This window comes from Aulonocara sp. 'chitande type north' Nkhata Bay, linkage group LG14, assembly GCF_057382095.1.
Source record: "Aulonocara sp. 'chitande type north' Nkhata Bay isolate Kocher_YH1m ecotype deep benthic linkage group LG14, A_spYH_male_GT1.1, whole genome shotgun sequence".
Lineage (NCBI taxonomy): Eukaryota > Metazoa > Chordata > Actinopteri > Cichliformes > Cichlidae > Aulonocara > Aulonocara sp. 'chitande type north' Nkhata Bay.
Genome location: NC_141357.1, coordinates 23,466,113 through 23,538,201, shown reverse-complemented (window position 1 = coordinate 23,538,201; position 72,089 = coordinate 23,466,113). Strand labels below are relative to the sequence as shown.

General features: G+C 40.2%; 2 protein-coding genes across 4 annotated transcripts in view; both read left to right on the top strand.

The window, feature by feature from the left end:
* Positions 1–13,298: 13,298 nt before the first annotated feature.
* Positions 13,299–43,241, top strand: LOC147314594 (uncharacterized). 3 transcript variants are annotated; one of them, XM_086261655.1, is made up of 12 exons: positions 13,299–13,394; positions 14,644–14,676; positions 16,198–16,240; positions 22,557–22,711; positions 23,312–23,446; positions 23,784–23,978; positions 25,611–25,802; positions 26,332–26,523; positions 27,237–27,428; positions 32,597–32,794; positions 32,965–33,088; positions 33,807–33,905. In XM_086261655.1, the coding sequence occupies exons 5-11, from the start codon at positions 23,425–23,427 to the stop codon at positions 32,997–32,999; spliced, it is 1,026 nt and encodes a 341-aa protein (XP_086117781.1). In that variant the 5' UTR covers positions 13,299–13,394; positions 14,644–14,676; positions 16,198–16,240; positions 22,557–22,711; positions 23,312–23,424; the 3' UTR covers positions 33,000–33,088; positions 33,807–33,905. The 3 variants fall into 3 exon arrangements, with proteins under 3 accessions (XP_086117781.1, XP_086117782.1, XP_086117783.1); XM_086261656.1 differs by lacking the exons at positions 13,299–13,394; positions 14,644–14,676; positions 16,198–16,240; ... (5 more) ...; positions 27,237–27,428; positions 32,597–32,794 and adding exons at positions 36,732–36,817; positions 37,655–37,734; positions 39,330–39,489; ... (1 more) ...; positions 40,735–40,788; positions 40,888–43,241 and having other exon boundaries at positions 33,024–33,088; positions 33,807–33,907; XM_086261657.1 differs by lacking the exons at positions 13,299–13,394; positions 14,644–14,676; positions 16,198–16,240; ... (7 more) ...; positions 32,965–33,088; positions 33,807–33,905 and adding exons at positions 37,239–37,289; positions 37,655–37,734; positions 39,330–39,489; ... (1 more) ...; positions 40,735–40,788; positions 40,888–43,241.
* Positions 43,242–68,654: 25,413 nt separating this feature from the next.
* Positions 68,655–72,089, top strand: part of calm3a (calmodulin 3a (phosphorylase kinase, delta)) — a 12,171-nt gene continuing 8,736 nt past the window's right edge. The window contains exon 1 of the mRNA XM_086261642.1: positions 68,655–68,874. Coding sequence (XP_086117768.1) covers positions 68,872–68,874 — 3 coding nt within the window. The 5' untranslated portion in view covers positions 68,655–68,871. The remainder of the gene's footprint in view (positions 68,875–72,089) is intronic.

Sequence of the window (72,089 nt, the reverse complement as noted above, 5' to 3'; positions counted from 1 at the left end):
CATTACACTTAAGGAAATTAGAGCTGAACCAGGATTTTAATTTGGATAAGCATTCTGTAAGAGAATAAGGTGGGAGGGAGGAATCAGGCCTGAAATATAACTGGGTGTCATTGGCAAAACAGTGAAAATGAAGATCAAATTTATGGAAAATGCTACCAAGAGGGAGGATGAAAATTAGGCAAGGCTAGGACAGTGACATGTCTGCTATCTTGCTGCTGCTACATCTGCTACCACCATCTTCACAAGGGCGAAAGAGAAATATGTCTGCCTGTTAAGCTGTCAATAACCTCATCAAATTCCTATAGGTATGCTGTTTAAAATATACCTTCCATCACCTCCATCGTTAAGTAGTGATCTAAAGATCACAGTGATGTGATCTAATCTACTGTCAGAGGATAATCTGTAAATACTGCTGTTTAATGTGTTGTTGTAGGCTGGAACTACATTTAGACAACATCACCTGAAGCAGTCAGCCCTACCTTCTTGCTAGGGACCCACAAGAAACACCATTCATGCCTTCTTCATTGTGATTGAAAAGCATATACTTCCATGTAAAGTGACAGGTTCAGTAGGAGCCCTTAATGAACTCTTTAAGGCCCATTATATCTTTTGTACATCATTTTGAGTCCAAAACAAAACGTCCACAAAAGGCACAGGAGCACAGAACAGTCCCAAACAGGATAGGTGTCAAGACCCAAAAACACATAGATCTGGAGGCCGCGGCACAACATTTCAGGAGGCCGACAGAGCAGGTCCGGAGGCCGGCCGCGAAGCCAGCGGTGGCGACGAACCCGTTCAGGGGACCACCCTCGACGGCGATGACATCCAGCTGGTGGCCTGGAAAGTGGCCGGTGAAGGCGAGGTGGCACTGTAGCAACTGCAGGACCAGACGAGGCGGGACCAGACGGCAGCATGGCAGCTGCGGAACCAGACGCTGCAGGCGACGATGTGGTAGTTGCAGATGGTGGAGCGGGTGGTGGCTGAACAGACTCCCCAGAGTCGTCAGCGGACACGAGGATGTGCTTTCTGGGTCCTCCAGGACCCCCAGCTGACGAGGCGTGATGCTGGCTGGGTTCCCCTGAACCCCTAGCAGACGTGGCTTGATGCTGGCCGGGCTCCTCAGAACCTCCAGCTAACTTGACATGATGCTGAAACAGTTCTCCTGAACTGCCAGCGGAGACATGCAGCGGAATGGGAGCTGCGAAGTGCTGGATAAGCTCACCCAAGCTTTCAGCAGGAGCAGAGGGTGCAGAAACCCCTGGCAGCATAGGTAGCTGAATTGATGTTTGCACTAATTGCTGAGCTACCGGCTGGGCAGTTGACTGAAACAGAAGTTGTAGTGGTGGTCGTGATGATGGTTGTGCTGGTGGTACTGATGGTTGTTGAACTTGCAACGGAGCTAGTAACCGACTCTCAGCAACTCTTCTCCGGGGAACAGGGACGGGTACTGTGCCTGGCCGAACACCAGCCATCCCCACCTGAAGAACAGATACAGGTGCAGGGATGAGCTGTGTTCTGGCTGCCTTTACCCTCGGAGTCAGTGTGGGTGCAGGAGCTAGCTGGACCTCCGCTGCTCCCACCCGAGGAACTGAAACGGGTGCAGGAGTCAGCAGGGTCGTAGTTGCCCTCACCTGGGGAACCGGCACAGGCACAGGAACCGGCCCGCCATTCCCACCCGAGGAGCAAGTATGGGTGCAGGGATGAATGGAGCCTCAGTTTGCCTAGGAACTGAAGCAGGGTCCAGCTGGACCTCAGCCACCCCCACCCACGGAGCTGGTACGGGTGCAAGGGAAAGCTAGGCCCGAGCTGCCCTGGGAACCGGAACTGGAGGCGGAGAGCAGAGCAGAGGAGCCGTAACAGTCACGGGGAAAACCAGATTTATGGTATCAGACATAGTTCTAGAAAACCGAGACTTATGGCAGGCTGACCTTGGAAAAATTGCTACCCTTAAGCCGTCCAGGTTGACAGTCTTAGGAAAGGTGAGTTCAGGAGCAGTCACAGGTGCTGGGGAATTCATACAAGCAGTGTCTGAATAAACTGGGTGTGAATCAACATTAAACACAGTCTTACCAAACGCAGTCTGGGAAGTTGCACACATAGTTTCCAGGACTACTGGCTGAAAAGCATGGCACGAGTTATGCAGACATGATCGTGGAACTAAAACTTTAACTCTGCAGTGTTCAAACCAAGTGCTTTTGCCAGCTTGTTAACAGCAGATGACACCTTGTTGCTCTTAACCTGGACAGTCACAGAATGCACAGTGAAGAGTTCACAATCAGCAACACAAACTTGAATGAATATTCTGGGCTTGTGATTTTTAACTCAGGACAGGTTATGAAAACATGAGGTTTTTCACAGCCAGCCTCAGAATGAACTGGCTGGTAAGCTGCGTAACTGATGGGTAAAGCAACACCAACAACAGTCTCATGAGGTGTAGCCTGAAAAGCATAGATGGAATTTGGCTGGAAAATTGAACTGTCCATGTTTAGTTAAGCAGTAGGAGAAATTGTCTTTTGAGCAGTGCAGCAGATAGTCTTTTGAACAGCATTTTTAATGTCCTGAGTGAGATTATGATTGTCCAAGTCATAAAATTCCATAACAGATTCACACATGTAATCTACATCTGAAAGCTCACTATTAATTAGTACTACCGAAGCCATCCATTAGAATACTCAGAGTCCCAAAAAGCAACCTCAGAGTCAGCCATCTTAGGATCATGAGTTTCTATCCTTACAGACTCGGAGTTAACGGTCAAAAAGTTAACTGAGTCTTGATTCACTGGCTCTGAGCTTAATAATCCCAGCATGGAAGAAGCCAGGTGAAAACTGTTCTGTTCACTCACCACGTCCAGCTCTTCAGAGCAGGACCTGGACACGATTGCGGTGAGGGACAGCAATGACAGCTTTCTCTTAGAAATAGGACTGGCAGAGAAAACGGAGGGTGTTGGAGCAACGGTGACTGGCCCCTCACCCTCCGACTGGGTGGTTGGAACCAGACGTGAGGGAGGAAGGAGTCCGATGCTACATGACGGAGTTTCTATACAGCTGGGAGGGTGCTATGATGTTACTGATGTTGAACTTTATTTTGTTCATACGGTTAATTATTAGAGTTGCCAACCGTCCCATAAAAACGGAATCGTCTCGTATTCAGAGAAAATATTACGCGTTTCGTATTGAGGTGAAAAGGAACACAGTTTGTCCCGTTCTTCAGCTACAATGAAAAAGACACTAAGCTGGAATTATTCTGTCTTTACGCTGCAGCTGCCTCTTCTTCTCTCATTCTCTCCCCCTCCCTCTCCCGTTTCTACTTCAACCACGAAACTGATCAATGATCAGCTGATTGGCTTTTCTCTCTTGTTTGTTTATCGCCCACTTTGTGTCAGAAAGAAGAAACCAGTGGAGGTCGCGCTAAACAACAGCTGCACGTTTAAGCTTGATCAGCTGTTGTTAGAATTTATTTAATATTAATTTCTAGTATCAGCTGATGTTTGCTGGAGCCACAGCTGTAAAAGCTGCTGGTCATGATGTCGGTTTGGTTATCTGGTGAGAGGGAAACATGAAGATGAAACCAGGAGATGTCCTTACTGAATCATCAGAGCTGAACAGGTGATGGAGAAACAGGTTTACCTTTTAGGTGACCTGAATGAGTTGAAGGGAAGTTATGAACTGTTTCTGAGAGACAAATAACACCAGGATCATCTTCTATGTAGCTGACAGCTGCTGGTAACTGTGCAGGGGCGGGTCTAGCAAAGTTTTGCCAGGGGGCCAGGTAGGGCATTAACAGGGAAAGGGGGGCACAAAGAAATTTTTCTTTCTTATTCTCATTTAAAATGTGTTGCTTTTAATAAGTAATTATCTGAATCTTACAACAAATGATTGATAGATTGATACATAAACACCATCAGAACAGTGTACATCACTGTCACAACAGCGTTTGTTTTCATTCAAAGGCTTTATGATTTTTCCTATAGTCAAAACGCCCGGGCCGATTTTTTGTCCCAGTCCAGCCCTGTATGCAGCTCATCTGCAGTCTGGTGTTACCTACATCTTCCTATTCAGAAGGCAGAATTTCCGAGTTCTGAGTACAATCGAAAGCCCCACAACTGCAATTTTTTGTGTTGGATGTAAAAAGCGCACATGACACTGTGACGTAGGCTAGAATCATGGCGGCGGTCAACGACGGTCCAGGCATGGGATTTCTCTTGTAGAAATATGCACATTATCTTTTGCTTTCTGTTGGTAGGTGGCACAGTGCACTTGTGGCAAGTAAGCAAGCTAGAAGACTGGCAATCTTGCGGGGTATCCAGTTATGGAAAGCATCACACTAACAAGAGAATTCTGAGTAAAACCAAAGTTACTTTCCCTAGTAACTAGTTACTTTGAAAGTAACGAGTAACTTGAAGTAACTGAGTTACTTTTGATAGAAGTAACTAGTAATGTAACTAAGTTACTAATTTAAAGTAACTTACCCAACACTGCCTATTACATCGTATGCCATTTCCTCTGTGCATTCATTCATAAATGTTTCCATGTCTACTGGCATCCTTGAGAGGCTTTCTGCATCCACATTTTCCTTACCAGGGCGATATTTAATTGTGAAGTGGGAATCTGCCAGTTCTGCTACCCATCGACAACCTGTTGCATTCAGTTTGGCAGTGGACAGTACATAGGTAAGTGGATTATTGTCGGTGTACACAGTGAAGAATGGTGCATAATATAGGTAATCACGGAATTTTGCTGTGATAGCCCACTTGAGAGCAAGAAACTCTAAGTTGCCTGAATACAGATGGTAATTCTTCACAGCTCCAGTTAAAGTGCGGGAACCATACGCAATCACACAAAGCTTTCCATTCTGCTTTTGGTACAACACGGCACGTAATCCCTGGTTTGATGCATCAGTGTGAAGGGTAAATGGCTGTGAAAATTCTGGAAAGCCTAGAACAGGGGCTGAGTTAGACAGTATATCAACTGCTCTAGTGCTAACTGGTGCATGTCGGTCCACTCAAAGGGACACTACACCTGTTTCGCTTTCTTTGCCACTTTAATCTTGTGTTTCGCTGGGTTTCACCATCTGCAGGTCCCTTGAGCAAGTCATACAAATACAGAGGATTTGCAATTCTGGCAAAATCCTTGATGTATTGTCTGTAATAACTTAATAGGCCCAACATTGCTTTTAGTGAACTGTAGTTCACCAACAGTACCTGGCCGTTGTTTTTCAAAGCTGTCACAACAGCGGTATCTGCGGGATCTATCCTGCTTCCCTCTGCTGACACAATCCTGCCTCACACCAGAGAAGAGTAAGATGAGTTTTATTTTTCCACCCACCCCTGAGCTATTAGGTCCTGTAGGTAGTTTTTCATTTCCTGATACAAGGGTTTTGGTACAGAGATATAAGTCCGTGTGACTGGCTCATTATCTTTCAATGAAATGTTCATTTGCAAGTTTTCAACACAGCCTATCTCATTATCAGATTTAGAGAATGATTCTGATTCTTCTCTTAACATCTGACTAACAGCTCGTCTCTGGTGGTCATTCACATGAGTCAAATCGACAGATGGGTCCCATTGTTCACTTTTAGGTGTGTTCTCACCTGAGCTCTTAGCCTGGATGGGATGGACTGATGCAGTAGGGAGACAGACAGTTTCGAATACATTAGCAGGATATATTGATGCAACAGACTGCACAGTTCCAATAACATTCCTACTTGGCAGTGTGATGTCATGGCTATGGGATTTTGTACACTAATGACAATTTTTGTGTCATACCAGTCTTTACTAAAACAAGGGTATCACAGAACTCGAGTCCTTCAGGCCACTGTGGGTTCTCACAAGGCTCGAAGATGAGGGTTCTATCTTCTTTGAAAGGTGGGACTTGCACTCGACACTCGATTTGGATGGAGCTGTGTTTAGGCACTTCAACTCTCTCATTTGTTATTCTTACGCTGTGCTCACATGGCTGTCCCACTGTCACTGCATTAACAAAAGCTCTTGCCCTACTCTTTCTGAGGTGAGGAAAAGCTACTTTTACTGTTTTCATGAGTTTCTCTATATTCTTATTGTTTGTCTGATCCTGTACTCTGTTTGCAACTAGGTGTGAAATCACATTGAAGCTAATTATTGTCAGTGTTGGGAAGGTTACTTTTAAAATGTATTCCACTACAGATTACAAAATACATGCCCCAAAATGTATTTTGTTCCCTTCCGTTACTCAATGACAGTAGCATATTCTGAATACTTTGGATTACCTATTATATTATCGTGCTTTTTATAACTACATGAATGTACTACTGCTGTATGAATTATTACTTTTACTGAAGGTTACTCGCCATACCAATACCGACTAGATTTTTAAATCTTAATATAAAATGAGTAACAGTAGGGTGGACACTAGGTAAGGCTGCACTTTTTGCACTCTGGTGGCCCAGATCTGGTTTGCCAAAGGTGGCCCACACATTGGCCAGCACAAGGCCAGTTGCAGACACACTGGTGGTCCTTTGCTGGCCCATGTGTGGATTACCTCTGGAAAACCTGGTCTGAGCAACCAAAGGGCTGTCATTCTTTGCGGTATGTGGGCCATGTGTAAGTTGTGTGCAGCCACGGGCCAGTTGCAGACACACTGCTAGCCCAGAACAGTTTCAGCTCTGGCCCCAGATGTCAGCCTAATGTGTATCTTAATTAAGCCATGTAATAACACATAAATACATAATGGGCTTGGATTTACAACATTATACATGAAATATGCTCTATTTGGAAGTGCCCCCCACCCCCACCCCTTTGACAGGTTGTGTGTGAGACTTCATCATCAAACTGTAAATTATAAATTTTAAATTGTCATTGATACCTTTACCCCTAGTCCTAAAGTGTATATTTATTTTCTTACTCTTCTTATATATATTGTTTGTTTACTTGCACTGCTGTAATTGGGGCGTCATCATCTCGTCTCTCTGTATGATGTACTGTATGTAGCGGAGATGACAATAAGGTTTACTTTGACTTCAGCTAAGTAAACAGTCCTCCAGCAATCCAGAAGTGCGTTGCAGTTCCACAAAGTAATGAATGAAGGACATGTATATTGTATTTTGTATTTATTGAAATAAGTGATGAGAATGCTGTTATTTGCATTTACCAGCTCACCTATGTCAGACCTTTTGATAAACAAAATTCTAATGAAAGTGAGAACATGTACACTGTTACATCTTTCAGAAAATGTTTTGAAATTGTGGTGCACAGTTCAGAATAAATGTTTTTCAAAAACCATTGCGTCTTTTTAGTAAATGTTTTTTTCCAAGAGAAATTTTTAGAAGTTCAGAACAGTAAAATTCCCACTTTTTAGAATTAATTAGAAGATAACTCTTACGTAGTTAAACTAAAATACTCTTTGAGAGTTAATATATTGTCACGGTTTGCCGGGGCAAGCCGTGTGGAATATTTAGGACCTGGGCCCTATTTCAGGAAGCCGGTTTAGTGGAAAAACTGAGTAAGTATACCCTGAGTTAACGAAAACTCTGGGTTTTCGGTTTCACAAAGCGAGTTCAGCTGAAGCCTGAGTGAGTCACTATGACGACACACGCCGTGAAGCTAACCTGCCCCCTAGCAGGTTTACTACAACTAACCCTGACTGTCTCCGCCCCTTTGTCGGAAACCTGACTGTAGGAAGTGTCGGACATGGCGTGCTCCTTCCTTGAAGAGCCAGTAGATCGTGAAGCCCAAATTCTCCGCAGAGCTCTCCGCCGGGAGAGAGTGATCAGAGCGCGTTTGGACATTTTATCATTTCCTGATGATTTTCTGTGCAAACGTTACCGTTTCTCAGCACAATCTCTAAGTTATTTGAATAACATCCTCAGGCCTAATATTGCTCATGTGACACATCGCGGACATCCTCTCAGTTCTGTACATATTATTTGTATTGCACTTCGGTTATTTGCAAACAGGAGCTTTCTGTATAATATTGGTGACGCTGAGCACGTTTCCAAGGCTACCGTCTGTCGGGCAGTCAGGAATGTTACAGTTGCACTGAAACGTCTCCTGCACTCGTTTGTGGTGTTCCCCGGTCATAGACCCACAAGATTTATCAAAGAGGGATGCCACAAAATTGCAGGTATCAGGATGAATGAAACTTAATTCATGATGTGGTGATACTTGAACTACTACTTAAATTTTACATTTATTCTCACGGTTCCCAGGCGTGATTGGCTGTACAGATGGCACTCACATTCCAATCATTGCTCCTTCAGTAAATGAAGGAGACTATGTGAACAGGAAGTCTTTCCACAGCATTAATGTGCAGGTACATAGTTCCCTGTAGCATTTCAAACTAACAAATTATTTCATTATAGTAATGGATGCTAATTTGTGTTCTCTGCACTGTGAAGATCATATATGATGCTGCCAACATTATCACAAATGTGGAAGCCAAGTGGCCAGGCTCTGTCCATGACTCACAAATATTCCGTGAATGTACACTGAGCACAAAATTTGGACATGGTGAGTTGAGAATACTTTAAAATATATAAAGACCAATTGCTTCAGGGACATTTGAACTGAAGTGTATCCTTCTGTCTTAGGAGAGTTCACTGGCTACTTGCTTGGTGATAGGGGGTATCCATGTTTACCCTATTTGCTTACCCTGACCCTGAACCGGGCCCACAGCAGCGATATAATCTGGCTAATTGCAGGACAAGAGCCAGAATTGAAATGACTATCGGAATGCTTAAGGCCCGGTTCCAGTGCCTGCAAAGACTCAGGGTCACCCCAGAAAGGGCATGTGACATTATTGTGGCATGTGTGATTCTTCACAACATTGCCACAATTAGAGGAGAACACTGTCCTTCTGAACCAAACATCAGCAGTGATCCAAACCATGAACATCCTGACCCTCCCACGGACATACAAGATGGAAGCGCAGTCAGAGACACCATATGTCACAATCATTTCCTTTGACCCATCACCTCAACATGTTGAAAGAAGAATAAACAGATGTTTTGTTCAACTGGCTTTATTGGTCGCCTGTGTTTCCTGTACACAAAGTATTAAAAGATGTAAACCTCATAAAGTGTCTCTGTTGCTTCCTCCTCTGTAACAGCTGTCAATGTTTCTTCATTATTTTCCTGCAGTAAAGAAATTAACAACATTGCTGTTCTACTGTAAACTCATATAATCTGTGGAGTATTAAGAGTACTCACAACTGCATGTTGGTCTGGCTCAACAGGAGGCTGCACCAGATGCAGTACACCATCACCATCAACTGATAGAATATGAGGTTTATACAGGTCACTTATAACTTACAAGGGACCAAATGGCAATTAACAAACATACCAATCACCTTACACTTCATTGTCATTATGCTCTCAAAGACAACCAAGACTGAGGGAAGGCAAAATCAGTCGGAAAATAACTTCACTACAAAATAATCCATTATGGTAAAGAGTTTATCAGATGAATGAGTGGCACTGCAAAGGTGACTGTGAAGAAAGGATGTATGCACATCATGTATTATTTTGAATTTACCCCTTATGTAGGCACTTGTGTCTTGCGGGGTTATTGACTCAGAGGATGTCCCCGCAGAGATGCCTTCAGCCACAGGGAGCCCACTGTTTTGGCTGAGGGCCAACTGCTCAGCCTCTGTGAGTGGTGGTGGTGGAGGACCCCCACCTGTTTTTCAGGCCTCCGCTTTTTTTCTGTTGGCTATAACGGGTCACATTTGAGCATACAGAGTAAGCAAATATGTACTTGTAATGTGCTCAGATAATTTCAATAAGTGCTTACAGAAAGAAAATTAATGTAGCCTCTAACTGCAATTGATTTACATGGGACAAACAGACCAAGCACTATGGCTCATAATACAATTACACCTTACCTGTTTGGACTATATTTTTATATTTCATTTTTACTTGCTGCCAGGAACGTTTGGGGCCTGTTGGGTTGCACCTGCGCTCACATCACATCACGAAATCAAATGTATAAAATGAAAAATAAAATAAAATAAAATAACGTGTTAAATGGGTGGAAATCCCTCGATCAATGTTTAAATTAACACTCACACATTGACTCTGTCAGCTATGTTTTGCCATGCATGCTCTCTTTCTTTTGCAGCTGAGGCTGTGTTACTTTTTTCCGCAAAATTTGCATGTTATCGGCATATGCTGCCATCAGAATTTCGGCCTCAAGCGCTGTAAAATACATTGACCGCACCTTCTTTCCCTCCGTCTCCATGGTGACTCGCTTATTCTGTGCTCCACTAATCAGGGCTTTATGTATCCTCGTGCGCGCGCTTAACTTGGGGTTAAAGCAACTCCGCGTTGACTGAACTAATTGTTATCAGCCTTTCTGAAACCGAATATTCCGAGTTGGACAGTTCGGGGTTACTCAACCCTGAGTATCGTTTTTCACTCTGAGTTTTCTAAACTTGAAAAGACACAACTTAAATACACTCAGAGAACACAGGGAGATTACACACAGGTGGGGAACACAGCCGGGAGTGATTAACGTGACAAGACTAGGGAGGCAAACTGAAAACACTCACATAAGACGCAGACCTTCACAATAAAACAGGAAACACATACACGCAATGACATAACCCACCAACTTAACACAGACTCAGGGACACAGAACATAGGAACATGAACCATGAAACAGAAGAGTACAAACACCCAAGGCAACCAAAACCACAGAATACTAATAAACTAAACATAAACACGGAGTTTATATTCCTGGAATATTTAAAATACACATCATTGATTTACAGGTTTGTCGTCTGTATAACTCAGTGTATGCTACTCTGATTTGCATTGTGTTTCACGCAAACTCATTCAACCTAAATCATTACACTGCAAATAATAGCGAAATGTAATTTTATGACAGTACATTCTTTGAACACGTTTTGTATACAGCTACATCACTTTGCTTACATCACCTGTGCTCACCTGCAAAACACCGAAACATAACCATGTCAGTTCAACGGGAATGCGCAAGCAGGCCGTCCTTGCACCAAACAACACAGGACCCCCAGCCCCCTCCCCCACCCCTTGCCTGCGTAAACTTTGCTTCTGGGTCTGATACCTAACGCTAAAACATAATAGTTGGATTGCCCGTGAACATAATGTATGTCAAGGATAAGTGAAGATGTAAATAAACACTAACAATATCTATTAGAAATACATTCTTCTGTCTTCGACCATTCTGAGTCACACACAATCAAGCACAGTATGACATGTCAGACCGAGTGTTTCCTAAATCGTGTTAAGAGACAGGGCCGTGCAGAGAGGTTTAAAGGGGTGGGTGCTCAAAGTTAAAAAGGGGCACATTGAACCAGGCTGAATAACAACAACACACATTCATCAAGAATCTAATATGGGAAGGGCAGGGCTGTGTTGATCTGAGACTGTAGACATTAAAAAGTCCACAGGAGAGATGGTAGCTGATTAAACAAGTGTCATGAGATAATAACAGAATGCAAAGATTGGTGACAGCGCTTGGCAACAAAACACTGTGAGAAATAAACTCGGCTCTGCCTGTGAATCACTCTTTGCTTCTCTTCTTCCTTCCATCCCATCATTTCATATATCACTCTCCACTTGCTGTCTATCTGAGAATAAGGCACAACTTGCTATTGCAATAAACTATAATCTAATTATCCACACCTAACAACTCTTGCACTTAATCTATAATAAAATGATGACAGAAAAATGTTATAGCACTGCCTTTAGTAGCATCACACAGCTCCTGCTGTTTCCTCCTCATGTCCTTACCAGGCATGTCTGGACAATGTTATATCATGAGTAATATTTTTTTTTTTTTTTAAATCCATCTAAATAAAACACACACATGTACGCACACACAGTGACATTTTAGACCTTCTTCAGAATACTGTATATACTTTGGGCATCATGGTGCTGATCCAGAATCCTTACATTATTATTTATTACTAGAGCTACAATAATAAAGCAATGAGGAGGGGGAAGTAATAAATATGAAATAATGTATTGATGATGATTCCATTTGTTTCACTATCCACTCTGTGCAGGGGAAAGCTTATTACATTTTTAAACTGTAGAGATACAATAATTTTGCTGCTGTAAACTCCAAATTTTGTCTTATTTAAAATATAAATCTAATATAATCTGCTTCTTAATGTATGTTCTTTAAAATACAGTGTGTGTTTTTTAATATATTATAATTATAATAATGCATAATTATGTGGACATGCATATTAGATCGTTTTTAGTGAAATATAATCCCTCCAGAAAGGCAGGAAAAGTCCTGTAACTTACTTTAAAACTAAATATGTTCCCTAAAACGGTGACAGAGCTACAGACCCATGACAGCCTTACACAGGTAGCCAGCAGCTATGACCAGCACTACTTGTGCAGTTAATAAAAGGACACGTAATGTTTGTCGCGCTGTCGCACACACAGCACGCTCGTTTGTTTCAGTTCGTCAGTTGCCACAAGACAACTTACCAACGTGTACGTAATAAGCCAATACTCCTGTGTGCTATACACTATATATTATTGTTGAGGGGCACAGACAGGACTCCACACGCACGCACACATAAAATTTTATTTTATTTTTTATTTTTTTTAAAAAGTTGCCTCAACAAAGGGCACTTTGGGCACCCATCAGGAAAGGGGCGGGTGCTCAAGCCCCTCTAGCCCCCCCCCCTCTGCACGTGCCTGTTAAGAGATGATTCTCCCATACAACCTCTTTTTATAAGAGCCTGCCACCAAAGAAAATTTGCTTCAATGTAAAATTGGCTTTAGTAGACTACATCGAAGGAAAACCAGACAAACAAGTTCAGCCTACAACATGAAGTACCCTAGATCAAAACAGAAAGCACAAAAAAACCACAGAATACAAGTGTCATGCCAAGAACTTTCATGTATTTAAATGGTAGTAAATGTTTGCTTATAGTCTGTCAAACATATCTCATCACAATTCTATAAATACATTTTAAGATGCCAAAAAGGACACTGGATTGCTCATAATGAGGAACGCATAGGTACAATGACGAGTCATAAATATACTTGCAAAACGGGCAATTCCTTTATTTTATATATAACCCTTCAATACTCATGAACCCATTAACCGTATGCTATCTACCAACATAAATAAATATTCTGTATGTTTAGACATAAAAAAAGGAAAAAGAAAAAACAGAAATCTCTTTTGTTCCCGATTGTGAGATGAGGGATCTGTCAACAACGATTGCTTAATGTGGTTCACCACCTGCACAGACAGGTAAATGAGTTTTTTTGCCAACCTACAAAACTTTCTACCTGATATTCTGGAGATAATAATTCGACGAGTTACCAGTTAAACGGATGCTTGGAAGTAAACGGAAGCGTCATCTCCAAGATGGAGCTAAACGCTGCAAAGTAAGTCAGGAGTCATGAAGCAGGTGAGTCGATAGAACATAAAACACACATGTACACACACACACACACACACACACACACACACACACACACACACACACACGAAGATTTGAGCTTGGAGTGTATGTTCGACATGATTTATTAGTGAGTTTTTACAACATAAGTCAAGCCTAATGAGTCAGCGGTAAAATAATCTACTGGACGAGTGGCCTGGGATGGAGTCGAATTCACGTCCTTGATGATCTTTTTGTTTTCCTGTCCCTCCCTGTCTACAATGCTATCACACCAGATGGATTAAATGGAATGAAGGACCTTTACTTTTAACGGTTTTTTCTGTCTTTTTCTCGTTTTTCTTTTTCTTTTTTCTTTTTACTTTCTAAATTGATTCAGCAATATTTTCCTCGGGGATTGGAGTATGTACGGTATGTAAGTTAAAATAAGAATCCTATTATCAGAAGGACTGCATGTAGGGCGCAGCGCTCCCCATGACAAACAGATGGGAACTAGCAGCATTTGGGTAGCTCTCGTCAGCATACGACAATCGTTAACATGTCACACACACACATGTAGACAATATGGTTCAGCCCATTTCAAAGACGATCACTTTTCAAACACCCTGTCGTCACTTGTAAGAAGATTTCATCATCTAAAACATGTATCAAGCTGAATGAAAAACTGAATTTTCACAAACTAACTCCCATGGATGACTTGGGAACTGCATCAAAGTAAAATGCTGCAGTAACAGACAGAGATAAAAGTGTTCACCATCAGATCTGGACTATCTAAAAAATTGAACCCACCAACAGGACAGGAAAGCCAGGTTCCCCTAATAAATCTTCATCTCAGTGGGATCTATTTCAGGTATAGAAATCAGTGCACACCTGAGTGCGGTGTGTTTAAAATTGGAATCTATATTGTCTAGAGCAGCTGCATACTTTAACAACTGCATGTTACAAGTCTTTTATTGTTGCGGAGCTTCTTGGTTTGCATACCATGTAATCAAGCGCTCTGGTTGTGTGCCCCCGCTACCTTGACCCTCTGGTTATAAATGACATATTTTTAGGCGTTATTACGTGGGAGGTGGGGCTAATTAGACTATTTAGCCGCATATGTTTGCCTCTCAGACTCAATGGGAGACACATTCTCCTAAAAGGATTACAGATGTACCTGCTTCAGACTCTCGGGTTTGGTAGGATTTCGTACCTTTGCTGATATAGATATATTTGAGTATTTTAAGGCTGTATAATGATGGTTCTCCACCTGTTCTTTTAGCTTGGCTGATTTTTGGATTCTCTACTGATTGTGGTAAGTGATATTGATTTATTTATTAGTTCTTTTTGAGTTGTGAGGATCCGTGTATAGGGCCACTGGCTTGACACAACTGATAAGGTTCCGACTGCTGGTGCGCTGTTTGTGGAAGCTTTGAGAGAGAGAGAGAGAGAGAGAGAGAGAGAGAGAGAGAGAGAGAGACCGTGCGTCATAGGTAATAATGCTTGGAGGCAAGGTACTTTCTTCTCCACTTCCCACTGCCAGTATTATAAATAATAATAGCATAAATAATAATAGCATGCATATATATATATATATAGATAGATAGATAGATAGATAGATAGATAGATAGATAGATAGATAGATAGATAGATAGATAGATAGATAGATAGATAGATAGATATGACGGGCAGAAAAGGGGGGGGGGTAATAAAGGGATAGCGTAAAAAGAAGATAAGATAAGATAAGATAAGATAAGATAGAACTTTATTAATCCCTCGGGTGGGTTCCTCTGGGAAATTCGACTTCCAAAAAAAGCACAGCAACGACCGAAGTTACAGTTACAGAACTGTTATATATATATACACACACACACACACACACACATATATATAAATACAGAGACAAATATAAATAAAATATACAAAGGGGATAAATAGAATAAATAGGAATAAAAAATAAAAATACAAGTGAATTGCACATTTCAAGTATTGAGTCTATTGCACTGTTGACTATTTACAAAAAGTATTGCACAAGGTATTGTACAGTGAGGTGCAAATGCACAATGTATCACCAACTGCCTCACCGCTATTAACAAACAAGCATGCAACACCTGGAACACAAACAAATCCACAGGTATATAAATCAGCTAACTTCTTGTGGTGTGTGTGTTGTTGTTTTTGGGGGTTTTTTCCCATCTTTTTTCATCTTCTAGTAATTTACTGTGGCGTTGTGGGAAAAAGAATGGGAAAGGTGATAGCATCAGATGCGTGACGTCAGGGCGTGGGCGGCAGACTGATTCATCCATTTGAAGACACCTCGGGGCAGTCTCGTGGGTTCTTCAGGGACGTCAGACTGTAGAATCATATATATATATCTTGTATAGTTAACGAGTGGTATGGGGAATATTATTGGAGCAAAAGGATTTGTTTGTGCTTCCCAAACATTTAGATCTGTGAGGTCAGTTGTGTGTGCGTTATCAACTCGGTGTGTGTTTTGCAAGAATATTTACAGAACTTCATAAATAGTTCAAAAGGTGCATAGGCATCTGCAAATATGAATTAAGAACCTCTCGTGCATGCAGACCTTTAAATGTAAATTCAAACTTGAGGGCGTATTATGAGTAAATGCCCGGGACAAATCTATAAACGCCTCCAGAGATGTTCAAATTCTTCGATTAAATCACTGAAAATAGAGACAACTGTTTTACCGTCAGTCTTTTTTTTTAACCTGTGGTTCTTTACATTCTTTACCGTAGACAATCAAGATTCCTAATGCTATTCAATTTTAGTCCAAGTTTTTAGTAACTCATCATTTTCAATTTGTGCTTGCTGACAGTTTCTGCCGCAGGAGCAAACGCAGCCTCCAGAAACGACTGTGGGTGAGTCACTGTTTCTTCACTCGCTTTGTGTTCTTTAATTTCTGGCCGCTGATCAAAGGTCAAGCGTTTGGTTATAGACTACAGAGAACTCATTGTATTGATAAGGCTCCTCGCAATTTTAGAGTTCGAACAATTGTGTTGATTACAGTCGAGGCAGAGTGGTTATGCGGTTGTGCAGATGATGTTTTTTGCGAGGGCGGCGGCAAAGATGAGTGCAGTGCCAAGGAATTCCGCAGTAAGTTGAATGAAATGGAACAGCGTGTGGTGACTGGATCAGATTTCAGTCGACATGTGTGAAGGGAACCTAGGTGATAAGGAAGTGTTGGGCAGGTGTGATGATAAGGAGAGAAAATAAGTTGGTTTTGGATTCTGAACACATTTGACTGCGTGAGAGTGTGTGTGTGTGTGTGTGTGGGGGGGGGGGGGGGGGGGGGACGCGAATACAGATTAAATACATGGTATGCAGAAGCAGACGGTGCAGTCTGAAAGTGAATGGGAGACTTCAAGGTGGTGTCAGGTCAAACTAGATGGTGGTCTGCAGGATGATTTAAGAAATCAAGGATATGAAGCAAGAAAAGCAGAGGCAAGGGTCACATGGTGAAACTGGAAACAGAAGAACATAGAGTTCTCGGAGGATAAAGTACATCAAAGTATTTAAAGGGAGAGGTTGTCAAAGAAAAAGTGTGATATTCAGGGAGATGAATGTCAACAGGCTGTGAGGAGGTTGAGGACACACATGCAGACACATAGATGCGAGAGTGAGGTTTAACAGTAGGCAAGCCGTTTATTAATACCTGAACATAAAAAAGCAAGAGGCAAAATGGAAACTGAGGTTTAACTAACATAAACTGGGTGAACTAACTCAAAACACTGAACAGCAAACCCGGAGATGGACACAGAAACATGGAGAGAGAGAGGGAGCAAGTTTGTGTGACTAAGGCTAGAGATAGAAATGTACAATGAGTAAAGAGAGCCTGTTGAGAGGGTGGAGAGTATTCTGAAAAGCTCATGAGAGTCAAAAGTGGAAGGATGGAGGAGTGTTGAATCAGAAAGTGCAGGACATGAAAAACACACACCACTGGGTTTTTGAACAGTTTTCACTCAAAGTCTGTCATCACTGTGAGTGCTGCTATAAAGTCAACTAAATAAAGTAAAAGGTATAACATTTATTTTAAAGCATATCCAGGCACTATGCATTACTGACAATGTATGAAAGGTGCTGCGCTGCAGTGGTTTGATCCATATCGTTTCCCTTCGGCAGTGTCATTAGAAGGCATAGCATACATTTTCACTGCTTTGCAGATGATACCCAACTTTGTCTATCCATGAAGCCAGATAACACACACCAATTACTTAAACTGCAGGAATGTCTTGAAGAGATAAAGACATGATTTCTAAATTCAGATAAAACTGACATTATTGTACTTGACCCCAAAAATCTTAGGCTATGTTCACACTGCAGGTGAAAGCGCATCAAATCCGATTTTTTTGACCCTATGCGACTCATATCCGATCATGGTATGACAGTGTGAACGGCACAAATCCGATACTTTCAAATCCGATCTGGGTCACTTTCGTATGTGATACTGAATCCGATACATATCCGATGTTTCAGAAAGCGACTGCTCTTTGAACGGTCAAGTAGCATTAAATCCGTCTTTTACGTCACTGACACAAGACAGACGCCAATTATCAGCTCCGGAGAAGACATCGCGAACGCTTCCTGGCCATCCGGTGAAACTCCTGGGAAGACAATGTTGGAGAAACGTTAACATTTTATTTGTACTGCATAGTCTGCAGACTCTTACAGAAATCTGCAACTATCCTTTGAAGCACCGCTCCTCTCTAAAACAGCAATAAGGATCATTATTTTGGGAAACGTGAAGTCGGAAGTCTTTATATTAAGGGCCATCAGTCAAACAATATTGTTTGCTCTGGGTCTAAACAGAGCGCGTTGTGTGTGACGTCTTCTTTTGCGCATGCGGGCCGCTTTGAGCGTTCACACTAGAGCGCGTTTGCGGTCGCATTTTATTTGTAGTGTGAACGAGCAGACAAAAAAATCGGATTTGATCAAAAAATCGGAATTGAGCATCAAGACCTGCAGTGTGAACGTAGCCTTAGAAATATGGTGTCTGCCACAGTGAATAAATGGACTCAAGCGCAGGACTTTGTTGACCCTGAAGATGAACAGTTTATTTACAATGTCACCAGGTGCTATATACAAAGATGCAAGGGGAAAGGGGCTCCAGGGAATCCGGGGAGGGGGAAGGAAACACTCCACACTCCTGTTCGACCACACACGCTACTCGTAAACCACTTGCGCTCATGAACACACTCCAGGGATAAACAGGTCCAGGAAGATCTATATACAAGAGAGCACAGTTTCAAGCTAGGAAAGCGCTAGAGACAAGAATAAACAGCAAAGAGCTGGGGCTACACTGACCTGTGTCGTGCAACGATCCAGCAATGACAAATACTGAGCTGTTGTCTTAAGTAGTAGCTGGAATGGAAGTATAACAAGCAGTGGGTGAGTGATTATTTGCAGGTTCGTAGGCCAGAAGCGGGAACTTGCAAGGAGTTCCACCCAGGCAGAGGAGAGAGGAGAGAGAAACAAGAATATTAGAGTGATGCTGAAAAGCTAGTTCATGCATTTATCACTTCTAGGCTTGACTACTGTCATTCATTATTATCAACTTATCTTAACAACTCCCTGAAGTGCTTTCAATTGATCCAAAATGCTGCAGCAAGAGTACTGACAGGGACTAGAGAGAGCATATTTCTCCTATACTGAGTTATTTTCATTGGCTCCCTGTTTGATTCAGAATCTAATTCAGTAGTACCATATCACTCCAGTAGAGAAGACTGTAGGCTTACATGTGGATCCTGGAGTATTTAAAAGTACAGCATTTGAATAAAGTGAGTACACTCCTCACATTTTTGTAAATATTTTGTTATACCTTTTTATGGGACAAGATTGAAGATATGACACTTTGATACAATGTAAAGTAGTCAGTGTACAACTTGTCTAACAGTGTATTTAACAGTGTATATGCCTCTCTAAACAATTTAACACACAGCCATCATTGCCTAAACCACTGGCAACAAAAGTGTGGAGGGTCATCCTTTCGGTGCTCAGACAATACACCACACAGCATCAAATGGCTATTGTCCCAGAAGGAAGCTTCGTCTAAAGATAATGCACAGGAAAGCCCGCAAACAGTTTGTTGAAGACAAGCAGAATAAGGACCTGGATTACTTGTGGTCTGATGAGACCAAGATAACATTATTTGGTTCAGATAGTATCACGGCTGTGTGGTGGCAACTAGGTGAGGAGTACAAAGACAAGAGTGTCTTGCCTGCAGTCAAGCATGGTGGTGGGATGTCATTGTTTGGGGCTGCATGAGTGCTGCTGGCACTGGGGAGCTATAGTTAATTGAGGGAACCATGAATGTCAACATGTACTGTGACATACTGAAGCAGAGCATGATCCCCTCCCTTCAGAAACTGGGCCATAGGACAGTATTCCAACATGATAACAACCCCCAAAACACCTCCAAAAGACCGCTGCCTTGCTAAACGAACTTAGCAAGGTACTTAACTGGCCAAGCATTTCTCTAAAGCTTAAACTCTACTGAGCATCCGTGGGAAGTCCTCAAAGGGAAGATGGAGGATCAAAAGGTCTCTAACATCCACCAGCTCCAGTATGTCATCATGGACGAGTGGCACCCCGTGAAGCTCTAGTGAACTTCATCCCCAACAGAGTTAAGGCAGTGTTGGAAAATAATGGTGGCCACACAAAATATTGACACTTCGAGGACAGCTTGGACATTTTCACTTAGGGGTGTATTCACTTTTGTTGCCAGCAGTTTAGACATTAGTGGCTGTATGTTGAGTTATTTTTAGGTGACAGCAAATTTACACTGTTATACAAGCTGTACACTGACTACTTGATATTGTATCAAAGTGCCATATCTTCCATGTTGTCCCATGGAAAGATATATTTGTATATTTACAAAAATGTACTCATTTTTGTGAGATATTGTATAATGGGAGGCAGAGCCTCCAGCTTTCAGGCCCCTCTTCTGTGGAACACGCTTCCAGTTTGGATTCTGTAGACAGACTCCCTCTCTACCTTTAAGACTAAAAGGCAGGGAACTTAACTTTCCTTGACTTTTCCTTAAAACTTTCCTTTTTGAGGAAACATATAGTTAGGGCTGGTTCAGGTGACCCTGAATTCTCCCTTAGGCCATGTCCACACTAACACGTTTTCGTTTGAAAATGCATCCTTTTGCCTCCGTTTTGGTCTTCCGTCCACACAGAGAGTAAAGATTAATATCAGTTTGTACATGCTTCAGATAGCTTTTCTTCAAATTCTTTAATTCTCACTCGCTTTTGCAGCTTTGTACTTTTGTGTTACTCGCAGCAACAACTCCACCTCTTTGTTAGTCCATTTAAAAAATTCGCTGCTTATCCTCAACATTTTGCCGCGACGTTTCAAAGAGCCAGAAAGTAAATAAATGACTGACAGAAGTGAGGTAGGTTGAATCGTCTTGTGTTTCACGCATGTGCAGTACTGGAGCATTAGTGTTTTCGCCTGTTTCAATGTGGATGAATAACTCTGTGAAAACGAATGAAAATGATAGTGTGGAGTGTTTTCAGACTTATACATCATTTTCAAATTTATCCGGGCTAGTGTAGACATAGTCTTAGTTATGTCACAGTAGGTCTAAGCTGATGGGGGAGTCCCATGACGCACGGCGTGTTTATTCTTCACTGATATTTTTCACACACAATATTTGTCTGTACACTACTCTGCATTTAATCAGTGGGAAACTTTTCCTTCCCACTGTCACCAAAGCGCTTACTCACAGGGTGTCATATCATTGTTGGGTTTTCTTTATTTTCTCTTTATTATTGTAGGGTTTTTACCTTACAATGCAAAGTGCCTTGTGGTAAGTTAAGGTTGTGATTTGGCGCTATATAAATAAAATTGAATTGAATTGAACTTTTATTTATACTATAGGGAGGGCCATCTTTTTAAGCAGTAGTACAGTAAATTACCTTGTATATTGTATTTTACAATGACAAATAAATGAACCATGAACTTTGAATGGATTAGTAAGGAGGAAGAGAAGACAGCAATGAAGAGGCTGAAGAATGAAAGGCAGTTGGTTCAGATGGCGTACCTGTGGAGGAATGTGAGAAAAATAGAGAGGTATCCTTGTACTAACACTCTGAAAGCAATGTAAGCTTTGAGAGTATTGATGGAGTGCCAAGGTGCAACGAGAGGAAATGTGATACTGTATGAAGAAATCAGGAATTCCAGAGAAAGATATGAGGCTGATGAAGAAGATCTATGGAAACAGTGAGACAATGGTGTGTGGTAGGAGTGACAGGTTCATGGTGGAAGTGGGATGAATGTCAGGTGTGATTTGGGACAGAAGAATAGCAGCAAGAGTGAAAGGGAAGGTTTACAAAATGGTAGTGAGACCCACTATGATGTGGTGCCTAGAAAAGGAGACAGTGGCACCTAAAAGAACACAGGAGGTTGACATCCAGGAGGCAGAGTTAATGGAAAATGGTAAATGGACTGATACTTCTATAGTGCCTTTCTACTCAATATGACCACCTAAGGCACTTTCTACTACAAGATGATGGGGTAGTCTGTTTCACATCTTCAAAGAATCAGTTGAGAATACATAAACCTTTTTGTTTTTAATCATTAAGCTTTAAATTGTAAAATGTCCTGTAAGCTATAATGGAAATAACTAAGGATAAACTGCCTTATTAGAAGAGTGAGGAAGATGTATGGTAAAGGGGCATGGGTCAGATTCAAACCTGGGCTCCTAGCCATACATCAAGTGGTCACCTGCTCATCCCAGAGAGCTAAACCAGTACCCATGAGCTTCTACATTTAACCCAGTTGGAAAGATGTGATGGAAGACATACTAAGACAAGTTAATGTAAAAAAAATTCTGAGAAACTTCGACTTTGAGCTGGGATTTTAAGAAGTACCTTCCAGTTTTTGACATTTGGAGTAGAGGGAGGTTTTAAAATGTCCTATATTCAGATAAATTTTATGTCAGCACAGCAAGGGTGGAGGTGTTAAAAATACTATAAACAGCTTATGGGTATGCTCCTGTTGCTACATTTTAGTGTATTTTCATAGTTGTCCAATAGAGGGCATTAGTACAAAGGTTAAAGGGAGTAGTCTCTCTAGGTTTGACGGTGTAAAACAGCAATTTTCTGTATGCACTGTTAAGTCTATGGAATTTACTGTCATTGATAATAGGCTTTGGTTATCTGTGCTTTTCAGAAAAGACTGCAATGGGACAAAGTATGACACACAAGAAGCTGCTTGCTGTGGAAACAAACTTTACCCAGGGGCGAGTGTGTCTTGTTGTGGAAAGGAACCTTACAATCCTGAAAAAGCAACCTGTTGCAAAGTACAAGACGGAAACACTCTCAGAGGTAACGAACTTGAAATCTAGCTAAACTGAAACTGAAATTTTGACTTTGTAACTGGCCAATAAATAAAAGCACCTGAAGAGCACCTAAATTAAAAATCTTAATAGAAAATAAGTTAAAGAGCACAAAAACTCTTAACCACCTTTCTGGCTTTATGAAGCAGTTGAATTGTACCGCTTTAGACTAAAATTTGTTTTTAATACAGAATTTAATTGACTGAATAAATTGGAAGTTGACTGTATACACCCCCTACTCTGGTAAAAAAAAAAAAAAAGTCATGGCAGATACTGTAATAAGAAAATCATTACCCAGTTATGGATAGCTATGTTTGAACTTTTTGGGTGCTTGTTGTTGTTATTGTAAATTAGCATGCTTTTTGTCAGAGCGCAAATGAACAGAAAAAGAACAATAAAGTAATGATGGGAAGTCTGGATTCATTGCACACATCTGTATGTGTTCATCTGCTATCACTAAGTCAGATGTTTCCATTTATTCAGAGGTATTGCAACATTTCTTTTTTTGAACAACTGTGGGCCATTTAACACTTAACATGACACTTTCAGCTGTTACACTGCTTCTAGTGTTTGTGTCTTTATTATACAGCCAATGTTACTCATGGTCTGAGTGAAAAGGTGTCCAACTGCTGTGGGCTGAAGCCCTACAACCCTGTCAATGAAGTATGCTGTCAATCAACCATCACTGCAAAACCTGGACTAATGGCTGAATGTTGCGGTAAAGGTGAGCAGACACACTGATGAAAAACATCACATTAAGCATATATTATATAATTAAAAGGCAAAATTCGAAGACAGACAGTGTTACAAACAAAAAACAGGACTTCTTGAGAGTTGTGATTTTCTACTGCAAAATGTACTTATTTTATGTAAGTAAGGAGAAATAGTGGAAACAAAAGAAGATGGATTTGTGGTTCTAGATGTTCATTTGAACATTCTTCAGTAGAACAAATATACAAGTGGAAAAAATATAATCAGCATCGGCAGAATGTTGCAGAGGCTTATCAGCTTAGTTATGGTTGAGGCCAAAGAGTTAAGAATCTCCATGGTATTCTCCACAGAGGCTTTTGCCAAGGACAAGCAATTGTGTTGCGGTGCAAGTGATAATAAGAAGATTCTGGTGAGAAATTCCAGTTTCCACCGGTGCTGCGGGCACAACCAGTATGATAACAGGACTCAGTGCTGCTGTGAGAATGAAGGTGTTCTGGAGGTACAACCGAAGCATTCATCTTGCTGTGACAAGAGCTCCACTACAGGTAACTCATTACTTTGTACATTTACATGTCAACTGTGGGTGACTCATTAGTTTGTACAGCCAAAGGAGTTTGCAAAGAAAAGCGTCTGGACTTCTTTAAGTTACTTGAAGACGTTTCACCTCTCATCCGAGAAGCTTCTTCAGTTCTAAGGTCAAATATTGGAGAGTCCCAGATATAAACCTAGTGGGAGTTTCCCCCCACAGAGGGACAAAAGGACCTCCTGATGATCCTCTAATCGCCTGAGCCAAGGTGTGAAACTGGGTGTGGGTCCCAATCAGCCAGAGTTTCGGGTGAGTTCATTGTGAAACCTGGCCCCACCTTATCATGCGAATTCCTGAAATCAGATGGCTCAGGATGTGAGTGGGCGTTAAGTGCGTCTGGGAAGGGAACTCAAAACTGGATTATAGATGGCAGACAGTTGGTGTCGTAAACCCCCGCCTCTGTTCAAAGATGGTCGCTCACAGTGGACATAAATGGCTTCTTTCACTCCTCTTTCAAACCATCTGTCCTCTCTGTCCAAAATGTGAACGTTAGCATCCTCGAAAGAGTGTCCTTTGTCCTTAAGATGCAGATGGACTGCTGAGTCTTGTCCTGCGGAGGTGGCTCTTCTATGTTGTGCCATGCGCTTGTGAAGTGGCTGTTTGGTCTCTCCAATGTAGAGGCCGGTGTATCAGAAAAACTCAGGAGGGTTTTCTCCAAGCATGACATCCCGGTGTATTTCAGACCCAGCAACACGCTCAGACAAAAACTGGTTCACCCGAAAGACAAAACGCCAAAACACAGACTTAACAATGTGGTGTATGCTGTACAGTGCAGCGAGAAATGCCCAGACCTCTACATTGGAGAGACCAAACAGCCACTTCACAAGCGCATTACAGACTAACTAATAAACCTGCCACATTTGTGTGTATTTTTCTCCCTTAATTCAGAACTCTATAAATGGTAAATGGCCTGTATTTATATAGCGCTTTACTAGTCCTTAAGGACCCCAAAGCGCTTTACATATCCAGTCATCCACCCATTCACACACTGGTGATGGCAAGCTACATTGTAGCCACAGCCACCCTGGGGCGCACTGACAGAGGCGAGGCTGCCGGACACTGGCGCCACCGGGCCCTCTGACCACCACCAGTAGGCATGGGGGGAAGTGTCTTGCCCAAGGACACAACGACCGAGACTGTCCAAGCCGGGGCTCGAACGGGCAACCTTCCGATTACAAGGCGAACTCCCAACTCTTGAGCCACAATCGCCCCACAAGTGATACCATATTTTATAAAAGATCTGCCATGTCTACAGTGCTGTTGATCCTCCAATAGTTGTCATATAGCAATCCAATAAAATCCAGACTCATAACTGGAGGTGATGACTTTGTCATTTCCTCTACAGCTTTCCATAGTTGCCTCAACAAACCAAAGCAACTACAGTGTCAGATAGCTGTTGTTTTTTTTTACAAACGTCCACAGAATATTGTTTAAACTGAACTAGAGCTAATCATAAGATAATCATTTTACAGTGAAAAGCAGTATTGCAGGATATACTGTACGAGAAACACATAAACACAAAGCTAAACATGAATTAACTATGACTGAAGTATAAGTCTTACAGTTTTTAGTATCTGATTCGTTTTCACAGGAGTGCATAATGTAGGAATTCTGCATTGTGGTCCGAATGATAATAAGAAGAGTCTGGTGAAGAATTCCACTTTCCACCAGTGCTGCGGTCACAACCAGTATGACAACAGGACTCAGTGCTGCTGTGAGAATGAAGGTGTTCTGGAGGTACAACCGAAGCATTCATCTTGCTGTGAAAAGAGCTCCACTACAGGTAACTCATTACTTTGTACACTTACATGCAAGCTGTGTGTGACGAATCCAATAAAAACAGTTGCACTTGTTGTCATATTGTACATATGAGTCTTAATGCACATCAGACTTTGGTGAGAAATGTATTTGATTGAGTAAACATCATAGAATTAAATACTAATTAATAAACTTGCCTTTAAAAAAGATCTGCCATGTCTACAGTGTTGTTGCTCCTCCAATAGTTGTCTTACAGCAATCCAATAAAATCCAGACTCATTACTGGAGGTGATGACTTTGTTGTTGCCTCTACAGCTTTCCACAATTGCTTCAACAAACCCAACCAACTATGCTGTCAGTTAGCTGTTTTTCTCAAACCTCCACATAATATTATTTAAAATGAGAGAGCTAATCATAAGATAATCATTTTACTGTGAAAAGCAGCATTGCAATTATTATTTTTACGGTTTTCTCGTACAGTATAAGCTAAACATGAATTAGCTATGACTGAAGTATAAGTCTTACAGTTTTTAGTATCTGATTTTTTTTCACAGGAGTGCATAATGTAGGAATTCTGCATTGTGGTCCAAATGATAATAAGAAGAGTCTGGTGAGGAATTCCACTTTCCACCAGTGCTGCGGTCACCACCAGTATGACAACAGGACTCAGTGCTGCTGTGAGAATGAAGGTGTTCTGGAGGTACAACCGAAGCATTCATCTTGCTGTGACAAGAGCTCCAATACAGGTAACTCATTACTTTGTACATTTACATGTCAACTGTGGGTAACTCATTACTTCATACACTTACATGTCAACTGTGGGTAACTCATTACTTCATACACTTACATGTCAACTGTGGGTAACTCATTACTTCGTACACTTACATGCCAGCTGTGTGTGACGAATCCAGTAACAACAGTTCCATTTTTTTTTTTCATATTGTACATATGAGTCTTAATGCACATCAGACTGTGGTGAGAAATGTATTTGATTGAGTAAACATCATAGAATTACAGACTAACTAATAAACCTGCCACATTTGTGTGTATTTTTCTCCCTTAATTCAAAACTCTGTACAAGCGATACCATATTTTATAAAAGATCTGCCATGTCTACAGTGCTGTTGATCCTCCAATAGTTGTCATATAGCAATCCAATAAAATCCAGACTCATAACTGGAGGTGATGACTTTGTCATTTCCTCTACAGCTTTCCATAGTTGCCTCAACAAACCAAAGCAACTATAGTGTCAGATAGCTGTTTTGTTTTGTTTTTTACAAACGTCCACAGAATATTGTTTAAACTGAACTAGAGCTAATCATAAGATAATCATTTTACAGTGAAAAGCAGTATTGCAGGATATACTGTACGAGAAACACATAAACACAAAGCTAAACATGAATTAACTATGACTGAAGTATAAGTCTTACAGTTTTTAGTATCTGATTCATTTTCACAGGAGTGCATAATGTAGGAATTCTGCATTGTGGTCCGAATGATAATAAGAAGAGTCTGGTGAAGAATTCCACTTTCCACCAGTGCTGCGGTCACCACCAGTATGACAACAGGACTCAGTGCTGCTGTGAGAATGAAGGTGTTCTGGAGGTACAACCGAAGCATTCATCTTGCTGTGACAAGAGCTCCACTACAGGTAACTCATTACTTTGTACACTTACATGTCAACTGTGGGTGACTCATTACTTCGTACACTTACGAAGTGATGAGGCGCCGTTGAGTTCGGCTGCCGTCCTGGTAGCTCCGCGACGACTGTGCTTTTGCACAGTCGGGGGGAGTACTTTTTTAGCCAGAAAAAACATTTCACTGTATGTTGTACCAGCTATAACTACATGTGACAAATAAATAAAGAATTGAGAATTGAATTGAATACATGCCAGCTGTGTGTGACGAATCCAATAACAACAGATTTATTTTTTATTTCATATTGTACATGTTGGTTTCCTTCGAATGGAGCCTTAGCTTGACGCTCCGCTTAGTCCCTCTTTCCATATCCAAAAAAAACCAAAAAAACAAAAAACAGTCCTTGATAGTTTTTTCAATATTTACTTCAAAAGTCCAAACAGGTACACAGCAACAGAATTCCAAATTACGAAAACTTATAAAGCTCAATTCAAAATGGATGAAGAGAGATTGCGAGGTCAAAATACCATGTGGCTCCACTCTCCTCTCGCCCAACTTCCTGTTTTTTCTGCACTATCAAAATAAAAGCATACATTTCAAATTAAACTGCATGTAGGCTTCTACATTACCGGCCCCTAATTGTTATCAATGTCTTTGAAACAATTACTCCAAAATCTTTAACTTAAATGAAAAGGTCTATGGCTACATTACTTAACTGAACTTCAACTATCTTAAAGAAATCTTCTTTCACTTTCCTCCCCTCAGAGGAAACTAGTTCTTGACTTTCGAAGAGTGCATCAATTATCTTCAGCTTCTTGCAAAAGGCACAGCTTTGTAACTGGTCGGCCAAGCTCATTGGTCTTGGTCTTTACTTTCACCTGACGCACCAGACCTTTCTGGTCTGGAAAGGTCTCTACGATTCTTCCTAGTGGCCATGAATTTCTGGGTGCTGTGTCATCTACGATCAGCACAACATCACCAACATGGAAATTTCTCTTAGGTGTAGTCCATCGTTGACGCTCTTGGAGCTGCATGAGGTATTCCTTGCACCAGCGTTTCCAAAAAATGTCTGCAAGATATTGGATTTGTCTCCACCTGCGATTTACATACTGGGCATCCTTGTTGAAGATTCCTGGAGGTAATTCTGGCTTAACCTTCAGCAACAGGAGATGGTTGGGTGTTAAAGCCTCCAGGTCATTGGGATCTGAAGATTCCTTTGTAATAGGCCTGCTGTTCATAATAGCCTCAGCTTCACACAGCAAGGTGTGGAGACCTTCTTCATCCAACAGTTGTTCTTTTACTGTGATGTTCAAAATTTTTCTCACTGAGCGGATGAGTCTCTCCCAGCTTCCTCCATGGTGAGATCCTGCTGGTGGATTAAAATGCCATTGGATCCCCCTTTGCTGCAATGATTTTATGATCATACTGGAGTTCCATTCTTTAATTGCTTTCTTTAACTCACTGTTAGCTGATCGGAAGTTGGTTCCATTATCTGAGTACATCTCTTTAACTTGTCCTCTTCTGGCAAGGAATCTTCTGATGGCGTTGAGACACGCATCAGTGTCAAGTGAAGATGCAACCTCCAGATGTACAGCTCGTGTGGTAAGACATGTGAAAATGACACCATATCTCTTTACTTGACTTCTTCCCCTTTTTACCAGGAATGGACCAAAGTAGTCAACACCTACTTTGGTGAATGGAGGGTCATCAGGCAGGATCCTGCATTTTGGTAAATCTGCGATTATTTGTTTGCCAGCACTTCCGTGTAGCCTTTTACAGGTAACACATTTTGACAAGAACCTTCTAATGGCTCCATTTGCTCCAGGGATCCAAAATTTTTGACGCAGATGAGCCAACATGTGATTCCGTCCGGCGTGAGCTGTAACATCATGGGTATGTCTTAACACAAGCTGTGTGATATGTGAGTCCTTTGGCAAGATGACTTGCTGCTTAGCATCATCTGGCATTGCTGCTCGACTCAACCTTCCTCCAACTCTTATGACTCCATCTTGCAGTACTGGAGTCAACTTGTAGAGAGAGCCTTTTTTCTTCACCCTTTGATGTTCTTTCAGCATTGCCAAGTCCTGTTCAAAACTTTGCTTCTGACAGTACTTCACAATTTCCATTTCTGCTTCAGACAAATCGTCACAGGTTAGATTTTTTCCCTTGAAAGCTTTCTTGAATTGGCTCATCCTGATTTCCTCACTCATTGTGCTTGCTTCCTTTCTCTTTGCTATTAATTCCTTAAGCAAACTCTTCAGTTTCATGAACCAGGCTACAGCACGCTTTAGCTTTGTCCAAGATGAGTAGTGATTCATCAGCTGGTCTACTGAGTCTTTGAGCCCTTGCATCTGAATGACATGTGTCTGAGCTTCTCTTTTGACCTCTAAGTCATCAAAATCCAGCATTCTGGGATCTGGATTCTTCGGCCACTGATCTTCTGAGCAGAATAGAAAACTTGGACCCGAAAGCCAATCGCCACATTTTAAGAATGCTGCAACAGTCTGTCCTCTAGAGACATGATCTGCTGGATTCAAAGTGGTATTGACATATCTCCACTGCCGAATGTGAGAATGGCTTAAGATCACTGAGATCCTATTAGAAACAAAGGTCTTGAATCTTGTGCCTTCACTATTCAAGTACTTTAGCACAGCTGTGCTATCTGTCCAAAAAACAGATTCATGCAGTTCTACTTCTAGTTCCTTCTTTAGAAGTTTATCCATCTTCACTGCAACTGTTGCGGCAATCAGTTCCATTCGTGGGATGGTTGGACACTTCAAAGGTGCAACCCTTGCCTTTGCCATTACCAAGGTGGACTGAGTCTCGCCACTTGCATTGCGCAGCAACAGGTAGCTTGCTGTTCCATAAGCGTCTTCGCTTGCGTCAGCAAAATGATGCAGCTGCGCAAAGACTGGTGCACCAAAATGCTTTGACTTGATGCTCCTGTCAACTCCAAAGTCGTCAAGCCTTTGCAAATCTGCAACCCACTTATTCCAGCTCTTAATGACATCCTCTGGTAGGGATTCATCCCAGCCGTATTTCCTCCGACATAAATCGTGCAAGATTTTTTTTGCACACAGAATCACCAGAGCAACAAATCCCAGTGGATCAAAGATGGAGCTGAGAAGGGAAAGCAGTCCTCTTCTAGTGTTCGGTCTGTTTTTAAGGTTGATCTTGAACTTGAACTGATCTGATTCAGCACACCACTGAATTCCCAATGCTCTTTCCATCGGCAAATTACTCTCGTCCAGATTCAGAACTTTAAATCCTTGTGCTCTTTCTTCATCAGGAATTGAGTTGAGCAACTTTCTGCTGTTGCTTGACCATTTTGTTGGTCGAAATCCGCCTTTTGCCAACATGTTCCTCAAGTCAGAACACAGGGTGATTGCTGCGTCTTCCTCTGCAATTGACTTAAGACAGTCATCCACATAAAATTTTTTCTTGACTGTCCTTGCAGCTTCTTGACCAAATTCCCTTTCGAAATCAGTAGCGCATTTCTGAAGTGCAAAAGATGCAACACTTGGCGAAGAGGTGGCACCAAAGATGTGGACCAACATTTTGTGTTCTGCAAGCTTCTCCTTGTAATTCCCATCAGACCACCAAAGAAACCTGAGGAGATCTGTATCTTCCTTGCTGACTCTGACCTGATGGAACATGGCCTCCACGTCAGCCATTACTGCCACAGTCTCCTGTCGAAACCTCAGGAGGACTCCCACCAGTGAGCTTGTCAAATCCGGTCCCTGCAAGAGATGCTGGTTCAGCGATGTTCCTTGAAAGCTTGCCCCACAGTCGAAGACAACACGTAACTTTTGCTTGACTGGATGTCTCACTCCATGATGAGGCAAATACCATGTTCGTCCCTCCAGTGACTTACATTCAGCATCGTTCAGTTTGATCGCGTAACCCTTTTTTAGGATATCATCCATATATGCAACATATTCTTCGTAAAACTTGACATCTCTGGTGAATCTTTTCTGTAAGTTCAGCGCACGTTGCACTGCGACTTCTCTGTTGCTTGGCAAGCACAGCGCCTTGCTTCTCACTGGAAGACAAATACTATAATGGCCATCCTCCAGTTTTGCAGACTGAGACACCATGTTCAGAAACTGACGATCTTCCTTGGACATTTCAAGATTTTCGTCTTGTCCCGCATCAGGAAAGTCTTACTTAAACTGTAGCTGCCAGAGCTCTTCCAACCTGGCTACTGATATCCTATTCACAGTCACTTGTGCCAATCTGTTTCTCCCACTCATGTCGCCTCCACTCCTAAGTGGTCCATTTACTGTCCAACCTAATATTGTTCTCACTGCGTAGGGTCCATTGTCCACGCTGTTTACCACCTTAAGCGGTTCCATGGTTTTGGGAACATTCACTCCTATGAGTAATCCAACATCTGCTTGGATAGTGGGAAGTTTCACTTCCGTCAGGTGTTACCACCTGTCAACATCCTCCTGGCATGGGATATTGTTTTTACTTACAGGAATGTGGTCTTGTGCATACACCTCTGAAAGTTTAATAAACTGGCTACCATCCAGACTACTGACTTCCAGTCCAGTCACAATGCAGGTGTTCACAACAGATTCATTTCCCATCGTTCGGAGTGAGATTTTCGTAATTCGTCCGTTCAGGTTCAGTTGTTTTATCAGTGACTCTGTCATAAAGGTGGCTGAGCTGCCTTGATCCAAGAATTCATATGTTGTTACTGTCTTGGTTCCTTTCTGGGCCTTGACACGTACTGGAACGATTGGAAGAATACAATCTTCCTTACCGGCCCCAGTCATGCTGAAAGTTGCTGTTGTTTGTACAAGAGCACTTGATACGAACTGTTGAGCCGCCCCCCTTGCTGTTTCTTCTTGTGAGTCCCTATTGGTGATGTGCAGCAGGGTAGGATGCAGTCGAGAGCATTTGCAGCTGCTACTCATGTGACCATGTTTCAAACAGGCAAAACACAGTCCTATGCTCCTTAAAAACTCAATCTTGTCCTTATGAGGCTTGTCCTTGAGCTTTCCGCAGATTTGGAGGTTGTGTTGCTCTCCCTTGCAATAAACACAAGGTTTGCTGCTTGAAGCAGCATTGCAATTATTATTTTTACGGTTTTCTCGTACAGTATAAGCTAAACATGAATTAGCTATGACTGAAGTATAAGTCTTACAGTTTTTAGTATCTGATTTTTTTTCACAGGAGTGCAAAATGTGGGAATTCTGCATTGTGGTCCGAATGATAATAAGAAGAGTCTGGTGAGGAATTCCACTTTCCACCAGTGCTGCGGTCACCACCAGTATGACAACAGGACTCATTGCTGCTGTGTGAATGAAGGTGTTCTGGAGGTACAACCGAAGCATTCATCTTGCTGTGCAAAGGAGTCAGCTAACCCTGAAGGTCAGAAATGGTCAAATGCAGTCTCATGCATATCTTACAAATCTATTTAAGATTTAACTCTTAGCTTCATATTTTCTATTAAAATGTAATGACAAATGATGAGTTAATGGCAATTATTTTGGTTTAGTTTAGTTTTCCACTTCAAAAGGCTTTGTGCTTTATCTTTACAGGTTTTCAACAACTGGTAAGATACATACTGCAATAAAATATCATTCTTTTACTTTTTTGTGCAAATATATGAATGTTTGCCTTTATGTTTTATATTTCTCAGACACATGAGCTCCAACACTTTTGGTAAGTAAATGGGTTTTACTATAACAATTTTTACTATAATGTCATATGTAGACAAATGTAAATTTAATCTAGTCAAGATTAACTATCATGCATTCAGGCTTTGTAGGAAATGTTCTACTCTAATTTGAGTTTATTTACAGTTGTGCTCAACAGTGTACATAGACTCATCACTGGCATGAATATCATAGTAAATTTGTGCTTAAATTATTTCTTTGAACTGCTCTTTTTCATGAGAGACTATACAGCACACACCTTTAATAATTTCAAAAACAATGGGTGCACAATTTTGAAATGATTTTTGATCTTCTGTAATCCCCACAGTGCCAAAAGTCTAAATACACCCCAACTAAGTTAAATGTCCCTTAGTAAGTCGCACCTAAACCACATACTTTTGGTAGCCATGAGCAAGCTTTTGGCATAAATTTGATCACTCTTCTTGACAGAATTGGTTAATTAGGGGTTAGTTAATTGAAATTTGTTGGTTTATAGACACACAATTGGCTTTAAGCCTGGTCCACCAATTTCTTTCAGTTGGATTGAGGTCACAGATTTAATCTTTACTGAATGAAATCCGAGTACACGCAGTAAAGTGTGATGCTATCCAGTAGCCGGTAAAAATAAATATACCTGTTAATACTTTCTGTTCTGCTCTGTGGTAGTGTACCAGTGATATGGAGTGGTTTTTGTGTTTATTTTGGCTGTGTTTGTCTATCCACAGCACTGAACCAAACACACATCTCTGTGGGTCGACATGTTACAATCCAAAGACGCATCGTTGCTGTGAGAGACACCAAAAGCCTTTTTGGTTCTGCGCCTCAGGTATTACCGTCTCCATAGCTGTTTCTTTGAGTGAGTGTGTGCCAGGGAAAGTTTTCAAGAACTCTGCATAGTCCTGCAAAAACAAAAACAAAACTAAGAACACTCTTAAAGCTTCCCTGCAGATGTTCTATCTATCATTGATCATTGTATGTGACATTGCATCATCCCATGGTTTTTATGTGGGCCTGTAGAGTGAGTTGAATCAGATAAGGAACAGCCCACGCTCCAAGAAAGCAGTTAGAGCTGAGTGAGCAGTTTAAACATGTTTATCTTACGTGCAACCGTGTAAAAACAAAAACTTATTTGCAGCATAAATTTCCCCTAAAGGGAACATTGCATCATTTGCTTTTGTGACACCATCTCATTTTGGAAAATCCCTAGAATAGAAAACTATAAAGAGATAAAATAACAAGCTTAACAGGTTCTATTGACAAGATGTTGACAAGAACTTTCATCTAGGATGATGAAACTATATTATATTATACTGTAACCTGTTTGCTCATTGTGAAGTCAATACCAAAAAACCCTTTTCCAAATGTTTAGGTGAGGGGCATGTTTCCCACTGTGCTGCATCCTCTTGTCTTTTTACACAACTTGTAAGAAATTAGGAGATCAAATAGCCTTTGAAGTCGCATGTTTTCACAGTCTCATGTTTCAAGTGCTAGCCAGTTTTTTGTCTCTTTAGTTTTCCACAAAGTGCCAGATGTTTTTATTGGGTGGCAGATCCTGAGGGAAGCATCAGTTTATCAGCCATGCTTTTATGATAGTTACAGACTGAAAAGAATGCAATCTTATCTGCACGTGTTCCTCCAAAGCATGTTCATTATTAATGGTGCTTTCAAGTTACCCTGGCCCTATGCCTCTATAATGGTACCCGTAAATAACGTTTTATTGGTCCGTATTTAGCTTGGATGATGTTGGCAGCTGAACGTGTGATTCATCAGTCCAGAGAACAGTTTTCCAGTTAGCCTTATTCTATCTAAAAATAAGCTCAGGCCCAGATAACAGTATAACTAAGGAAAGATCATGGCTATGGGTCGAATAAAATTATTTCTGTTTGATTCAGTAATTCATCCAACACATTGTCATCTATACATGAACTCTTTATGTGAAGTCTTCCTACTAACAGCCATGCTTTAGAACTTTAAGGGTTCCTTTTACAACAATGTGATTAGTCACTTGCAGCAATAGTCCTGACAGAACGTTGATATGTTGTTATGCAAGTCAATAAGGTACTGCATAATACACAGTCTTTTCTCACTTGACCTTCCATATGGACCTCATGCCTGTATGGTGATTTAAAAAAAAAACCCAACTATAATTATTATAGTGTGTTTAGTGTCAGGAAAGAGTCAGAGTCATCATGGGGTTGAAACGTACCCCAGCTGCAAGGCTCTGTTTTCCAACCAGAGGCAGGATGAGCCCCTGAACAGCTGATCAGTCTGCAGACTAGGACCCAGCACTTTCTTCTTGTGAGGCAACCATGTCAAGCGCTGCACTACAATGACTGACCCTGAACTTTAGTTCAACTACTGAGTTGTTGTAATTTAACTGTAACCGCCAACACTGTTATAAATCCATCAAATCAAATCTGCCACAGAGACAGTTTTAGGCCTTAAGTTAAATGGCTTTTGCCCAAAAAGAGGGACTGTTTTAAAAGAAGTTCACAAAGAAGTTCACATTGACATTCTTATCTTGGGTGTGTAAATAACTCTGACAGTTAGAAAGTTAGACAAAGACTTTTTTTTTCTAAGGGTTCCCTGAAGACTTTAAGTATTTTTTTTAATCAAACTTTCAGACAGTGAAGTGTGTCTTTATTTTTCCAGACAGTACATCTTGCCAAGATCAAAATCATGGAAAATATAAGCTGCGCGGAAGGGTGGTTCACTTACAAATAAAAACTTTTTTTTCTCCCTACATAGAAAAAGATTTCATTGTTCATATTAGCAAAAGGTTAAATTGCTATGGGAAAATGGTCTTGATATTTTCCCCCAGACCACACAATTGAAAGAGCTTCCATCTTTTTGAACCACCCTATGAAAAACATTAAAGCTTTGCAATGAATAAAAAGGGATAACTCAGGATTATCTTTGAATCCAAAAAAGGATGTGCAGCAGCTGGTTTGTTCAAAATCTTGGCATCTATATCAGTTACTGTACTCCACAAAAGACGTTTTTTTTTTTTAAAATCACCATATCTTAATCACCATAAGGCATTAACTTCTGAGAGTTTACACTCCCTTCATGTCAAGTATTCCAGTGTGGAGAATTAAAGCTCTAAGCCCGGAGGTGGAGGGTTTTAAACATGTGGTTTGGTCTTTCCATAATATGTGAGCTGTTCAGAAATGTCTGGTATGCTTAACAGCCCACATCAGGGTGTGTAGTGTTAACCTTTATCCTTTTTTTTTGCATTTTCCTGCACTAGTTGAGCACTCAAAACACTTTCTACTATAAATCCCTTTCACCCAGTCACTTACATGTAGGACTAAGCACTTTTATCTAACATTCAGACACACTCACACTACCGTGTATGCATCAGTGGTAACTCAGTATCTTGTTCACTATCTTGCCCAATGAAATGCATAGTGGGGACAGCTCTTCTACCAACCTAGCCCCAGATGCCTCCTACAAAGACTTGGAAACCAACCGAATTCCTTTATTTTATAGTCAGTATTTTGCAAAGGAGGGAGAATAAAGCAACTTGTGTGTAACAAAGTTACACACAAGACATCATTAATCGCAACATGTTTTATTTTTACTGCAACTACTATCTCTTCTTTCCACCTAACCCCAACCCACCCCAACCCTCACACCTATCTGTTTAGGTCAAAGCAAGGCCAGGGTGTATGACCCACGTATAGAAGTCTGCTGTGATGGATCCGTATTTCGATGCAAGCCGTGGCTAGATCAAGTAATGTACAAATTGTTTTTTGGGTTTTTCTTTTCCTTTTCTGGGCCTGCCCAGCTGTTTGTGTTTTTTAATCAGTGTAAAGTGCAAAGCTCAACAGTTTTAATCTCCTTTTCTGTAGGAAAATGAAATCAAGCTTTCAAATTATGGCTAAAGCCTAAAGCACTGTTTCCTTAAAAAAACAAAAGGGAAAAACATATTAATGGCATTTTGGCGAGATTTTTCATTAAAGTTTTTGTTATTAAAAATGAAGGGCCTCATGCTGCAATGTTCAGTTTTACACAAATAACTGACAGCAATGGTACCTAGTGATCCCAGACAAAAAAGGTTGTTTTTGTGCAGCTTCGATGAGAGAGCTTAGAGCTCCACCCCGCTCCTCTTATACAGTAACTGAGGGTGTTTTTCAATCTGATGTTTAAACTCGTCTAGCGGTGTTGGTTTTGGTTACCACTACTGCAAAAGGTCCATAAATCTGGTAAGACAAAAAAAAATTAGATATGTTATGTGTGGAAATGAGACCTGTGTAATGTTTGAATTGTTTCAACTTTTTGTGTTTTTCCTGATTTTTGCATTTCATCTGTAAAAACTCATAAATTTATGTGTTCATCCATGTGCATTTAAATGTGCAAATAAAAGGGTTTGGCTGTTTGTGCATTGTTGAGCAATTTACTGCATTATTTCTGATTCTTCAAGTGCTGTGGAGTGACTGCGTATTGCTCAGCATAACGTGGAGTTCTCTGTTGTAATGACACCTTGTACGAGGGCAGAGATGATGGAGAGGAATGTTCAGAGATGTGTATTCCTTACAATCCGGCTAAAGGGACTATATGTTGTTCTCAGTTTTATGGCAGCCCGGGACAACACTGCTGTGGGACGGAAATTTACCGGCCTCGTACTGAGATCTGCTGCAATGGACACAGGTGATTGTGTGCGTGTGTGTGTGAGTGAGTGTGTTTGCGTTGCTGCTTTACATTGCTGAGAAAGTCCAGTGAAAAATTAGTTCTTTAACTTTGTTGTTTTAATCAGTTGGAATATAACGCTAGTTGGAATTTTGTCAGACAGGGTGGCCGAAAGTATGGAAACATTTTTTATATGTAGTCTGTCTCTTGAGTGAAAACAGAAACCGTCTGAGAAAGGCAGACGTTCTTTTTTCCCCTTGGAAAATGCGCTGAACTACTGTGCCAAGGAATCTCTCAAACAGCCTGTCTGGGTCTTTTATTGGGTTTGGTGCTAACTGTTAGTTGTTACACCCTGTCTGGTCATGACTTATGTCTTTCAGTGACTGATTTTTTTATTTTTTTTATGTGGACACTAACAGAGAGATGAAGCTGTAGCTCTAATGATGTTCTACTTTTAATTCCCAGCCTGTGTAAAGACTGTGGTAAAGACATTATCTTTCAAGCTGGCATCCAGCAGTGAACATGAGAACTCTAACTCAGCCTGTTAGGAGCATGTTTCTTCATGTCGCTGTCCATATTTAATTATAATTAGTACCTCTGTTTTCCACCCATACAAATCAGAACATGTGTGATTTGTTTAATTACTTTACATTGCTGATGAAAACTGGAATTTCCTCCTTTTTTTTAGAATCAGTATGGGAACACGGGAGCATGGGAACAACTTATTCTGTCTCTTCTGTGAGAACGAAGGGATTAAAAAAACATCTGCATGGCACAATCCATTTAAACAGACATGGTGTCTGAGATAGGAAGACACATAATTACCGGAGCAGAAATTCAGCTTCATCTGTTTCCTCTTAACTTACTGTGCCAAACCTCTCTTTGTCAGCCTGTCTGAGTCCCTGACTCTGACTGCCATTTGAAATTTTTATGTTTAAAAACCCTGTCTGTGTGCATGACTCATCTCCTGGGATGCCTTTTTGTTTTCAGTCGGATTTCTCAGAACCCTCCAGCTGTGACGTAATAACCCTATTCACCACACTACTGTGTTGCCCTTACCGTTATTTCATCATTCAGTATTTCTCATATGGGTTGAAAGAAGTATTGATGTATAAAATATCACGTTCAGATCTCAGTTTCTGTTTTATGGTTAGTTCCAGATCAGCTGAACTCGTTGAATTGTGGCTGTTTTCAGCTACAGTAGCTGTACAGTAACAGCAACACTGGGTATAAATGCATTCTGTGTAGACTCTGAGTGTTGAAATTGCTCTGATAGTGTGTTTCTTTCACTTCACCCTGTGTAAACACTGTTTTGAAGCAGAGAGGAAGTTATCTTTCAGGCTGACTTCAAGCAACATACATAAGCAGTGATCTAAGTGGGGTAGTACTTATATATTGTCTTTCTACTCAAGCAAACACTCAAAGCACTTACTTCTATAAGCATCATTCACTTAAATATAGACATTCATACAGCTCATTTATGAGCCTAAGTACTTTGTACTAATATTCGGAGTGTAACAGCAGCAACTTGGGGTTCACTTAGCCTCTTATGAGCATACTTCTTTATGTCACTGTACTTAATTTAATTCTAACTGCTACCTCTGTTTTCCACTCAGACACCCCAAATCAGAAAACCTTCACTGCTGTGGGGTCAAAGCCTACAACATTAAAGACCCACAGATGAAGTGCTGTGCAGGAACACTGTACAATCTGACATCATTAGACAAGCATGGAGGGGACGCTCAGTGCTGCGGATCCATCCTGCAAAAGCCACAGGTAGATTTATTAATGGTGTTATCTGAGGATCTGTTGTTTGTGCATCTATTCATGTCTTACACTGTATTATATCATTGTCACGGTTCGCTTGAGGACTCACACGCAGGACTCAGAGGCACAGTTGGTATTTATTACAGTTCCACCAGGTGTATATACAATTAGTGCAGGGGTAGTGCTATATACAAAGCAGTGACAGGGAAAAGGCTCCGGGGAAATCCAGGTAGGGAAAAGACACTTGCTCCTCTTCTGACTCTCTCCTATCGTGACCAGTCTCTCTCCAAACACTCACAAAAAAACAGGAATCCACTCGGGGAATGCAGGGTCGGGTCCAGGGGATCTATGTACAGAAGGAAACACACGTTAGAGGTTTTGCGCAGGGAAGAACTTGCTCAGAGCTGGGCTGCACTGACGCGAGTCACACGCAAAGATCCAGCAATGAGTAGAAGCCACTCCCTGGCTTAAATGCTGGCTGCACTGATGAGGCCCAGGTGTTTCCTCTTCAGAGGGGCGTGGGCCAAGGGCATGAATCCACCATGAGTTCCGCCCTGGCGAGAGAGCGAGAGAGAGAGCAAGAGAGAGAACAAGAGAGAGAGAGAACGCTACTAGTCAGCGGCCTGCTGATCCCCTGGCCGTGACAATCATAAGATCTTATAACATAAAACAGTTGCGAAGTTGGAGTAGTTATTGTTAATATCAGGCTCAGTGAGCTCCTCTAAGCAGTTTTCTCTAAGGCCATAGTGAAATCTATGTTTGAACTGCACTCTGGATCTATTTACTGTATATCTGACAGTCAGAATAACTTAAGTCAAATCCATTCTTCGTTCCCATGTGCAAAAAATATAGCTAAATTCAGCCAACGTACCAAAATTACTGACTGAACTTAATGTTGTGGCCTCACTGGTTGCAAACGATTATGCTTTCATTAACCATAATGAATTATATATCTTTTCAAAACCAGGATATTTGCTGCTCAAGCCAGGAAAAAGAGGTCCTTTACTCTGTCAAGACAGGATTTGGATGCTGTGGTCACCTCTATTACAACACCAGCCTGTGCTCATGCTGTGCGGAGAGGCTGAGAAGAATCCATGAACCAGGAAAGGATCAGAGAAACATGATGCATGGTCTGTTGTGTCTGCTTAAATGTCCTCTCACAAAGTTAAACTTCATTTTGTGTCATTTTGACTTCATAGCACAGTTGAGGTAATGCGTTTGACCAATAATATGCCTGTAATGTTCTTTTTTTAGGATCCAGACTTCTATCTTTGAATAATCTAAACACAAGTGATCTCTGCAAAGAAAGTAAGATATCATCTATAATTTTCAATATTGGAACAAATGTTGTTCTTAAAATTTTTTATGGGTTTTTAATGTAATGTACTTGTGTATCTCTTTATTTAGTGTACATTGGGACTGTGGAAAGTGTGTCTGTGAAGAGCGTTGTGTTCAGGAATGTGCTATGGGTTCATGGGAAATATTCCAACGTGACAGCTCTGCCTTTGCATCACATCTTGGACATAGATGATCACTGCAAATCACCTAAACTGTTTCTTGGGAAGACCTACATCTTTAACAACGTTAATATTTTCACTGATTTCAACCATGACTCTGTTCTTCAGTCGCTCCATTTCATTTTTTATAAATGTTCATCTTAGATCACCACTGTCTGATCTATGTATGGTCAGTTATTAGCTATTCCCTTGTTTTTGTCTTAGAACAAGTACTTAATTTTTATTTACTCAGTGCTGGTTTTCTTACTCTAAAATAGTGCTACACTAAGAGTAATGCATAGGGGTTTTTTATCCTCAGAAGAATGTACTGTTAAAGTACTCATTACAGGGATGTTCTCTTACATGGTCTATTAACAATATAACACTGAACCTTAGAAATGCCCATTAATTTGTAAAACTCTACCCTAAAAGGAAAGACCATTGAAGCTTAACATTTGGGCACTTTGCTGGTGTAAGCATAAAATCAAAGAACCAGCCATATTTCTATCACACATTTTATTTTTACATTAGTTATTGTTGTGCAAGCACACATGAAAATGTTTTAAAATGTGATCTTTTTAATCTTTTTGTTACCTAAATAATTGAAGAACATGTAACTCAATTGAATTAATTCATTAACTGAAATATGTTTACTCAATAATGCATTATAGAAAAAATTAACTTGATTAGGGATTGCATTACTTTTCAACTGTTTAAATTTAAAAAATCCAGAATTAGTTATTAGTGATATTACTTACAAGTTGCTATCAGTAATGCATTAAATGTTCAACGCTCATTTCCATCCAAACCATGTTGCTCTGTTTTTGAACGCATCCCAAAATGTGTGCTCGGTAATTACTACTGTTACACAGCTAATTAGTGCACAGTGTTGTTAACTTATACATGCAGTAATGCAATATGACCATTATCTTTCAAAGTCTTAAAAAGCTAAAGTAGTAACTAGGATATCCAAGCTAGTGTTGGTTTGAAATTAACAGTAGCTAACACCTTAGCTATCAGTGTAACAGGAAGCAAGGCATGCAAGAATGTTAGCATACAGCTTAACGGTCACATAAGCTAAACTGCTATCAGCTAATATTGTTTGTCATTTGAAATTTTTGTGACTGTTATTTCTATGCCTCTTTTTTGCACTGAACTAAATTGTAAATGGCAACTATTTGCACTTTTTGAACCATACAATTGAATGTATAAATGTACTGTAAAGCATGATTTATTTGAAAGATAAAGCTTGTAACTGTCAAATGGTTAGTTGACAATACCATTATTATAAGCACCCCAGTTCTCACTGATCCCTCTAAAAATGCAATATTTCTGTTTCTTTGTAAGTACCTACTTTTAATCACCTTGACCCAAGTTATTTTTATATATGTGACTTTCGGGAAGATGTTTGGCATTTATTGTACTGTGTCTTTACTAAATTGGTAAGAACATACCTTTAAGCTACTAACAGGACAAGCTCATGATATACAGTATATATATTATATATTATATTGCATGTTTATATTTAATATTTAATAGCACCTCCTGTATTATTAAGTTTTAAATAAATAAGAAGATAAGAATAATTGAATGTGTGTGTGATTTTTTTTATTACTTTTATTATTTATTATTTTATTTATTACTTTATTACTTTTTATTACATAACAATTTATTGGACTATATATACATAACTATTACTACATTTTATATACACATTGTTTATTTGTATATTCGTAGATATTCAACAGAATTAGATAATAAATCAATACTCTGTGCTTATTTTTCTTACTTTACTTTACGGATACCCATATGGATACCACATACCCAAAACATACTAGGGAGTGCATAATTTTTTCATTTTTTGGTTTGTTTGTTTTTTTGCTCTTTTTAAAATTCTTTATAAAACACAATGTCATCGGATTTGATTTAAGGTCCAGATTTTTCCTTGGGATTTAATGTTGCAGTCACATGCTGCTGTTCAACCATTTAGAAACATCTCATTATATTTAATACATTACACTGGGTTATATGTTGTAGATGTACATCTTGTGGCTCGAGCATGCTCCCCTCCAGCTACAGGACTTTACAGGACTACCTGGAGACCTTCACTCTGTCTGTCCTTTTCTACTCTAAGTGGTGTGTAGTGAATGTGACAGTGACCAAAACCACCTGAGTTCTTCCTAACCGGAAACCCTGGTAGACGAATGAAGAACAGGCTCTGATCAGAACTCGAAACACAGCCTTCAGGCTGGGGGACAGTTCTCTGGAGAGCACTGCCAGAGCCAACCCGAGGAGGGGCATCAAACAAGCCAAGGAGACCTCCAGGAGAAGGATTAAGGGCTTCCAGACAGACAACCACCGCCAAGTGTAGAGAGGCAGTCAAGCCCTCACCAACTTCAAAGGCCAGAGCCCCCCAACCCCCGACAGCAGCCTTTCTCGTGAAAACCAGGACCAAGACAGGTGACGCCTTTGCACCATGCCCACCACCGGTTTGACCTGCTGCCCTTCGGTCTGTGCCTAGGGTCAATCAGGTCCCACACCTCTAGACTCACTCCAATATCCTACTCGTGTTGTAGTTTTATAAACATCTCTCACTACCTAGCCTTGTTTACCAGTTTGCTTGGTTTTTGACAGCCGTGTACTTAACTTGTCTGTGTCCTCCTTTCTCCAGAGAGTCTGAAGGAAAGGTCAGCCTCATTCTTACCTTCTTTTTCTCCACTCTGTCACATCCTTTTAGACTCCGATTGAAACCTCTATTCCACAGGTGTCAAACTCCAGGCCTCAAGGGCCCCTGTCCTGCAGGTTTTATATGTGTCCTTGATCCAACGCAGGGGATTTAAATGGCTAAATTACCTCCCCAACATGTCTTGAAGTTCTCCAGAAACCTGGTAATGAACTAATCATTTGATTCAGGTGTGTTCACCCAGGGTGTTATCTAAAACCTGCAGGACACCGCCCTCGAGGCCTGGAGTTCGACACCCCTGCTCTATTCTGTCAAAAGAGAGGGGAGCTGTTGATTCCTGTTTAACACTTAACTGAAGCATATATATCTGATATTCTAGCCCCCATAAACTCTTTACAGACACTTAGCAGAGAATTCACCTTTTTACCATTGAAGACATACCTGTTGACAGACCAGGGTTTTTTAAAGCCTGTGGGCAACACTCAGCCTCTTAACCCTTTCACTCTGGTCCGCGTGCAGTCACTGTAAACAATAAAAGATAACTGAAAACTATTTCATGCTATGCAGGGTGTGATGCTTTTATTTTGAAGTTTTGACTTTTATTTATGTATGGATGCATGCAAGTGAATCCTTCAAAGTTATGTCGTGTTTGTCACTGAAGAAACAACAGTAGCTTTGAGCTCACATCAGTTTCCTGTTACAATCACTTCATGACATAATGCATGCAGGATTTGTGACCGAGCACAACTTTATAACAAGCATTACTCATTCGCAGATGCAAACAGTGAGAGGTTTCATAAACATTCAAGCACACAGAATGAAACTGCTAACATGACATGATGACAAGACAAGACTGGCAAAAACACTGTAAGACGATTCATGTGAAAATGCCTTACTGCTGATTTCCACCAGCTTGACATTTACTGACATTTGTGACCCTTTGGAAAAAATTATAGCCAACCCCTGTTCTAAATGATGCAGGCTACTGTATATTTTACATGACACAAAAACAAGACTGGCAAAAACACTGTTTGTAAGATAATTCATGTGAAAATGCCTAACTGCTGATTTCCACTAGCTCAACATTTATTTAAAAAACACAGATGTGTCTTTATATGAAACCTGCATATATAATACAAAAATGTTACAGCACCCTTTAAAAATCTGGGAACAATTTAAAATAAAGTTAATATTTAAAAACTTAATCATGTACTTTAGAAATCAGAATATAAGACTGACTTTTTTGGCTTCATCACACAACCACATAATACATAACATGAAAGCGATATGCTTATCCTTTCTTTTCGATTATTCTTGTCACATTGGAAGGTATGCAAGTGAACAGTATTTGAAAGTGATGTCTTTAAGAAACAGGGAAAAAATACAGCAAAGTGCTGACAGTGGACTACAGAGATGGATCTGGGCCTCCAGTTGATCATATACTGTACACCAAAGCCCCATCAGAAACGATATCAGTGGAAGGGTGTCGATTTATGTTTGCACTATGTTAAACAGACCGTTGCATCTATTTCCCATTTTGCTGGCAAAATATGAAGAAGCGTGGGAGGCTTGTGACCTTTGCTGAGAATGATGTATGGAGTCATTTTTGAAACAATAAACAACCTCTCCCTATCTTCTGATCTTGTGTGTTTTTTCTAACAATGACTATGTGGAAGGGAATTTAAAATGCTCAAAGTCGAGGAAACACGTTGCAGCTGGCACTCAATCAGCCTTTACATGTGATTCTTTCCCGTTAAGCCCACAATTCCCACTGGAATATGGTGCAAATAAAAATGTACTGTGCACAACAGGGAAAACACCACTAACAGCATACTGGCAGCTTTAAGGGACACACCAAAAATACCTGACATGCCACTGAAGTGAGAGAATACTTTTTTTAGTATTTGGAGGTGGCCTCATGTTCACATTTACAAAACACAGAAGCGGTTTCTTTTACAGAAAGAAAAGGGGAAAAATATTAAAGTGGAAGCACAGAGAGTTTAGAGAAAAGCAAAAACTAGTAGAACACATATTGTCCAGTTTATAAGTGTGTTTATGACAACTGGAAGACAGCAGGTTCATTCGGTATTTTTGTGGCTCACAACGGGGAGTGAAGGTGGATCACTGAGATGCACAGATGTAAGATACAGTTAAAGCCACTTATAGACTCAGAAGCAAGTGTTACCAACATATTATCAACTGGAGAAACTGTTCTCTAAGTAGTGAGGATGTGGACTGATAAAATAATGTACAAATATTACTTGTTTTATTGCTGTTGCTTATTACCTCAAATTGCTGTAAAGCATTCATGGAAGGAAATCAGTCTCCACCCTTTACACATGACAATGAAGAAAGGTATGCCGCCTGGAACCTTTAAGATGGCACTCAGGAACACCATTGGGGGAAAACAAGGGCGAGACAAACTTGTCTCGGTGTGATGAAACCCTGTGAATGTGTCGAATCTTTCCAGTGAATTACTTCGCCAAGTCTGCTGGTATTGCTCATGTACAGCAGCCCTCCTGTGTGTGGGCTACATACTAGAGATGGCACGATACCACTTTTTTATGTCCGATACCGATATCATAAATTTGGATATCTGCCGATACCGATATGAATCCGATATAGTGTTTTTTAATCGACAAAACTGTTTTTTTAAATATCTTGCTGCATTTTGTATAAGTTCATACTCAAGTTTAAAACAACAACTACACTAAAGCTATTCTGTTATACCTGTATGCAAAAAAAAAATTTCATAGTTCAGCAATACTGATCAATCTAATAAACTCAAACCTACACCATCCTCCCTATTCTGGTATTTTAAAGAGTACTTAGCGTAAATATTAAGCAACCTAACTAATAGGGTTCCAACTCCCAGCAACAACAAAAATAAATAAATAAAAAATAGGGAACCACCCCTCACGCTCCACCTCATGATGCTTAATCGACGTAATCAACCTTAATTTGATGCAGTGTGAAAAAAAATGCACAGAAATCAATTCTTTTTCAAGAAATATTAAATAGATTCAACATCTTTCTTCAACAAAATTGCAGACTGCACAGATGGTACCTTCCCAAAGGAAAAAGTACTATAGCTTACTAGGGTATTTATATTAGACTTAATAGTCACTATATACAGTAATTGACTTCTATTCATTTTACATCAAATTAAAACTTTGGGTGTCAGATAATTATTTATTAAAAGCTAGACATTTTAAATGAGAATAAGAAAGAAAAGTATGTCTTTGTGCCCCCTTTTCCCTGTTAATGCCCTATCGGCCCCCCTGGCTAAACTTTGCTAGATCCGCCCCTGCACAGTTACCAGCCGTCAGCTACGTAGAAAAGGATCCTGGTGTAGAAAGTAGTGATGGGATTTCCGGCTCTTTTTAGAGATTCGGCTCTTTCGGTTCGGCTCACTAAAAAGAGCCGGCTCTTTCGGCTCCGAACCGGCTCTTCAGGTTGTTTTGTTGCTTTAATTAATTTATTATTAACAATAATATAAAATTATGCACAAAAGGAATTACTAACATAAAAACAAGTGGTTTTATTTATATATGTTTATATATAAATATATGCGGTGGCCCCTAGAGACAAAACACGTACAAACTCCAAAACACATTTCTAGCATGAACTGAACTTCCAAAGCCGAGCTACTAGATCACTTAAATTACACAATTGAAAGCATGTGTGTATTGTTTGTGTATTTATACACAGGCACTCATATATATATTCAAATAATTTAAAAAAAAGTTCATTTATCTGTTATTACCACACACCAAATCCGGTCGTTGGTACTTGCTGGCTTGTGTAGCCACAAGATAACAAAGGCTCAACACTGCGCCCAGCATCCTGGAGCACTTCTGTTGTCTTTTGTACGTGTTTTGAGTTTTTATGTGCTACTGAGTTTTTACGTGCTTCGGAGTTTGTACGTGTTTTTACGTGTTTTGGAGTTTTTACGTGTTTTGGAGTTTGTACGTGTTTTTACGTGTTTTGGAGTTTGTACATGCTTCAGAGTTCGTACGTGATTTGAAGTTTGTATGTGCTTTGTCTCTAGGGGCCACCGTAAATATACTTTTATTTATTCACTCCACATAAAATGTAATAAATAAATCATATAATACAAAAATCAACTATTCACATTTCAAGTTTTAACTATTTAAATTTTCAGCTTTTTCCTTTCACAAATTTAAAGTGAAAAGAACACAAAACACTGCAAACCACAACACAATTAAATATAAATTATAATATGAAAACTAAAAGAACATGCATATTCTCTGTCATATGGACCTGCATGAATAAACTTTCTCAATCCTTTATCATCTGCAACTGAAAATAGTTGTGGATGATTACTATACCTTTCTAATGTTGTTGTCCCTGCCTCTCTTTCTCTCTCTCTGGCTCTGTTCCTGTGCTACTGAGTGTAACTACCGCCCCTCCCCCCTCTGCCCAGCATAAAGCACAAGGCTCGCGTGCAGAGTGAAGCGGAAAAAAAGTGCGAGAGAGAGGCTGAGAGAAAGAAAGAAAAAAAGAAAACCCACGTGACGGCTCGCGATAAGGAGCCGGCTCGCGTCGTTCACGTCAAAGAGCCGGCTCTAAGAGCCATTTCGTTCGCGAACGACCCATCACTAGTAGAAAGTAATATTAAATAAATTCTAACAACAGCTTATCAAGCTTAAACGTGCTGCTGTTGTTCAGCCGCTGGTTTCCTCTTTCTGGTGCAAAGTGGGCCAAAAACAAACAAGAGAGACGGACTCCCGACAGAAAAGCCGATCAGCTGATCATTAAGCAGTTTCATGATTGAAATAGCAGCAAGAAGAGGCAGTCGCTTGTTAAGCTTAAGGCAGGAATGCTTTACAAACATTCAGAGATGGACTTACACACTTGCTTTACTTCTCTCGGGAATAACTTTGTCGGAGATGAAATGTTGCTAGCGAAGCTCCAAATGCTATCCAGACCACAGGTCCCTCATGCCACAGCCGCTCTATCACGTGATGCATACTGTTCCGACGTGCTAACGTTCTAAGGTGAGTTACAGCGTGTTGCAAGTTTTGTGAGGTGCTTTCGTGATAATTAATAGATCGGATTACATTTTTTATTTTTCTCCGATATCCGATCCAGTAATTTAGGTCAGTATCGGACCGATACCGATACGTAATATCGGATCGGTCCATCTCTACTATATACCAGTGAAAATGTAAACATAATGGTCCTAAATTGATAGCACCCACAAAGTTATACTAATGTGGTAAACTTTAGAGAGGGGGTCAGGAAATGAACCTATCCGGTTGTTCAGTCTGATGTCACTAGCCGTGTCTGGACCTAAACTCCACTGCAGGTCCATATATCAAACGATCACTATGGCATTACTAAGAGTTGAAAAACTGTCTAAAGTCTTTCATCTTTAATAAAATGATCAGCGTTCTGCTCTACCAGGTGTAACAATTGAGTTTAACATCCAGGCATCCATGAAAACGGAATTTATGACATTTAATGGAGTTAGAAGTTAGCAGGAAGTTAGCTCGCTAGCTTCTATCTAAATACAATATAGCATGTCCTGGTTTTGATTTTGGAAACAAATTAAAACGTACAGCTCTGTTATCACTTCCAGCATAAATGAAGACAGAAAACTAAACAGCAGTGACGTTTGTAGGGTTACTGAAGTTGGGCTAGCTGGTATATAATGATGTGCTACGTGACCGCTAGCAACACAGCTATGTTAGCATAATATAAACAAGCTAACTTTTTTTCCACTCGATAAAAGTTAACGTGAGTGTTCTCGGTGGTCAGGAACAAATGTAATCACATGGCAGGATGCTGTAAAAGGACCAAACTTCAGCCAGGAGAACAACTGAGATAATCCATCCACAATACGAGGTTAGTCATTCATATACTGCTTCATGGGCTGGGCTGTAGTTACATCCTAAGGTTTTAAAAACTGAGCTTAAATAAATGATTAGCGGTAATAAAAGCCGAGGGAGGTCAACAGTGATCACTGACTGTTTTAGGAGCTTTTTGAGATTAAATAGAAGAAAATACATAACATTAAACATGTTAACAACACAAAAGCCATATTAAACGCAGACTACTTTAGGCCCGGAAGTAGGATTCGTCGTGTCATCACTGAACAACCGGATTGACAAACATTTCCGTAAGATATGTTTTTCCATTCCATTTATAGACTTCCTATAAATGGAATGGCAGTGGTATCTCCCAGTGTGTACAAAATCTTAATGCCACTGGGGAAGTTCAGAGATGTGCAACTCCCACAGCAATTTTTCTTTTATAACAACTTCCCTTTTTACTGAATGCAATGACTTCATGGTGTAATACATCTGGGATTTTGGGGGGCGAAGGACAAATTTTATACAGGACACAACTGTTTTTATAAGCCTTAACCAGGAGTATTAAATATGACTCATTTTGGCTCCCGCATCAATGATCCGTTGCCACTCCTTCCTTCCTTCCTTCCTCCTGTCCGTTGCATTGTGCCAGTTTTTTTTTCTTGATTAACTCGGAGATGGAGATGTGGGTGGAATTTATGGCCTTTGTTTGGTGGTGTTTGCTGTCCTAAAGAAAAATGTATTTTATGGAGTAATTAAATATTGCTATCATAAAAAGACATGAATATAAGTGATAGAGGTGTTTAGGGAGGCTCTGCATGTTCGATTTGGCAGATGTTTCCTGCCAGTAAAAAGGTTCTCTGTTCAAACCTTGTAATTGGATGATGCTTTTAGGTTCTTGTGCAAGATCCTTTCAACTACTCAGGTTTTCTCCCACACAGTATTAGCACAAGACTATGTGAACTGGACAGGCAACTAACTCTGATAGGGGGGATTTGGCTCAAGTTACTTTGCTATTCCATAAAAAATAAAAAACATAATTAAACAGTGAGTGCATTCATACTGTCACTTATGTGAAACTATTCTTGCACTCACACACACTACAGCTACAAAACAAGTTATAAACAAAAATGTGCAGCAAAACTCATTAAAGTTACATTTTAAAGCGCACTGGAAGAGTCAGTCCTGTGATTAAAAACCCCATACACCGGACAACAAATTTAAAGGTAGATATCAGTAGAGTTCAGTAAATGTAGTTCAGTTTTCTTACCTATCTGCTTGAGGTGAAAATGAGGGAGGATGGAGAGCGCTGGAGGAGGATGAGAAAGATATAAGGGAAAACATACATGCACAAATGTTATATACTTTTGAAAGAGATAGTTGTGATTTTTAAATGGACACTAACTTATAACGCATGCTATGTATGTGGCCAGCCTTTAGCCACACAAATATAAAATGTTATTAGGCAGAACACTGATGTCCATCTTAGCCACTGTATTCAAGATTGCAAGACAACAAGGCGGCTTTCACAAACGTTGTCAGCTCCTATGTCTTTTTAATATATTCATTCTAAGTTTATGGGAACACATCAAGTTGTTGGAAATGTAATTGCACACTAATTAAGGTATATTTATGAGTACAGCATTCTTTTTATTTCTATTAAATGACTTCAGGTACTTACTTTACCTTTAACTCCTTTCTGATATTTATTGTGAATTTGTTATTATATGGCATATATTCTATATAAGATAAACAAGACCAATGTATTTACTGCTCCAGTATTTACTATGACATCAACATCATAGAATGGTTGACCCATTCAGAAATACATCACTTCTGTTTTTCCCAGAATTTATAATGGTAAATATAGCGCTTTACTAGTCCCTAAGGACCCCAAAGCGCTTTACATATCCAGTCATCCACCCATTCACACACACTGGTGATGGCAAGCTACATTGTAGCCACAGCCACCCTGGGGCGCACTGACAGAGGCGAGGCTGCCGGACACTAGCGCCACCGGGCCCTCTGACCACCACCAGTAGGCAACAGGTGAAGTGTCTTGCCCAAGGACACAACGACCGAGACTGTCCAAGCCGGGGCTCGAACCGGCAACCTTCCGATTACAAGGCGAACGCCCAACTCTTGAGCCACGATCGCCAAGTCTGCTGGTATTGCTCAGCTAATGAGTTCATTGCTTGGGTAAGACCATGGGGAAATTACACAGGATGGGTGTTGCATGAGCAGGTAGCAAGTACTATTTTAAAGCTTTCAAAGTTTATTTTCTAACTTCTTTTTTTCTTTCTTTTTCTTTATTATAATTTATATTATTATATTATTTGCCTATTCATCTCTTTCTCACAAATATTTTTTTGTATTTAGGGTTTTTCCATCTAAAATATTTGTGTTTAATATTAATGTATTTATTTTTTTAAACTTTCATGAAGAAAAAGAAAGGATGACCAGTACTTTGGTCAACACAAAAACTGGAATGGGTCAAACTGACCCTTAACACAATTAGAAGGTGTATTATGTGTAGTGTATTATGACAGATGTTTAAATGTCACTGAGGCAAAAGGATATGAAGTCACAGACAAAGGTTAAAAGCTTCCTTCTTCGGTCAGAGTAAAATCCAGCCATAAATTAGTCAAAAATAAACAAAAGGAAGGACAAGGAAGGCAACTTCCTCTGGTACTGAGCAGAGCAATCTTGTCATAGTTCAAGGAAACACTTGGGAGCTTGGGAGCATTTCTTTTGTGTGTGTGTGTGTGTGTGTGTGTGTGTGTGTGTGTGTGTGTGTGTGTGTGTGAGTAGAGTCTGGCTAGTACACTGTCAAATCTTATTACATTATTATACAATATTACAGACCAGAAATACATACAGACAAAGTCATAAGCACGCTAAATCATTTCACAGTGGTTGCAACATAGTCTTCTCTGAGAGAGAGCACTCAGTACAGTGGGCTTAGAAATAGCACCATGGGGGTGCCACTTTTTCAGGGTGCTGAACTCTAGCCAGCGAACACTGAAGTGGATGTGTGATAATATGCTAAACTACATGCTAATAAAACTGTCTTTCTGACTCTAAATCACTGGTAATTAGGGCTGGGCGATATGACCCAAAATTCATATCTCGATATTTTTTAGCTGGATGGCGATATAAGATATATATCTCGATATATTTTTTTAAAGTCATAAAGTAAGAACAAAAAGAGAGTTCTTAGTCAAAGCTGTGTCCCAGATGTCACACAGGCACTTTTATTAACATAGAGCAGATGTACATAAAATTTACTCAAAAATAAATTATGAGCATTTATTAAATAATAATGCTCCATAAATAAAAGAAAACAATGTTGTTTTTGTGCATAACAAAAAGCTCACAATTGTGCAGTCAAAATGTAAACTAAAAGACGCTGAGCACAATAACAAAGACAGATTTCACAGCTGCTCTGTTCCCAACTTGTACTGCGTGACTGACAGCCTGGAGTTTGAAATCCGCTTCGCAACCACGTCTCTTAACAGGTGCCATTTATGGTCCTTATACACAGTAAGGTAATATTACGTTGAAGCACAGTACGTATCACTCCGCGAGGCTCAGCCGTAATCCTCCGACAATCCATCAAGCGGTGCAGCTCCGTAGCTTATCAAAGTCGTACTAAAGCATTTTTTGACAGATTGCTGAGCGCCGTGTTTCACATAAAATCGGTTCGCGGCCATCAAGCACAACCAGAATTCATACATAAGGCGCGCTGTCAACTTTTGAGAAAATGAAAGGATTTTAGTCCGTGCAGCCCCTCTGGGCTGCATGGCGTTAGCGTGGTTAGCTCGTTAGCGTGGTTAGCTAGCTAACACGTTGACGTCGTCCAGCCCCACACACGGGGCGATGCGCAGTAACTCGTTAACGGAGATTTGCCTTGTCCATCTTGTCGCTTCCTGCAGGTGAAGCGATGGGGGAGGAGGGGGAGTTGTGTTCAGTGAAGGAGAGGCGAGGCCGAGTAACGTTGCGTAAAGACGAAAGTGGACGAAAGAGAGGCAAACTTGTGGCTCCACAAGTATAATTATAACGTAACATAGACTATATCGATATAAAGGATATTGTCACATCTTATATCTCGTATAAAAATATATCGATATTTTTTAAAAAACTCGATATATCGCCCAGCTCTACTGGTAATGGTTTTTATTGGAGGTGAAACTCTGCATAAACAGCATTTACAAACAGTTTCCATTTCAGGCCACAGCATGTGCTCCTGGTGTTTTTGGCAAATGCCTTTGTGATGAAGCTAAAGTCAAAACTATATGCTATAGAATCAGAGACATATGCCAACCAGGGAATAGAGAACTGCTCGTGACTGTTTAGCATTGCTCCTTCACAGCATGAAAGTTCTGGATTTCTACCTAGGTTCTACCTAAGGTTGCATGGTTTTCCTTGCATTGTCTCGCTCAGTCCAAAGATATGTATGTTAGATTAAATTCTGATTCCAAATTGCCCATAGGTGTATGTGAAAGGTAAATAGAGAGTGAAAGTATATGGAATAACTCAGTTGGTGAATAATCTGTGAAATGTTTATTGCTTTGAGTTTTCAGTTAGTCCATATACAATGCAGTCCATATACCTTTAAAGCAGGTGTCAAACATAAGGCCTGGGGTCCAGAGTCAGCACAGCAAAGACTCCAATCCATCTTTGGAAAATATGAATGACGGCATAAATTTAGACTTTTTAACTGTTTTTTCCTTCAGATTTACAGCCTGCCCTACTGATAAAGAACTCCCCACAAGAATTCATGCTACAAAAACATAACTAGTAATAGATAAACATTTAAATAATGCTTATCCTGTTATTTTTCACCAGTTGCCTTAGAGTTTAACTTGCTTCCGATTTTTATCCTCTCATATCTATTTCCTTATGTATGTATGACTAATGACGCTATGCTTACAATTATGGGTAAAAAGCTGCTTTCATCCGGTCGTTAAGTGATGACGTGACGAATCCTACTTGCGGGCCTAAAGTAGTCTGCGTTTAGTCAAGTCAAGGCTGACCAAAGTGCTGTACAATAAAATACAAATATAAAATAGAATAAAACACAAGTACATAAAACACCTCACTGATAGTTAAACCTTGCTAAAAGCCAATGAGAAGAGGTGAGTTTTAAGAGCAGTTTTAAAAGTTACTAGGCTTGTGGAGAATCTGATGTGAGGAGGTAAACTGTTCCACAGTCTGGGTGCAGCCACAGCAAAAGCCCTCTCTCCCCTAGTCTTTAATCTGTACCTGGGAACATCTAAAAGCATCAGGTCTGCTGACCTCAAAGATCTCCTGGGGCGGTAAATGCTAAGAAGCTCTGCCAGGTAAGGAGGTGCAGTACCGTTAAGAACCTTAAAAACCAGCAGTAAAATTTTAAAATCAATCCTAAAAGCAACTGGGAGCCAGTGGAGAGAGCAGAGGACCGGAGTGATGTGGTCTCTCTTTTTGGAGTTTAATATGGCTTTTGTGTTGTTAACATGTTTAATGTTATGTATTTTCTTCTATTTAATCTCAAAAAGCTCCTAAAACAGTCAGTGATCACTGTTGACCTCCCTCGGCTTTTATTACCGCTAATCATTTATTTAAGCTCAGTTTTTAAAACCTTAGGATGTAACTACAGCCCAGCCCATGAAGCAGTATATGAATGACTAACCTCGTATTGTGGATGGATTATCTCAGTTGTTCTCCTGGCTGAAGTTTGGTCCTTTTACAGCATCCTGCCATGTGATTACATTTGTTCCTGACCACCGAGAACACTCACGTTAACTTTTATCGAGTGGAAAAAAAGTTAGCTTGTTTATATTATGCTAACATAGCTGTGTCGCTAGCGGTCACGTAGCACATCATTATATACCAGCTAGCCCAACTTCAGTAACCCTACAAACGTCACTGCTGTTTAGTTTTCTGTCTTCATTTATGCTGGAAGTGATAACAGAGCTGTACGTTTTAATTTGTTTCCAAAATCAAAACCAGGACATGCTATATTGTATTTAGATAGAAGCTAGCGAGCTAACTTCCTGCTAACTTCTAACTCCATTAAATGTCATAAATTCCGTTTTCATGGATGCCTGGATGTTAAACTCAATTGTTACACCCGGTATATGGACCTGCAGCGGAGTTTAGGCCCAGACACGGCTAGTGACGTCAGACTTAACGACCGGATTGAGGGAGGCTCTGCATGTTTGATTTGGCAGATGTTAATACCAAGCCACCCTTCCTAACACAAAACCAAAGGAACTCTCAGGGATTGTATGTGTGCCTGGAAAATGACCCCAATGCTGTTCCAGTAAACGAATAATTATATGACGGTAAAGCAGAATGAGTCAAAGCACACCTGCCACAACTTGAATCCCAATTTCATCCCTGGGCTTCTTCTAAGATTAACAATCAATCACTGAAGTATATGCTACCCAAGGTTAGCCATGTCACAGTTCAGTGACCAAAAAGTAAGTTTCCCCTAACCACGGAAATCCACATTTCTGCTGCTGTTTATAGATCTTCTCACTAGTTCCTGGCTTATAGAAATTTAAAATGTCTTCTGACTTCCAGGAAGTTGATTCTGTTTATCTGGACAAATTATTATCAGTGGGAGAAACATTTAGTCACTCATCTTCACTCAGCTGACTTCCTCAATCTCACCTCAGCCTTATAACCATTATAAAATGACCAAAATTAGCACCACTGAGCATGAGAACCATTAGGAGATTTTCAGAAACCACAAGCCGCAGGCATATAAAGGTAGGCCTTTATACCCAGAGAAGAATCAAGCAGGCTTTTGTAGTGTTCAAATTTTTCAGAAGGGAGTACAGGAAAAAGTATCTATCATTTAAAAATATTTAATTTTCTTCAGCAGTTGAAATTACTAGTTACAGTGTTGGACCTTTCTGTGAGTTCAGGCCATACAGTTTTTATACTGCGAGAATACCAAATGATGTCTGTCTTCTTCCAGAACTTATCCTGATGTCTCCATTCGACCTCCTCTTCGCCCACATCCGCTCCTCGTCGACCTCCTATCTGCACCTGCATCACAAAGACACACACGAAAACACTTCAAACTTCTGCAGCCAATGCTTAAGCGCAGTAATATCTGACTCTCCAGACTTGATTTTAGCTCCATTGTAACTGAAATTTTATAGCGGGCATCCATCAGAACACATATCGCATTCCAATTCAGTTTTCTTTATTTCATTAAAACTTTAAATAATGAAGCCCTTCTGTAAAAGTGAATTTATTCTAACAGTAGCCCACTGTTGGAAAGAAAGCACATTTGGCTTCTTTCATGCTCCACTTAGTTGCACATCAGTGGACAGGGTCTTTGAGAGAAAGAGTTTCTGCTAAAGCTGCTTTGACAAGCTACACCTCACAAATTCATTTGGAATTAACTTATCCAAGTAGTTTTATTGCCTAAAAAGGGAGCAAAAGTAAAATTCTCCTAAATTACTCATGCTAACATTCCACAAAATAAATAACACTTCAATGTACAGCATAATCTCTCAACAGCCAGTACAGACTCTCATGCTAATAGTTGAAGAGAGTTTAAGTTGTATGAGTGTGTTTTTAAACAGCATTCTATCTATTCCAGACATACTCACAGTCTGCCAGATGACTAGATAATAAACTATTGCATTTCAGCTATACCAGGGGACAAACCAGACACAGTTATAATGGATGAAGGCTTATTCTAAATTATGTAAATGATAAAATGATTCTGAAAGTGGTCCAGTGTTAAAAAAAAAAACCTCTCTATGAATGCGCACACACCATAGGGTCAACAGCAGTCATCTCTACACAACTCTCCTCAGAGTTCCAGTTTACTGGTATTGAGACCTAATAAACAGTCTAAATACTTTGGTAGGAATTTAAATGGGCAGCCTAAACCACATGCAACTAAATGAAAACAGTTCTGAACTAGCGGATCAAAATTCCTCAGTGGTTCAAAGTTCAAACAGTACTTTGCAGATACTGAGTGTTTGTTTGACCCCAAATCATATTGCTAGCCATAAAGAATTCACTGATGATAGAGATTTTATCTTTTTTCAACAGATTAAATTAAACCTCGTGCACTTAATGTAAAATGCAAAATCTATAATTGTTCTGTAACAGTGACTAGTACTTACAATACTCATGGTCCTGAGTTTTCAACTCAATGTGTAGTTCTTTTTTAATTTTGTTATCTTCGAATGATTTGTAAGGGCTCTTTATGGCTTTGTGTGCTCAGATCTTAGCTTCAGTTCCGGATGACTTGAAGTTTATTTAATTAAATTCCTTTTGTGGTCCCATTCTTCTTAGTTTAATTAGTCAAGTTAAAAAATATTTTCCTGTTCTGGTCAGTTGTGGTTGAGCCAAGCGTCTAGTCTGCATCTTAGTCTATTTCCTGTTTTATTTTGACAGCTTGTGTCCTGTGTTCAGTTTTGCTTCTTCCTGTGTCATTATGTCTTTTCATCCCAGCTATGTTACCCGTGTGTTTCCACTTCCCTCGTCATACCGTTTCCCTTTCGTCATTGGTGGGTACGTTCCATGATCCACCTTTCCTTTGTTAAAGTGTTTAGTGTTTTGTCATGGTCCCTGTGTATCTCAGGCCGGCCCCACGAGGCTACATTTATTTATTGTAATACTGCTCTCCCTCATGCCTGGGCAGATCTCACTGCGGGCCTCCACCTTTGGCCCACGCACCAAAGGTGCGTCTCGCTTTCGTTCACTTCCATCTCAGCTGTGTTGTCTGCATTTGGGTCCTCACTTAAAACATATGATCTGCCGCCAGTAATCATGACACAGCTGGGAAAAGTTGGTTTAGTCATTTTTGTTCAAAGCACATCATGTAAGCCAGCGGTCCCCAACCCCCAGGCCATGGACCAGTACTGGAAGGGATAACAGGACTAATTACTGCCGTCAGCTGATCCCATGTGTAAATAATGCAGCTTTCCATTTGTCCAAAAAAAACCCAAAAAAAAACCAAGCAAAACAAAAAGGGTTACTTTCTTTTGTTTGACATATTCTCATGATGAAAAATAACTGTAGTAACTGTAAGAAAATAACTGTTTCCTAACAGTCATGTTTATGTGCGATAAACACCCACTCAGTAGACATAATTCAGCTCCACACTCATTAGTTGTGATTTCCTGCCTGAGGAAACCATTGCTGAGACAGCACACATTTCCTGAAGTTGTGATCAAGAACCGCTAAGAGGTCTCCAGAAACCACAGACCATTGGATGTAGGCCATCGACTTTGCTCAAAGCCTGCTGGCAGAACTGATCTGCAAAGTCTGCCAGCAGAGTCATTTAGGGCCAAATGACAATTAAATTCTCTAAATTCTCTATTCTCTCTCATTACAATTTTAATGAATAAAGTCGTACTGTAAAAGGGATTTTGTTCTAAAATTACCTCACTGTTGAATAAATACATCATTTTTGCCATTATTCACTATCATGCAGACCAATGGAAAAGGTCTTTGAGAGACACAAAGGTGAGGTGGTAAAGTTGTTGTCTGGTGACAAGCTACTCCTCAGCTACACGCCAGGATACATCCCAAATAGACCTATCCAAGTAGTTTTAGTGACTAAATGATGTAGAACAATGTAAAAACAAAAAACAAAAAAAAAAACGTAGACTAACAGAACGGCACACAAAAAACAATACAGCAAGAGTAAAATTCTCATAAAAACCCACATTATCAACAGCATTACTAATTCTGCCATATGCAACTAATTCATCGACAGACAGGCCAGACTCTGTCATGCTGATATATGGGGCCAGCTTAATGCAATACAAAATGTCCTCATCAGATACCTCGCATCTCATGACACGCCACAGTTCATTATTACTGTGTAAGGCACTGGGCCTGCTGGTATCTCACAGTTTACTACACAGCAGCCATCACTACAATTTCCTTCACAGAGTAGCTCTGGGGAAAATGTCAATCAAATTAGGAGGTATCCACAAGCAAGGAAATTCCATAATTCCAGTTGTTGTTGTTTTGAATTACGTCTGTTCTCTATTATTATTTTAACATTTAAAAAAAACCCATACTGTCTGTTTGTTAGCCACTAGTCATCCACTTCAAGACTGGGTATACATGTTTAACTTCTCATTATCACCAAAACAGAAATAACTAATCAGGCCATCACAGCAACTCAGCCCATGCACAAGTGGTCAAGACCCATAGTATACCACTCCTCTCAGGTAAGAAAAGGAATCTGAGCCTATAATTCACTTACCTAAATTGGACAGTAAAAGATTACAGAAACATTGCCTGGGCTTGTTTTTTCCCCCCACAGATGTGTGGGTGTTTTTTCTCTCTGTTTTCTAAATGCTTATAACTGTCAATCACCCATTAACACCCAGATGGAGGCATGGGAAACAATACCGGGTTTAGTTTCTTTCCCAAATACTAAACTGGTGAACAACCCACTCTACCTTCCGAGTTAGAGCCAGGGGATGTGCAGTGGATGTGCCCCACACCTTATAGGTGCCGGACACCCAGAGAAGAGGAGATATGAAAAGGATTTGTTTTGAATACAAATAAATATTTAAAGTTCTAAATGCTATCTTTATTTACCACAACCCCCAATCACCAGACATCAAGACCTATATCTGTTTTATGATCAAAGTAAAAAGAAACTCAAGGCTCATAATTTGTTTTGATTTCTCATTTCCCAAAAGAAATGAGATGACAAACATTGCTTAGATAGCAGGCATATTCACAAAATTGCGAGTGAGAACTACCAAGAAGTCTCCAGACACTATAAGCCGTGGGAGGTAGGCCATGAATGGTCAGAGATGCTTATGATGAAGTCCTACTGTATAAAGCGAATTTACTCTAACAGTATCCCACTGTTGGAAAGAAAACACATTTCTGCCTTCTTCCATGCTCCACTTCCTTACACATCAGTGGACAGGGTTTTCACCAGATCCTCCCAAATTCATTTGAATTAACCTATCCAAGTAGTTTTGTCTAAAAAATGAGGGATGAGTAAAATTCTCCTCAATTACTCATGCCAACATTTTTTGACAAATACCCAGACCAGACTCTCACGGTAATAGCTGGAGACACTTTAGGTCGTGTGGGTGTGTTTTTAAACAGGATTCTATCCATTCCAGACATATTGAACTATGCCGTTTCAACTGTACCAGGAAACAGACCAGACAGTTTACTAAACACATTCACTAAAAATCTAACTTGAAAAGATTTAATGAGCCATTAAGACACCGACACAGCTAAAACATGAACATAACCATGCTGCAAGGATGCTGATTGGTCTGAACCAAAAGCACACAGCTGGACCCCTGAAAAAATGGATCACCCTCTGATTACAGCCTCACAAATCTCACAAGAATGTTTCTGTCTGCCATAGTAAGGGCTTCAGCACCCAACAATCTGATTTTTGTACAGCTACTTTTCATTTCATTTTAGTCACAGGCCACAACTAACAACAACTAATGGTTGATGGATGCATTGCTGTGACATATTTTTCTATTGGTGTGAAACTACTGTTGTGTTGGAATCTATCATATATGTGGGATGCTTATAATTAGATTTTTATGGTTGTTGTTTTTTCCAGGGAGCTTTGTTGTTAACTGAGCTGTCAGTTCAAGATCATCCTCACTGAAGATCTCCCAGTTAATTTACCTCCATTATGTCAAACACCTAAATATTTATAGATGAGGGAGTGGTGCTATTCTCCTTTGATGAGTCAGTGTAGTTAAGAAAAGGGTAAATAACCAAATCCCTGCTACTCTAATAACAAGAAGACCAGTGGTTGTATTTTGATGTGATATTGTTAGGGTAACACAGGGTGTCACACAATCTGGCATCTATAACTGGGTATAAAATACAAAAAAAAAAAAGGCTGAGTGTTAGGATTGGTAGTGTTGGTTGCAGATGATTGCTTTCTTTTATCCATTAGTTCTTGGAACTTAATCTTTCATGTCTAAAACTTCACGAAGAGATGAATACTGAGTCACTCTCAGTGTTGTGACAGGCTAGCTTTAGCTGGTGGGTAGGCAATCCTAGAGCAATGTTTCCCTCTGCTGGAGTATTTGTAAATCACATTAAAATGTTCCTCACTGATGTTCACATAGAAATTACACTATATCCTTCTGAGAAGCGAGGAAAAAATAATCTTCCCATTAAACCTTTTTTGGAATTTCCTTCCCCTTTGGAGTTAAAAGAGGCCACCCAAACACCTGAGATATCAATGGAAAGTCGAGGATTTCCTCTATGTCATACATCAGGACCTAAGAGGGTAGCTCAAATAAGTCAAAAGATACAGACCAAAAACAAATGTCCATTACAGAGGACATAAAAAAATAAGCTGTTTCTCAGGAGGATATACTCTGTATCAGAATGCTGAAACTACAGTTTTACTGGACTGCTTATGCCTCACCAAAAACAGCTATTATTGCTAAACCTTTTTCCTGTGGTTTTGTTGGAAAACACCGTGAAAACTGTAAGCCAAACTGCGTGAAAAACCAAATTGACACTTGAAATTGCTCCATCCACTTACTAGAAAGAAAGTGCTATACGCTGGACCAGTGGATGTTTCAAGCAAAACTATATGAGCATGGTGACAAATGAATTTCAAAGAGATGTATTCAAAATAGCACACTGCTTCACACTTTTGAAAGAAGTGCTGCCTTCATAGGACTAATCAGAAGCAGGAAACGACAGAGAATGTACAGGATCAAGGTCACATCATGTTCTCATCACTCACCATAAACAAGCTGCTGGGGAGTTTATGAGGAATCAAAGTGAGACAAAACACCTCCTCTAAAGGATCCTGGTGCAGTTGTGTGGCTTGCACTCAAGTCTGATTACTGTGTTCACAAACAAACTACACTGAAGTGGAAAATTAAACCAGAGCTCAATTTAAACAGACTAAACAGCCCAGCTATGAAAACGCGCTGCTCCTATTCTAGGAGGAGATGGTGGAGGAAGAAGTCCAAGGAGACAATTAGTGTCAGAAGAAATTCACTCCACTCTTATTGGCCATCTTCACAAACTTCAGAGAGTACTTCTTCTGAGAGACAACCACATGGTGGAGACAAAGGTTGTTAATAGAGCCTCATTAGAGGGAGTTTGTGAATATGGTCATCACCAACAAGATGAGAGATTCAAAGGAGAACACTTGAAACCCAGCACATATTTAAGTGGATAAATACTGTCAGATGTTCTAGGAATTGAGGAATTGGGAGCATGAAATAGTTTAAAATGTCTTGGTATGCTGATGCATTAAGAGTTCCTTTCACTGGAACTAAGGGTCCAAGCCCAGCAGCATTCAGCCCCACACCATATTCACACCGTATCAAACTCTACACTTGGCACATTAAATGTCATGGTTCGGCCGTGTGGCAGGCAGAACTGGACCAAAACGCAGGACTCGGAGACAAGGGTGAACTAAAAGAGGCAGCCGTATTGCGTTGTAGCTGAAAACTCCATTAAATAAACTTGCAAAAATAAAACCTAAACTAGAACCTGGAAACGAATAACTGAACACTGAGAAGCTAGAAACTAGGCTCACCGCCACAGGGCGCACTGAAGAAAAAACCACACAGCATTATGAGGGCACAACACTGACAGAAAGAAACACGGGGCTTAAATACACTGAAGGATAACGAGGGGATGAGACACAGCAGGAGAGCACAGCAGAGAGTAAGCAAACATAATAAGACAAGCAAAATTAGATACACTGCACACAGGAGAGTGACTATCAAAATAAAGCAGGAAACATGGCACAATTCACAAAGACACAGACTAGACACTGAGACATGAAACATGACAGACCTGGACACAGAGGAAACATGAAACACAGAGACAAAAAGGTAACCAAACATGGAACACTGGGAAGGTACAGAAGCAAGAAGCTAGAAGTATAAAACATAACATCAAGAGAACTAAAGCCAGGAATAGCAAATAAGAAATACAAATTAAACAGATACAAAACACTGGGTTAGCGACCAAGGACTGTGACAATACAGTCATGTATCACTCAGCCATGGAAACATATTCCATGAAGCTTTCTGCGCACTGTTCTTGAGCTAATCTGAAGGCCACATGAAGTTTGGAGGTCTAATGATTGACTCTGCAGAAAGTTGGTGACCTTTGTCATTATGTACCTCAAAATCTGCTGATCCCTATGGGCTCAAAATGTGGTCATAAATATTTTGTACTTGTAAAAAAGATTTGTATGTGTAAAAAAGATTTGTGTGTGCGTAAAAAAGATTTGTATGTGTAAAAAGAATTTGCGTGTGCGTAAAAAAGATTTGTATGTGTAAAAAAGATTTGTGTGTGTAAAAAGAATTTGCGTGTGCGTAAAAAAGATTTGTATGTGTAAAAAAGATTTGTGTGTGCGTAAAAAAGATTTGTATGTGTAAAAAAGATTTGTGTGTGCGTAAAAAAGATTTGTATGTGTAAAAAAGATTTGTGTGTGCGTAAAAAAGATTTGTATGTGTAAAAAGAATTTGTGTGTGCGTAAAAAAGATTTGTATGTGTAAAAAAGATTTGTGTGTGCGTAAAAAAGATTTGTATGTGTAAAAAAGATTTGTGTGTGGACTTAGAAAAAAAACCCTGCAAGTTACAAGTATGGATTTTTGACCCTATTTTTCTTCCCTTCATCTGATTGGTCAATGTCATGTCAATCACAAATGTAACAATCCAATCAGAGAACAGATGGGTTTGGCTGTCGAGGGGCGCTTTTTTTGAACTGCAGGTCTTTGAAGGGAATAAATGCCCTTTTACATGCCAACCCAGCGTTTTCCTTCATCACCACGAAGGAAAACAGTCTGTGGTTGTCCGAGTTTGGTGATTTTTATGTCACAGGTCTACGTGTTTAATACAGGGACTTCCACAGCCTTTTCAACAGCGTTGCGGACCGCGGGGTGGGGGCGGGCAGTGTTTTGGAAATGACAGTCTTCATTACAAAGCTTTCTTCGTTATGAATTAGCATACATGTTTTTATTGAACATTTGAAGAACTAGCAAAAAAAACAAACTATTGTAGAGGACATAAAGTCAGAGATAGAAAAGACAAGGAGCAGGTGCATCTAGTACAGGTAGAGCAGCTGCAAAAACCCACAGAGCCCAGCAGCCAGCGTAACAAATTCTGGATCCTTTGCTTTTAGTTAGCAGTTAGCATTAGCAGCGTATCCTGCATCCGATGTGAAAGGACTTTTATGCTGCGCACTGTGACTCACAGTAATGGTCCTGGGTCAGCCCTGACTTTGTGTTAAACTAATCCTAAAGTAATAATGTTATTTCTAACCACTGATATACCACAACTTTTTCCTTTCAACAGCTACTGAAAGTTAGGGGACCTAGCTGCTATCGGATATTTATATAGCGATCCTCCAGCTTCAAACGGTATCACCCTTCAAGGACCTGCAGTTCAAAAAAGCGCCCCTCTGACAGCCTAACCCATCTGTTCTCTGATTGGATTGTTACATGTGTGATTGACATGACATTGACCAATCAGATGAAGGGTAGAAAAATAGGGTCAAAAATCCGTACTTGTAACTTGCAGGGTTTTTTTTTCTAAGTCCACACACAAATCTTTTTTACACATACAAATCTTTTTTACGCACACACAAATCTTTTTTACACATACAAATCTTTTTTACGCACACACAAATCTTTTTTACACATACAAATCTTTTTTACGCACACACAAATTCTTTTTACACATACAAATCTTTTTTACACATACAAATCTTTTTTACGCACACACAAATTCTTTTTACACATACAAATCTTTTTTACGCACACACAAATCTTTTTTACACATACAAATCTTTTTTACGCACACACAAATTCTTTTTACACATACAAATCTTTTTTACGCACACACAAATCTTTTTTACACATACAAATCTTTTTTACGCACACACAAATTCTTTTTACACATACAAATCTTTTTTACGCACACACAAATCTTTTTTACACATACAAATCTTTTTTACAAGTACAAAATATTTATGACCACATTTTGAGCCCATAGGGATCCCACTCTGTGTTATGGCATTTGTGGCTTACTTGCGGTCCTTCGATTTGGGCACTGCCACCGAGACAAAGTCATAACAGAGAAATAATTCCTCTGGTTTTGGATTTTTGATGTTTGCTGTTCAAGACAACTTTTCAATACTCAGTACACCATCCAGTCTGCAGTCTGTTTCAACTTGCAACTGCTGAATAATCCTAGTCCATCAGTAGCGGTTTTTGATACGGGCGACACAGGCGACACAGGCGGTTGCCCGGGGCGGCATCATGGTGGGGGGCGGCATCACGGGCATCGGCATAAAATTAAAAATAAAAAAAAGAATTACTCTTACTTATGCTGCCCCGACATCATGCCAGCGCATATCGGGAATGGCATAGGCACCGACTGGTTTTCTATCGTCCATTAGCTGGGAGTAAGGGCGCCCTCCGTTTGCAAGGTGCGCCTGCTGCTTGCGACACAGGGAGGAGAGGGCGGGGCGGCGGCGGATTCTCTGGCTGGCTGGAGCAGCATCTGACAACCAACTCGCAAAATAAAATAAAATTAAAACAAACCAACAAACATGAAAACACCAGACATTATAATACAGACTTATAATTTGCACCGATGTTTTTTCGAAATTCTATACACGAAAAGTGAGCGCGAGAGCCCTCGGTGCGCCTGCTCGCTGATGAAGTCAAAGTAAACTTTATTGTCATCTCCGCTACATACAGTCCAATATACAGAGAGACGAGACGACGTGGCTCCAGTTACAGCAGTGCAAGTAAACAAACAATGAATATAAGAAGAGTAAGAAAATAAATATACACTTTAAGACACGTGGTAAAGGGATCAATAACAATTTATAATTTGCAGTTTGATGATTTAAAGTCTCACACACAACCCGTCGAAAGGGGAGGGGGGGGGGGGGCTGCTTCTTCCAAATAGAGCACATTTCATTCATAATGTTGTAAATCCAAGCCCATTATGTATTATTATGTGTTCATGATTTGGACCCTGGGTTGTGCAAAATCCCAGAAATAAACCCTAGACAAATCGAATCTGTGAACTAAGGTGTAAGTCTATTAGGTTATGTTGTGGTATCCTCGGGTTGGGGGATGGGTGTTCATACTGGAGTGCAAAATTAAAACCAATGGAAGATGGACAAGAAAAGTTCAAAGCCATCAGGTGCTCAGTTTAGAAAAAAGAGAAAAGAAGAGGAGGAGAAACGAGCAAAAGATACAGGTAAGCAGATGTGTCATTGGATAATGGCAGGTCATCCTGAAACAATCAAAATCAGAATCAAAATACTTTATTAATCCCTAAGGAAATAATGTCGGGGGGGTGCCAGAGGGAGTGTTCGCCCAGGGCGCCAAACAGGCTAGGACCGCCACTGAGTCCATCCTTAGTCCATCCGAATCTCTGAAGCTCCCGCAGATTTAATAACCTTCTGGCATGAGTTTACCACACAGATTTTCAATAGGATTCAAGTGAGGTCTTTGCGCAGGTCACTCCATAACGTTCACTTTGATCTCCAGGAGGTAGTTCTCCACCAGAAACAACATATTTTTGGATCATTGGCAGACAGACTGGAAGGCAAAGTGACAACCAAACAGTTTACTGCAGATTCTTTAAGGTTGTCTTTCAAAATTTTCACATATCCTTCTTTCTTCATGATTCCAAGTTCTACACGCACTGAAGCATCCCCACATCATAATACTCCCACCACCAGGTTTCACTGTAGCAATGGTGTTCTTTGGGTTGAATGCATCTTCATCTTTCTTCAAAGATAAGCAACACCTTTATGGCCATAGAGTTCTAGTTTCGTCTCATCTGATCAAAAGATGTATTTCTAGCATGCGTAATCTTTCTCCAGGTTATCCTTAACATACTTCAGTCTAGCTTGAAGATGTCTCTTCTGCAGAAGTGGAATTTTTCTTGGTCTGCAACCTCAGATTCCATTTCTGTGCAACACATATTTAGATGGATACATATTGTCAGGCATGAGAAAAACTGTAATTGGTAATTGGGAAAAAAAAACAGGTTTTAAAATGGGAACATCACTGTCTTTGTCTTTGTTATTGTCGTCGGCAGATAGTCTGAATTATGGAACATTTGTTACTGAATCACTGTCAGTACATTTATAGAAAGATATTCATAATCTTTAAATTGTGCATTGTGGTTTAAGCGATTGATTTCTTTTAGACTGTTCTCGATGTTTGTTTTGAAGGAAGGAAGGTTCAGGGCTGAAGCAATCAGCATCATGGGCTCATCCGGTTAGAATAAGAAAAAGCAGCCATCTAATTCAGAATTATTCTCAGGGTTCTCCTTTTATTCTCAAATAAATAAGGCAAAGAAGGAAGGAAACAAAGACACACATGGACTGCCACAGCTCAGCTGCCGCCCCGTGTGGAAGTGAAGAAAGAGTGAGCCAAAAGTGAATGCAGTCCTTATATAATGTGTGACATATAATGTGTGACAGGTGAGTGCAATCGAGGACAAGCACCACACCCAATCAAAGGTGAGAGAACTAAACAAGGTGCATCTGGTGAAGTGAGTGGGTGTGCTGGGATGTGCTAAAAGGTGGGTCTCTACAACAATGTTACTAAGTCATTCATTTGTGTGTTGGAAGTTTTTCTGGGGTCTTCAGACACACTAATACTTTTGTCCAATTTGTATATGCGATTTGATTTGATCAAGAATCTTGGACAAGAGAAAAAGACATTTTGGAAGGTGTTCTGAAGACCTATTTTGGATTTGAGATCATGTTTTGGAGTATTTTGTCCCAGGACAAGTCTAATTTCAACCACAAATGTCTATTTTAGTATTTTTTGCACGAATGGTTTTTAAATTAATGAGCGGTACAGAAATTGCCCTGTAATTTTAAAATGGCCCATTAGTATTGTGTTCAGTATGATCACTGGAACACTCTTTTCTCCCATAGACTGTTTATGAGACGTGGTAATGGGGCTAGTATCTTTGCGCGGTTTGATTTTGTAAAGCAGCAAAAATTGTGGTTTGCTCTTTGTTAAGTGTCAAATAATTATTAGGCGATAAACAGTGAATGATTACCGCAACAGAACGAGCTTTTTAATGCTCGTGTATTTCCATTTTGACAGTGGATTCAGTGGGACTAAAACGTACAAGACAGCGGCGGAGGGATACACGGCTGTCAAACTGTGGTACAGCACGTCGCTGGTTTAGGTTTCCGGGCAACTCTGCTGCAACAGAAGGATACTGTCTACACAGATTTCCCGAAGCATTTCTTATACTTAAAGTCCTGTTTTATTTTATTGTTCTATTTGAGTAAGTGATCCCTAAGTAAATAAAATACAAGTCATTTAACTGAGCTTTTTTTCATCTTCACGGAGCTTGAAAAGTCAACGGGACGATGGTAAGTGTAAGCTAGCTAACGTAAGCTAGCTAGCCTTAGCTATGAATCGTTTAAATCGTAATGTCCTCATGCGACACTTTAATGCGTAATATAATCGTAAATGCATACGGTCTGAAGCAATAAAGCATATTCCGGCTTCCCTTCACAATGGCATTTATAATATTGGCAAACTGCAGAAAAATCCCACACCTGACGTGCATACAACGCTCTTTTTTTCATCATTTTATCGTCTATATATCGCAATTTTCGATCGGTGGTTTTATGTGTGCTTAACAGCTGACGAGATAGAAGAGAAGAGAAACGTTTTATTTATTAGTGTCTGCCAAATGCGCAGCACACACGCTGTATTGCGAGAGGACACAAACGGCCTGTTTAATGCTCAAATGTATCACCATTCATTCGGTTGATTAGCAGAGTTGTTGATGATGTGGTTGCAGTCCCCGAGCTTGGACAGATATTTGTGGCATTTGGTTTTTGGGTTGTTGTTGGGGTTTTTTTGTTTTGTTTTTTTGCTCACTTATTTATTTATTGGTTCGCTTGGACTCGAGAGTGGGCGTGGTGCCGGTGAAGGTGCTGTGTAAAAATAGACCGTCCAGTGTGAATGTGATCTTTACCCATCTCGTTAATCTTGCGAGAAAGACATTGGGACTCTGAGTAACTGTCATTTTCGACATGCCACATAAGGTGCTGCAGCACGGACAGTATCTGTGTTAGCCACATCAGCAGGGTGTTTTGAACGGACTCGGACATGCGCAACAAGCGAGAAAAGGGGTCGTATTCAACCACCGATTGGGGTTACATAAGAATACGGCTCACAGGTAGCAACACTTGTTTGTCATATTGCAAAGCTTTCAGCAAGGCGCTGCAACAATTTGGGAATAGATTCAATACCACCATGACACCATGTCCTGCGTTACGTATTGCGCCATAACGTTGAACCGCATTCTGCTTCTGCTGAATGATCCTCTTTTCCACCCCTCCTTTCTCGCCTCCCTTCCCCCCGCATTGAACCAAGCATCCCTGGTGCAGTCGGCTGTCAGGACCCGCAGTGTACCCTCCAAGATGGGATCTAACTATTTTAAATACTTCTAATATATACTTGCATGTGAATATCTGTATCATATCTTATCATGTGTCGTCTGTTGTTCATCTGCATTCTGTAAGAGAGCAGGCGAATGGAGTCCCTTGCGGTCTTTGCCAAGTAAGGAAACTTGGACAGCTACAAAATCCAATTTATTCACATGCTGCTCAAACACCATTTGCAAATATGATTAACTGGCTGCACTTCAGAAAAATATTGTCAACATAAGAATATATGACATGCTCTGTGGGGTACTGATGAGTTGAAAGCAAGCAGTACTTTTTACAGCAGCTGTATAAATCCTCCAGCTGTGCTCTGATCCAGACACTGCTTGCTTCAGCAACACTGAATTGGTTGGCAGTGAGCAGACTGGATACTCTGCAGTCTGCCATGCTCCCTTCTGCCTACCCCCCTTCCCCTTAAATGGGTGACTCATTGAAATTGACTTGAATGCATGGCATTACCACCACCACCGCAGAAATTTTGCTACAGAAATGTTGGCTTTAATCTGTTTGGTTTTGAAAAAGCAAGTTCATTTGTCCATTATCTGTGGTGCAAGAGCATGTGGATACAGTGAAAACATGTTTATTCGAGGCATTAGCTCAACAGCAAATGCACAGTGAGTCCTTAGGCAGTATTACATATAGCATTATCAGCTTATCCCCATCAACGAATTAGTGTCAGTGCTAAATTGTTGCAGACTCTAATGGTCTGTTTTATGCAGCAGGTATTTCAGTTTTCTAACAAACATCCTGAAGGAATATGCAAAGCAGAAGGCACATTCAAAGGGTTTAATCTGTTTTTTGTTTTGTTAACATAATGTATTTTTTTATTTTATTTTATTTTTTTAATTAAAAATTTTTTTTTAAAGAGTCGAGGAGGTGGTTAGTTGCGGTGATATTCAGTGTGCTACATTGGCGACCCTGTTCGTGTCTCACTAATTATAGCAGGCGTGTGTATTTCGGGCTGTGGAGTATTTATACCAGTCCCTCATCGCACTTTCTCAGCCTGAAGTGAGCATGTTGACTGACTTGGACAGGCCTGATAAGGCTTCACATGGAGCGCACAATTATGTCTCCGATGAACTTGAAGAATGAATTTGTGTTACATGAGTTTAAATTCCTTGTTTGATTAATGAATTTATTTTGTGTGTGTGTGTGTGTGTGTGAATGTGGTAAAAAAATATTGAACACTGTATGAATCAGCAGACACCCCACAATAAGAAATCACAATAATTCGGTCATGATACAATATTATTGTGATTTTTAACCATTTGCAACTTTGCATTAACACATACTGCCATTTTTCTTCTTTTTTCAAATGAGTATTTTTTTTCCTCAAAGTTAATTTGTTTGTATTTTTTATTTTATTTTTTTATCCAATAAAAAAGTTATCTCACTTCAGTTTTCTATTGGTGGGGGTGGGGGGTCAGGCATACAAGCACTGTTATAGTTAGACATTCCTATTTAACTATTAAATGTACTCTCAGTAACCTTCTTGTTCTGTTGTAATCTAACTAGAATACAGCCGGTAGGCAGCCAGTCGAGTCCCCTCGAGTTGTGCTCGTTGACAAAGGCTCATTCAGACTGATAGCAATTTTTTGGCAATCTGTCTTCATTTACAAATTAAATAAGTCATTTACAAACCTTAAGTAATTTTTCTGAGAGTGATTGAATACTGGCCAAGTCAGACTGAGACTGCAGAAACTCCAGTGTTGGATTTTAGGTTGAGCCGATTTAATGCAAGTTTGCTCGGCTAACAATATCTCAAGATGGTGGAGCTCTCTTGTTTCTAGTATTCCCAGAATATTTTCATTTAGTTATTAACAATTATTATTACATGAGTTCAAACAATATTTCTTTAATTTACATACATTTGTATGTGAAAATGTGAACACATCTACAGTTTAAGTTTATTGTAAAGCTTTTTATGCTGTATTAACATAGTTTTATCTAGGTCATAGGTAATGGCCGGGTCCAGCTGCCAGAAAATACTGCAGTCTGTTTTGAATTAGTTTGTCTAAATTGCATTTGGATTGGCAGAGCCTGTGTACACAGTGGAGCCTGATGCACGTGTTCTCCATTTTGCCTGCTGGAAATTCTTTGTTTTTCTTTGAAAAATGATTGTTTTCAGG

What these genes read in the sequence shown, in the direction of transcription:
- LOC147314594 (XM_086261655.1), top strand. Translation starts at nt 23,425, where the DNA reads ATGGCTGAATGTTGCGGTAAAG. An exon ending in TGAAAAGAGCTCCACTACAG is followed by an intron (nt 25,803 to 26,331) that starts GTAACTCATTAC and finishes TTTTTTTCACAG; the next exon opens with GAGTGCATAATGTAGGAATT. An exon ending in GGAGTCAGCTAACCCTGAAG is followed by an intron (nt 32,795 to 32,964) that starts GTCAGAAATGGT and finishes TTATCTTTACAG; the next exon opens with GTTTTCAACAACTGGTAAGA.